Source organism: Carassius auratus, chromosome 43 (genome assembly GCF_003368295.1).
Source record: "Carassius auratus strain Wakin chromosome 43, ASM336829v1, whole genome shotgun sequence".
In the NCBI taxonomy this organism is placed as follows: domain Eukaryota; kingdom Metazoa; phylum Chordata; class Actinopteri; order Cypriniformes; family Cyprinidae; genus Carassius; species Carassius auratus.
The window spans coordinates 20,624,510-20,696,598 of NC_039285.1; the positions used below are offsets into that span (position 1 = coordinate 20,624,510).

Consider the following 72,089-nt stretch of genomic DNA (forward strand, 5'->3'; position numbering starts at 1 on the left):
ACTTTAAAATACTTTGTTCTTACTGGTGAAGATCAGATAGTCATCTCTGTTTTCTCTCAGGTACATCACAGTGTAAGCTTCACAGTTAACATCACTCTCATCAACGTAGTCCATATCAACAACAAAAATATATCTTGACTCCATATAGTGGTTATTTTGAAAAAAATCCAAGGTATTTTGAGCAGTAGGATTATAAAAAATGTGCTAAAATTAAATTAAGTAGCCTATATAAAATTGCAAACATCTATCTTGCAGTACTTTTTTACTTAAGTACATAAAAAATGGAGTACTTTTGTACTTTCACTTAAGTAAAATTGAAAAAGGAGTACTTTTACTTTTACTGGAGTAATATTTTACCATATGTATCTGTACTTTTACTCAAGTACTTGATTTGTGTACTTCGTCCACCACTGCCATTTACTAACCATGTGTGTCAGTTTTAAAACTTCCTTTTAATTTTTTTAAAAGTTTTAATTCCTCTTTTCTGAACACAAAAAGAAGAGAGCAGACTCTCATTTCAATGTATCTGAAAGATCATATTTAAGAAACATTAAGACGGAAATGAAATTCAAGACAAAGAAGCTTTAATGGTATTACCTTCCATTTATCCACTTTTAAAAGTGACTTTAGCACTGACTGGTGAAAATTCCCTGCCATTGCTGTACGAGCCAAGGTCAAGGTTTGGCTTAGTTAACTTGTTCCAGTTAGTCCCTGCTGGTAGATGTTGTAACTACATGATTAAAGTACTGATTGTGGGGAAAAATCTTATTTTGATAGAATACTTCATGAAATACAGTCATATAGGCCTGGTTAACATAGAAATTAGCTAAAAGTATCAAGCTACATGACAATTAATACAACAATTTTACTTTAAAGTCACTAGCAATTACCGTTGAGTTCTGACTGCAATCCAATGTAGATGTTGTTCAAATTATGATATTTTAGAATCAATTTATGGGGAAGATTCACAAGGCCATGAAGGAAAATTATGTAACTAATTACTGTTTCCAAAAAGTAATAAGCAATATTATTACTTTTGAAAAAAGAGTAACTAGTAACAAGTAATAATTTAAATTGTTTGGATTAACGAACACTGGGTATGGCAATATATGTTGGTAAAATATTGTTTAATGGTATAATCTAAATTGTTCTAATAAAATACTCTCTTTCACTAACTAGGAACCTAAATGTTATTTTGGTGTGGTTATTGTTTCAGTATTTTAACTTTGTTCTATTTTGTTCTCTATCATAAAAATAAAAGAGCACTTTTTGAAACACTCACATCATTAGAAATATCAGCTTAAAAGAGCGATTCATTTGTGAATCATGACTTTGATCTTCTGACCGTTTGTCAAACTTGCTTTTGAAAGACGATTTTCTCTCCTCTGTCTAATCTACAGTTACTCTGAACTTTCATAGAGCGGCTCTATATTTGACAATCTTTGAATAAAAGGAAAACTGCTCTATAATTACACCCATGACAAAAAGAGGGCCGGATAGAGAGAGTCGAACACTGGTTTTAATCTCTTTATAACACCCACCAACTAACGCTCACAGACCACCCACCTCTGCTCCATGACTCACTATGAACATGCCAGCCAGCCACAGACTCAACCGCACATAAACTTACACACACACACTTAGACAGACTCTCTTTGTTTACACAAAACATAACAGTGATTAAAATGTACAAACTGATTTTAGTATCCTAAAGGTGTTTTTGGAGAAAAGAGATTTATTTGTACATAAAAAGCTGGTATTCACATATCAAGCAGTCAAAACACAACAAAAGTATCTGAACTAAAAAAAAAAAATTGCAATTTAGTGGTGCAAAACTGTTCACCTGGAAAACAAATGTTGCTTAAAATATCCATACATCCAGCAGAAACAGATGAACAGAAACAGAAGAAATGTTCTCTCTGCAGACATTATATAATATAAGCAGACTTTAACATAACATGAACTTGTATGTTAAATAACTCATCTGAAATAAACTCTCAGTGAAACTCCCGCTACAGATGGTTAACTTGACATTTTTTTCTTTTCTTTTTTTTTCTCCATTTTTCCTGCATTTATATTTTACTAACGATTTTGCGTGAGATTAGTTCTTTCATGATCTCATTGGTTCCTCCGAAGATGGGTTGAACTCTGGAGTCTGCAAAAGCCCTGAAAAACAGCACAAAAAGACATCATTCAATCATTAAAATGTTTCTAATGCATTTTATTTATGAGTCAAGACTGAAAGTCTGGCTGGGTAAATCTTAAGAATGTTAAGGTCATATTTCACCTCAAAATGATATCACTGAAGCTTATTTTTAGGATCATTAAGATTTTTCACATAGTGACATTTTTATGGCAAGCACATTTCCCCTCAAATTCTTATAATTATTAAGAAAAATATTCATTCTCATTACTGTAAAACATAAGAGGTACTTGGATTTTGGGGAGAAGATATGCCTCATTGTCATGAACATAAAATACTTTTAATGGTCCAAAAAACAGTTTATATTAATAAATAAATAAATAAATAAAAAATATATATATATATAAATCTAATTTTGGGATGAGCTAACCTCAAAAGCTGTATTTATATTGCATTAAAACACCAGCAGATTTTTAAAGACTCTCATCATGTATGAATATTCCAGGTTCTGAAAGAGGCATTTTACACCTACACAGGGTACATCTGCTGCCAACAAAATATACAAATATATACCAACTAACAGACTGCCGTTATCAAGAGTGACTAATCAAATGGCAATTCAAATGAACCCAGTTTTAGCTCCATTTAAAGAGTGTGACAGATATTGTGGTGTTGCTGTGAAGAGCTGAGAGAAACTCGCCCTCTTCTGGACAAAAGAATAACAGTCAAGGAAATAGCACAAAGCAACATGTTCTCTCTCCCAAATCGTCACATATTGGCCCTGTCTCACTTCGTGTGCACTTTCGATCTTGAGCACTTCTGCTATGAAGCCGACTTCTACCCGACAGTCAAAACGGCATTACATCATGAAATTGTGGACTCAGAGAAAGACCACGCGGGTTTAGTATGCCATTTGGGACAGGGCCACTGACACTTGGTCAGGACCCCTTAGATACCCCTTTAGTGTCACTTACCAACATGCAGCGTACTCCACTGCTCTCAGTTGTTTACGTTGCGTCCAAAAAAAAAAAAAAAAAACACTGAAAGTTTTAGCACTACAAAAAATTTTGTGTTGCATTCCAAGGCTTCTGAAGCCATAAGATATCTTTATACGAAGAACAGAGTAAATCATAAGGTTTTAACCTGTTAACCTGACCCCCCATTATGGGACTCACAGCTGAAAGGGCTATACCTAACTTAAAATTGTAACAGTTTCCTACTTCAGTGTGTTACAAACATAATTTTGGTGTCTTTGGAAAGAAAACTCTTTGGGCTTTACTTTTTATCAACCAGATTTGATAATGCTCAAAAATATTAAAAGTTTTAGACACTGAAGTGCCTTGATTTTTTTTTTTACCACACATTTTTTTATGAGATATAAAAATACATGAAATCAGTCCTGGAGCAATCTAGAAAAGTAATGAGTTGAAAATCACATATCCCATGAGTTTCCATTTCAAATCTGAATAAGATATCATGAAAAATGAGACTCCTGCAAATATTATTATGAGACTATGTCTACACCCCCACCCCCCAAATATAAGAAAATATATTTCCCAATAGTACTGAAGGCTTCTACAAACTATTTAGTCAGTAAACATACCACTGCCTATTTTTTTTTTTCAATTATACTAGACAGAAACTTAGACATCATATAAGTGATTTATTTGAGCACTAGAAAAATACAATAGTAATTCTTCCCGGTCAGAGAGCACCTGTCCATCACCACGAGAAGTTTGTGTCAAAACACCAAACGAAAAACTGCTAAACATAAGCGAAATCTGTTAATTCAGAATCCACGATTAGCGAAAACGAATCTTTGAAAAACATTAACAAACAATGAAGCATATTTGAAAAGATTGTTACTACATCTGTTCATTTTTTTCACTTTCATGGTGTGTTTCTTCTTTTGTAATGGCATATTTTTGATAGTTTCTGAAGAAGTTACATTCAGTTTTATAAAGTTTCGTTCATTTTTATTGAACCAAATGTAATTCCATAAAACAGACTTGGTTATGCTTTAAACTTGGTGCTGCTGTCTTTTCAAATTCACATCAGCTGCTCCGAGCCACTAAAAACACTGTATAACAAGCTTGCACACATGTAAAAGAACACAGTGCCACACTTCAGTCAACCAGCTGGTGAGTAACAGTGTTTCATACAGTACACTCGCCAGTGCCAGTATTTACTAGCATTTGCTGCTTGACATACATTTGGGTGTTTGCTGTTAGATGGCCTTGCAAGCTTGTGCAGTGCTGTTGGAAGTTATGGTATCCTTAAATGAAATATATACAATTTAAATGTATTTGTGCATTTAATACATTATATTTGAGCATTCTAAATTTCTCCATTTGTTTTCATTGAAAAATATTTTTTTGGGGTTAAACAGTGTTGGGTAGTTACTGTAATTTGATTACATTTTTAGTAACTTTAGTAATTTAACGCATTATAATTTTCAAAATGGTAATTAGAGTATAGTCACAAGCCAAGGTCTCTATACGTTACTGCCGTGTTACATTGCTGACAGAATGATGTGTTTTATAATCTAGAGATTGTAAAAAGGATGTAGCACACGCAATGTCAAGTCAAGTGCCAGTGGATTAGAGATCTTCTCCCGTGAGACCCAACGCAACAGAGTGCAGCTCGTGGGACAAGACTTGATAGGCGACTGCAGAGACTCATGTGTGTGCGGGAATCAGGAGAATAAAACAATTAATGGGACTCCAGTAAAATAGAAATATCTAAACAAAAAATATCTAAAACAAATAAATTGATATTCAACTATTGCACAAAAGCAACATGAACTAATATAAAATATAAACGATTAGTAGGCGCAAGTGTATGCAGAGTTTCTATTTAGGTTCTCACATGTGTTTGCAGCATTGAGCAATGCAGTGCTGAAATTTGCATGCGCATGTTTCCTCTCATTATAACACACGAATTGTAGACATTATGAAATATTAATTATGAATACATTTATTGTGTTATAAGAGATTTGTGAGATTGCGATGAACTGAGATGTCTATGACTATATCTTCAACCACAGTATGCAATCACTGGCATAGTACAAACACTGCATTATGTTTACAAGTGCAAAGTTAATCCATCAGCTCTGTTATCCCTCTGAGGTCTAAAGGTATTTTTGGGGCATGGAGAAGTTGTTTTCAGTTACTTATAAACATCTAAATGCCTATCATGGCTAAAGTCCAGTATTATCGGAATCAGCACAAACTGGGCTATAATAATATGTGAGCAGCATGTATGTACATGATTGTTTTTTTTGAGGAAAAAAAATGTTATGTGTTGTTAGTGAAAACTAAAAATGTTAAATCACTTGAATAAGGCAATAAAACACATACAGAACCAGGGCCGTGCACAGACCTTTAGAGGGGCATGTGCTGAAACTGAAAAAGGGCACCCCCCTCCCTTTTTTTATATCAAGATTATTTAGTAAGCCTGCATAAAAGGAAGAAATAGTCACATCTTCATGACAAATTCATTAACACAAAATAATAGTATCAAAAGCTTTAGATTTATTCACGATTAATAACAACCATAATAATAATATTAGATAATTAGATAATATAGATAAACAGGGTTTTAAGGGCTTCTTTAAACCTAACTACAACAGCTCTTGTGTACTCTCTCTTTTTTTAAATTGCATTTATAGAGAAAAAAAAAATCTTGACTCATACATAAACATGTTAACCAAATAACACAAATTAGCTTTTAAAACCAGAAACCAAAGTCTTTTTTTATTGAACTTTATGCACTTTTTTATGAACTTTGCAAAGAAACAAAATTATATATATTCTCTTTTTAAGCTATTCTGTTTGGTTTTATAAGCTCATTTGAATTATTTGGTTAACATGATTATGAATGACATTGAGAAGAGGGGAAGGTGAGCAATGATTCAAGTATTTTTGACAAACTTTTTAAAAATATAATTTAAGTAATTATGTCCAACTCAATTCCAGATTATAAGAAACTATAGCCATACCGTTACTTTAACATATCCAACATGTATCTGCCTACCTGGCAAAAATTTGATACTGTGGTGGACCAGGGATGTTGGTCTCTTATTCACTACACTTTCCCTAAAATAAGCCAGCAATGAAAAAATAAATAAAAATAGTTTGAAAAGTACAGTTGCAGTAAAAAGCATTTCTGAAAGATCACGTGACACTGAAGAGTACTGAACTGGAGTAATGATGCTGAAAATTCAGCTTTGATCACAAAAATAAATTACATTTTAAAATATATTCAAATAGAAAACAGTTATTTAAAATTGTAATAATATTACACAATATAACTGTTTTTGCTGTATTTTGGATCAAATAAATTAAGTCTTGGAATGTATCATGAATTACATTCTGCATGATAAAATATAAAGATTTCACAGTAATCTTCTGTAAAAAAAAAATTTGTTACTACTACATTACTGTAGTAAAACCATGTTTTGGGGCCAAGGGTCACATTGGAAGATAACGAAGGGAGACATGAAAAACAGACATCGCGTTGTTTTCATATGGATTACTTTATAACAGAATATTTGTTTTCAGCAGCATTTGTTTAGTTAGTAGACATGTCATGCTTTCTATAAATATATCTCTCATGTCTCTTCGTTGAGTGTTCACTGAGTTACAGTTCATTTTAATGAACGTCAACTATCATGAGTGTGCTGCAGACAGCACACTTTATTTGTTTTCCTAATTTTATAAATGCACAAAGTTTTGTTGTTATTATGTCTGTATACAAAAAAAGTAGACTGTTTGCAGATTTGATTAATGTATTGCTCTTATCTGTATGATCAAAACTGAAAGTGGAATTTAAATTATTTTCGGAGTTATCAGGAGAAAATGACTCATAACGTGTATACGCATTAATCGACTCGAAAGGGTTAACTGTTACTCACTTGGCTATCGGATACTCCCACATGTAGCCCCATCCACCATGAAGCTGCAGGCACTGAGTAGCAACTCTATTCTGTAAATCTGTGGCCCTAAGGAGGGGAAAAGTCTGTCACACATAAATCTGGTTTAACATTAATTGTGCAAAAATATGCAAGAAAAATTTTACTTTCTGTGGACTTCATTAGGCATGCAAAGCTTAACACGAAACTAATCCAAACGTATCGTGTCATGTTTTCATAATTCACATTATGTCACAATCCGTCAGCATGAAATGGAAGTTGTGACTGAAATTACTTTTGTACTATAATGCATTTCTAAGTGAAACGACTTATTGAACAAGAATAAATTATCAATTATGGTATCAATTAAACCACTTGCTTAGCAAAATAATGAATTATTTCATTAATGTAGTGTATGAAGTATACATCTCATACAAAAGTCACTTTCAAACAAAGCAGCTGTCTGTATAATCTGTGCTGAGAAAACTTTTGCTCTTAAGTGAAATTCCCAAACACAACGATTCCTAATTAAATACTGGATTTTATGGGATTAGATCTTGAAAGTGTGTTTTGCATGCACACAAACTGAATTTTGTTAAGAAAATGTTTGTCTCACAAAGAAGAAAGTATTTAGAGGACACGAAAATCAGACTTCTTTTAAGCATGCAACGCCATCAGTGCCCTCTAAACAGCAATGGCTCGCTTGCTCAACACAACCCTATGTTACAATATGGCATAATTCCAGCCAATCAGAGACGAGGGATCTAAATTCTGATTGGCTGCCTTGACAACCAATCAAAAGATTCCTCGCATTACCACGACTGCAGAGGAGGAAAAATACAGTGCATGCATAATTATTACGCAAGTTAATATTCTGATCATATTTTTTTTCCAAGCACATTTTACCAATTCCAAATGACACGGATCTTAATAACTACTATTAATCTTGTATTTAATAATTTATAATTGATATATAATTATTCATGAAGGCTGGAAGTGAAAAAGTCTTCTATTCAGGTGTGCATAATTATTAAACAGATTTTCTTTAACAAATAAAATGAGCCAAAAAAAGATATTTAACTCAAGACTGAAAGTCAAAAAATATGAAATGCCCAGTACTAGAAATTGCAAAGTTAATCCATAACCATTGGACAGCAAAATGCTCAGTAGGTCAGCAGAGTCAGTCAAAACCTCGTGAAGAAGAAATGATGCATGTTAAGTGCAAAAGAATTAGGAATTAAGGTGAAGATTTAGGTTTGAAATCACCAGGAACCATTTAGTCTCCAGCTCCAAAATTTTCCAGAGCTGCAACCAACCTAAAGTCTCCAGGAGTAAATGGTGTTAGGTTCTCAGAAAATTAGGTTTAGGGACGCAACGATACCATTTTTTCATAACCGATCCGATCTGATCAGATACCGAAAATTCTGAGAATGTGCCGATACTGATCCAATCTGATACCAGCACAGTTTTTTTTTATTCAATATAGAACTTTTATACTTCTCTGTGTTGACCTGATCATCATTCTTTTGTGTTAATCACAATCTACTACATATACACAACTTCATTTTAATGAAAAATAAAAAATGAAAAAATAAACGATATTATTATTATGAACTAGTTTGGTAGGTAATTCAGCAGCAAAAGATACTCTAGATTCTAGAAAAATCACGGGAGCGTGTACATCTTTAGTTCTGTCTTCACAGCAGTTCAGTCAGTGTACTGTTTAAGTAAATTAATTACTCCGTGATATTAGTTTATTTCAACTCAGAGGGAGTGTTGGCCACGTTAAAAAAGTAAACAAATTGTGGATTAATGCTTACTGGAGACGCGAACCAGTTCAAACGATTCAGTCATAATCAAACTGGCGAACCAGACATCACTTGTACAAGGGAAGAGATATTGATACTAGGAGATGTTCCGATACCCTTTTTCTCTTCCTGATACCGATTCCGATACCTTGGCACAGGGTATCGGCCGATACGGAGTACTGATCTGATACCTGGGTGTGTATCTGTATATACAGCTGTATATACAACTAGCCCTGTGTAAATTGCTAGAATTATTTTATGGTGTGCTTCAGACTTATCCCTTAATAAAACATGAACAAATACATGGTGAACTAATTTATTTATTACACTATTTTTATTATCTGACATGAATTTGACAGTATTACTATTAAGCGAAAAAGAACTTCAAATGCAGCCAAAAATCTAACACCGCAAACTAAAAAAGGTATTTTAGTTTTACCATATAACTGTATAAAAAACTGCAACAAATAAGTCTAGGAATATAAAAAATTATATATTAATCTCTTTACAACAAAACAAGTCATCCCTAGTCACCGTTTTACTGTCTGGTTGGTCCAGTCTGAACTACTGCTAAACAGCGGACATACTGCTAACCACTGATCTATAATATAGAAGCGGCTTGTCTGTTGGCAGTTTAGAACGCGGCGAGCGATCCAGTCATATATAGATCAGTGCTGCTAACACGTTTTCATTTTTTCTTTGCTGCTCTAAACAGGGTGTTGCTTGTGGCAACACAGCACAACTTCCTGTGTTTGCAATGCATTCTGAGCAGCGAAGAAGAACCATGCAGCGGTTAGCCAAAGCTAGCGGTCATAACTAGGTCTTGAAAATGGTATCGAATCGGTATATGGGTTCATGTTCTCGCCGATGCCAGAATTTGTTGTGATATCGGTGATATTTCCGATACTAGTATCAGAATCGGAACAACTCTAATTGATATGTAGACTATTAAATCTGTGTGTAAGTTTAATGAGCCTTTTCTTTAAACAGTTATAAACCTCAGTTACTTTGTGCTCTTACTCTCTCATTGTTTTGACTGTAGTAACCGAATGCGACACACAGTTTGAAGAGAAGAGAAAAGTTCATGTGAACTTGAATTTAATGACTTCAATATTAATCTATACCTCACATTTAACTATGGAACAGCTTCAGAACATTTGAAATACTGTATGTTCTTGAAAACGTTTTGGTGCTTTATAATGTTTCTTCTGTGTGGCTCAACAATAACACTATAGTATAAGCCCAGTATCGGATCTGGATCGGTCTCGTCTGTCTGATACCCGATCCACAGAAAATGCCTGGATCTGAGCAGATACCGATCCCGAGTATCAGATCGATGCATCCCTTCTCAGGTTAAGTATAGAATCCGTAAAAATTGCCCCGACATAATAAGAATCACATACTGAAGTGTAGTAAAATAATTGAAGGATTCTTAGTAGGACTGGATGTTTAAAAAATCCCTAATGTTCAGCACAACAATTGAATGGGATGTCATCTTGTGTGGGGTGAAATTTCTCATGGTGCCATCAGTGTGACACATCTTCAGTTGTGTGCCCGACCTCATTGGGTGTTTCGGCCACTTATCACAAGACACCCTCTGCCGGGGTTTGCCCACCACGGGTTGATCAGACCCGGGTGTGTGTCGCACGGTGGTGGCACCATGCGATCATTTGGCAGCCCATGTTGAGTCCCTACGTTTCAGCCACAGCCAGTGACTGCTCCGTTCCGCTACAGTGGCAAGTTCTTTGATTGCCCTCCGTTGGGACTGCCCTCTGATCCCTACTTCCTTCAAGAGCCTTGTGGTAGAGCTGGCTACAAAACCTCTGCATCCCACCTCCACTGGCCACACCTTCACGTTCCAGCCCCGCCCCTCTGCTTCAGCTGCTAAGTTGGCATATTGCAGCCTCTTCCGCTCAAATGCCTCGTCGATGGCATCCTCCCATGGGACAGTCATTTCAACGATGAAGACACGCCGGCAGGACTTGGACCAAAGGACAAGGTCTGGGCGCAGGTTGGTTGCTGCAATTTCGGGTGGGAAGGTGAGCCTCTGGTTAAGGTCTACCCGCATTTCCCAATCCCGGGCTGCGTTCAGTGGGCCACAGTCTGGGAGTGATGGCTTAGTCCACTGTTTCTCCCCTTCCCGCATGAAGGTTGTTCTCCGCGGGATGGTAGTTTGGGCATTTAGAGGCGCGGCGTTGGTGGTTGCCCTCTTGTTCTCAAGTTCGGCAGCCAAACACCTCAGCATTTGGTTATGGCGCCAGCTGTACCTTCCTTGAGTTAGGCTTGTCTTACAACCCACCATGATGTGTTTGAGGGTTGCTGGGGCTGCACCTGCACACAAGGAACAGGCTGGGTCCTCTCCATACCAGAGATGTAGGTTGGGCAGAACGTCGTATGTGGCCCTGATTATGAAACTTAGTCTATTAGCCTCCATACCCCACATCTCGCTCCATGTGATTTTTCTCCTCTCCACACCATCCCACTTCATCCAACGGCCTTGCTGGGCTTGGGAGACAGCCTTGGCACACCTGGCTGCTTCCTCCTGGTGGCGCACCTCCTCCACCACCATGTGCCGCCGTTCGGTTGGAGTAGCCTTTTGCCATGTGGGTGTTGCTGCTTCCAATCCAAGGCCCCCTCTGCCATGTTGGACCTGCCCCACTATATCCGGGTGTTTGAGGGCAGCCTTTGCCACCGCAACCACTGCCGATGGCTTCCACTTCCTCCCCATTGCTAGGATAGGAGCAGCACCTCTGACGACTGGATCCCGGGATTCTGTGAGAGTCATTTCCAGCCTTGATTTGGCACATTTGTACTCCTCCACCAGGCTTGAGATTGGCAGGGAGAGGGCTCCATTGCCATACAGGCCAATGCTGGTAAGGCATCTCGGCAGTCCCAGCCACTTCCTCACTTGTGCATTCACTAATCTCTCCAGTCTAATGCCATGGGAGAGCGTGACCTCATATATAGAAATTGGCCACATGAGACGGGGCAGCAGCCCAAACTGAAAGCACCACAGCTTCAGCTTCCCTGGGAGAGCAGTGTTGTTGATCTTCTTGAGGCCACTGATTGTATCCTGCCTGAGTTGCTCTATCTGCTGATATGACATAGGCTGATATAGGCTTTATAGACTGATAAGTTGAGAGTGACTCTTGAAGGACCAGCAACACATCCTTTTGTATCACTGTTTGAAGAATTTATCTTCCAAAATCTGTTAGTACATTTTGGGAGTTCATTTTTAGTCCATCTCGAGATTTTACCTGTAGAAGAAAACCTGCTTAATAATTATGCACACCTGAATTAGGCATTTTACACTTCCAGCCTTCATGAACAATTATGTATCAGTTGTAAGTGATTAAATACAAGATTAATAGCAGTTAATAAGATTGTTGTTTGGAATTGGTCAAATGTGCTTGGAAAAAAAATATACCATATTTTTCGTACTATAAGTCGCACGTAAGTATAAGTGGCATCAGTCCAAAAATACGTCATGACGAGGAAAAAAACATATATAAGTCGAACTGGACTATAAGTCGCATTTGTTTAGAACCAAGAACCAAGAGAAAACATTACCGTCTACAGCCGCCAGAGGGCGATCTATTCTACTCAGTGTAGGCTACAGGAGCACTTTGGAGCAGCACAGAGCGCCCTCTCGTGGCTGTAGAAGGTAATGTTTTTTCTTGGTTCATTTCTCTAGGTTCATGTCAAAATTAATTTTGATAAATAAGTCGCACCTGACTATAAGTCGCAGGACCAGCCAAACTATGAAAAAAAAGTGCGACTTATAGTCCGGAAAAAACGTTAATCAGAATATCAACCTGCATAATAATTATGCATGCACTGTATTTTGATTGGTAATGCAAGGAATGTTGTGATTGGTTTTCAAGGCACCCAATCAGAATTTAACAGCCTTGTCTCTAAATGGCTGGAATTATGGCATACTGTAACGCTGGGTTGTGTTGAGCAAGCCAGCTGTCGGCCTTTAGAGAGCACTGAGGGCGGGCATCAAGGGAGCAAGCTAGTGAAACATTGCATGCACAAAAGATAAGGTCTGCACACATCTGAAAAAGTATTTAAAATGCAAATTAGATTTGAGTGTGCTCAAAATACTTTTTTCTTTGCGAGACGAACATTTTCTCCACATAACTCAGATTGTGTGCATGCAAAATGCACTTTTGTGTGCTCAAAAAATGATCTTTCACACGCAGAATTGTGGCAGAGATCTAACCCCATAGGATTTTGCCAACAAAACTTACCAAAGCAACTGACCTATCGGTAAGCCCCTCCCCTCGAACGCAGTTGAGCCAATGGCATTTGAGTATCAGTTGCACGGGGACCGGAGGTCTACATTTCAGTGCATCTCCATATTAAACTGGATAACTGTAAATTAACTTAATCTAAATCTGCGGTAAACTAATACTGGATGTTTTCATCATGACAACAGTAATGAGGCTTCTCTCGCTTGCAAACCCTTGCTTCCAAATTAATCTTCTTATTTTATATATCCCTCCATGGCATATTTAATTCCCACTTGAATGGTGGTCCTTCTGTGTCAAAAATTGATCAACAACATCTTGGGACAAGGTTTCACACTGACAGCTGTCATAGTAAATCACTTTGCAACTAACTTGCTTGTCCGAGTAAGCAACAGTAGCCAAGGGGGGCAGGGCTTACCGATAGGTCAATTGTAAATGTAACTGTACCTTAAGCCAATGCTTGGCAAACTACTCCAATCAGAAACAATTAAATTCCAAGCATGCGCAGTACATAAAATCATTCAAACTGACCAGAGATCATTCTTTCATGGGTTCACCAGATCAACATCTCTAATGACAAACCATCAGAATTATTTTTTTTTACATTTTGAAACCAAGGATCATAACGGTATAGAACATAATAGAGTTTTGTTTGCAATTTCACATTACAGCTAGAATGCACTACATGACATTTGACCAAGATTTTGCTGTCTGGACATGCAGTTGCCGAAAAGCAGTGATTTTTTTAGCTTTAGACTATGATTCCATCCAATCAGAGGATATCAAACATCTAATATTTAAGCCGGTTTTACAGCCCATTTTGATTAATTTGTCATACAGTACGTCTCTACTACGTTTCTATGTGACTTTGTTGTGTTATGAACGACTTGAAAGTCTGGTAGCATGTGTTCCTCAGTCAGGATGCCAAGTTTTTCTTTTGAACTATTTACGAAGTCTACAAGTGTATAATGCCTAGTGTTGTAAATTTGGTTCATATTTTGAAAAGTCTTGTAGTGGATTCCAGCCTTTACTTGGGAAGTTTGATATATGCTCCAGTCCACTGATTTGAGACTAATGTTTTAAAAAGCACCCTTCCCTAGTGTTCATTAGGTTTACTCATCAAGAGACTCACCAGTATTTGGCCATGGACGCTGTGCTTGAGTCCAGGTCTTTCTCATTGTGGAGCTGAAGGCAGCTGTCAATAAAAGCTCGACCTACACATATGTCTGTTTTCAACTCAGCCAGTTTGTGCTGCACCACCTGAAAGACAGATAGATGATCAGTTTTAGTTCTGATGTTAATGAGACTTTATTAGTGCAAACCTGATTTAGCCCTCACTAATTATACTCATCCATATGTATAAATTAACAGTGTAATGGAGCTTATTCAATTTCTCTGAGCATTTGTCTCAAACTGCAGGAAGGATGGAGGGATACAATTACAAAGTGAGTGTGTGGCCATGACCTTACGTGAGGTTAAAAGCACACTAAACAAATGAGGAAACTAATTGTGAGGATCTGGCAGAGAAACTTAATACAACTGAAAGGATTTTTTAAAGGGGTCATACCATGAAGAGTCAAATTTCCTTTTCGTCTTTTATTTTTCATAAAAAAGTAAATAACATTTCCATAGTTTAAAACCTTTTGCTCTGGCTGGTTGTGTGTAGACCTGCAACTCTGCAGATCCCTCTGAAATTTACATATAAATATAGGATCATTTTTTTAATACATTTTTTTATTTAACATGACCCCTTTATATTTACCTGCTGGTCAGCGATGGTCCTGCCGAATGCCTTCCGCTGCATCACATAGTTCCTTGTCTCTTCAAACATAAACTCGCAGCTGGCAAGAGCCATGACTGCTATATAAAGGCGCTCCTGCAGAATGACACAGAAAGAAAGAAACAAGCTGAAATCTCTCCCTATTCCTATTATAGTTGATTAGAATGTAGTTTGAGCCTATTCGTAGAGATTTTCAAATTCCCAGAATCTTAAATCCCCTCATATTTTTATATCTTATACTGACAGTGCAATCCATGTAAAAAAGATCTTCACAGACAGATGCAATATGGAGGGGGAATTGATTGGGTCCTATAGCAGGTTGTTAGAAAGACTGAGAGATATACAAATAATAATCATTTACGCTCAGTAAATTCTTCTAGAAAAGCAGCACTGTGCTTATAAACACTACTTTATCACTAATTACACTCTCATAACACGGAGGTAACTTCATGGATACATTCAAACTACCACAAACAAACAATCCATCCAAACAATTATCAAGAATAAAAATAGGAATATTCAATAGAGAACAGGAAAACTCTTATACCTGTGGCAGCTCGTTCATCATATAATAAAATCCTTTATTGACCTGACCCAACAAAGCTTCAGCAGGCAAACGCACATCCTCAAAAAACAGTTCGGCTGTATCCTGCACAGAAACAAGGAACTAAAACATTTCTAAACTAGACCTCTTTATTAATCTATACTAAACTTAAAAGTACATTTCATTCTTACATGTTTCAATAAATTTTAAGTGAACTCTTACACATATTGGCAACTGCATTTAAACCGAGGTTATGTATTTGGAAAGCTTTAAGGGGAACCTGAGCTTTGAGTCCAAGCTTCTCCAGTTTGCGGCCTTTTTGGAAGCCCTTAGTGCCGCTGTCAACCAGGAACAGACTCATTCCATGAGCTGCTGTCTTTGCTTCACGGTTAGTCACAGCAACTACAATCACCATATCACTCATCCAGCCATTACTGATGAACACCTGAAAGAAAGTGACAGAAGTACTGTAGAAGACTGTGGTTTATTCAAACCTGATGGAAAATTCTAAACAATTGAAATAAATAACTAACCAACTAATTGGTAGAAGATTCACTCAAAGCTATTAATTGATTGATTTATTTTTAAATTATGACAGTTTTTTTGTAAACACTGACTAAACATAAACATTATAACAACCTCAAGGAATATTATAAAAGAAAAATTGCAGCTTATGACCCCTTTATATTTCAGTATGTTTCTGAAACAAAATGGTAGTCTTGGAAAACAGTGTTGAATCGTGTGGACTAATTTATGATATTTATGGGATTTTTTCTTGTAAAGCAGCAGCATTTATTGCCATCTATTTGGGTTATAAAGAAAAGAAAAGCACGGAAATTCTCCTGAATATCAACTACATTACTGAACTTTAATTATGTAAAACAATTTGCTGGCTACTTTAAGGAGAAAAGAATGGATATTAGATCAAGTATCTGCAAGCAAAACAAGCACACTACATTTTTTCCATTATGTTTGGAACATTTTAACTTGGTAGATGCAGATGCAGCCTCACTTTTTTAACCTATTTTTAATTTTGTTTCCTGAAGACATCCTTGATATAGTTATCCACTCCCAACAGCTTGCTGTATTCTGTAGAACGTTTTAACACAGCAATTATAGACCAATTTCAAATCTCACTTTTTTTTTTTTTTTTTTTTTGAAAAGCCTTTAATCAGCCAAGTACCTTATTAAATTCAAATGCTAAAATAGAGATACTTCAGTCAGGTCTTAGGACACACCACAGCACAGAGGCACCCATTCTAAAATTAGTGATTGATAGCACAACAAATCATGATAGAAACAAACCTTCACTTCTGGTTCAAATTGATTTAATTGCTGCCTTTGGTTTACCACATTCTTTAAATGAACATGTTGGAATTACCGGAATTGTTTTTTTATCACTTTATCTCATATCTTTATGAAAGGGGTTTTGGTTTGTTTTTGTTTTTTTGTATTTATAAATGGCAACTCAGACACAAACTATGATGTACCATGTGTTGTACCTCAAGGATAGCTTTTAAGACCATTACTTTTTAATTTGTATATGCTACTTATTGACTCACTTGCTAACTGTATTTTAGTATTCAGACAGACCATGGAATAATTGAAGAATATTGATAAAATTAGGCCATTTCTTTCACTGAGAAAGTTTTTAAAACTAACTCTTGTGACTACTACTGTAATGCTCTCCTTTCTGGTCTACCAAAGAATACAATAAATCATCAACAATTAACTCAAAATTCTGCTGCATGAGGGCTAACTAAAACCAAAACGAGACCACACATTAGGTCTAAAAAACAAGATGGCCCCTCGGATCCTCTGGTTCCTCTCTTTTAGCTGTTCCACACAGTAGAATTTAAATCTTTTGTGATGTCTCATTCAGCCATTATGCTAAATGCAACTGTAACAACAAATGAAGACAGAGGTGCAGAAGATATTACAATTTTTAAATGTAAATTAAAAATTATTTTAATTTGCATTAAAAGATATCAATATCTTCTGAATCTAGCACTTTATTTGTTGTTACACTGGCATTAAGCAATTATATACACTTATTTAGTCTGGCTTTTATATTTATTACCATAATAAATTATTTCAGTTCTATTTAGCTTTATCAACATTTATAACATTTAACTTTTTTATTATAAACTATTTCTGTTATTTTAATTTATTTTATTTTGTGTCAGTCGATTGTTTGTGCTTGCAATGGATTTGTTTGAAAGGTGCTATATGAGTAGTTTGATTCATTGACTGACTTATTGATTGAATTCTCTGCATCACAGAAGCCACTGTTCATACCTTGCTCCCATTAAGAATCCAGTCAGTGCCGTCTTTTTTTGCAAATGTCTTCACTCCTTGAAGGTCACTTCAGAGAGAATATTAAAGATGTGAACCAAGATGGCAAAGGGAACAAATGAATATATCACAATATGACTCTGAAAGCATTAAAATGTGATGCACCCTGGGAGTCAGTGTCTTTGTATCTTTAAAAGTATCATTTATTCTTTAAATGTCATGCCCGCACTGAAGCCCACCTGCCGGCTCCAGGTTCTGTCATAGCGATGGCCCCGATGCATTTCCCAGCAGTCATCTGTGGAATATAGTGCTCGATCTGAGCCTTAGAGCCATAGTGACTGATATAAGGCATTACAACCTCAGAATGGAGCGAAAACCCAGGACCACTGCAGTTACAGTACATTCTATAACACAAACAGAGCCAGAACACCGGCTACATTATACACACACAAACACACAAAGCCAAGGAAAACACCTAAAAGCATTCAAGGTTGTGCTCTATTCAAAACTGAAATGCATTTTAAAATTCCATTTCAATTCTAAATTTGAACTGAGGCAGCAAGCGGAACACAAGATCGGAATTCTAATTTCAAATTAAGGAAGTAGAATTACAACTGATTTGATAAAAAAAAATAAAACATACGCTGTAAGTTTAAAGTATGTAACTGATTTACTACCATATTTTAATATATTTCAAAGTGAAGTGTATTTTTAAAGGCACAATATGTACGTTTTTGCCATCAGAGGTGGCATTTTCAAAACAATAAGGAAGGCAAAGCTAAATGATGTTATGAAGGAGAGTTGAATAATTTGAGATGTTGTTTTAACTATGCAGAGATGCCCGAATCATTTTCACGGATGGAATTATTTTTTTTATTACCTGTATCTTCCAGAGTTATTCAAACAGTGAATAAATTATAAAGAGAAAGTGAGCAAAGAACATTTACATTGACAAGGAACAATAGATGACTGACTTAAGCCTTGCGCAAGTTTAAGCACTTTTAAAAAAACTCATTTATATATAATCAGTATAATCAGTAAAGCTGTCAATACAACGTTTAATGGATGAATCTCCTACTAATGTACATATTACGCACATATGCACTTTGTTATTTTTGAGGGAGTTTGCGAGAGAGCTGAATTTAGTCAGTGAGCGCGCATACTGAACAAGAAACTCCAGTGTTTCAGCGATGATTCATCCGAGCACCTCTTTTTTCAACAGACTCGTGTGTGATTGGTTAAAATGTGCAACATTGTAAAAACGCGGAAAAAGAATCATGATGCAACATTGAGCAGATTTAAATTTAATGCTGCAGCTGTAATGGATTTAGTTTGACTGTACAGCACCATTTTTGTCCACGTGTGTTGCCATAGTTTCTAAAAGCGGATGTTATTGATAATATGTCAGGATCCTGCCCTGATAGTCCTGTCCATCTTGTCTCTGTTCCATGTTTCTCTTTGTTTGTTTTGTGTCTAAGCACATGGTTCTGTCTTTGTTCGTGTCTGCCACGTGCTCCTCTTGTCCCACCTCCTTGTTACCCTTGGTCACGCCCCCTTGTTTAGCCCTTGTCTGCTTGATTGTTTTCACCTGATCCTCATGTGTACTGCTCTATATATCGGGTTCTCTTTCCTTGTGTCTCTGCTGGTTTGTTTTCGGTGTTTACCTGTTTCTTGGCCCAGAATTTATCCTTTTGATCTCGCTTAAGTAATTTTTTGATCCCTTGTCTAGTTATTCTATGTTCTCAGTTCCTTTTTGGCCTTCTAGTTCTATCTAGTTATTCTATCAAATTATATTATCATTTGCCTGTGTGTCGTTTTGAGTCTCTTCTTGTTTTTGTGTATTGTCCTGTCCACACTCAGATTTCCTGGCCACTGACCCCCACTGCCTGGAAGAAGCTCACCTCTCTCACGTGTCAAGTCTCTGGTCTTGTGAGTCTCTACCTGGCGACTAGACTGGTGACATTTTGAGTTTCACTTGAAGCTACGGGTTTCCTGTCTGCCTGGCCCTTCCTCTGGAGCTGCCTCCTCTGCGCTTGAGCCCGTGGTCATCCCTCCTGCCCATATTGTTGTCTGCCCTGCCCATCTGTTTGAACTGTTTCACTGAAAATTCCCCCAGCTGTTCCAGTCTATGTTTTGTTAATAAAATACCCTTGTCTGCTCATTCTGCATTTTGGTTCCCATTACTTGCAGATCCCTATATCCAATATTAAAATTGGAATTTCTCTAGATTTAAGAATCATTGGGAACTTTTGATATAACGCAAGTACACAACTGCATGAAATCACAGTATGTAAGTGGTTTTCGTACATATTGTGCTTTTAAATAATTGTTCAAAAACACATCAAACAGATGACTAGTTATTTCCAGAAACATCTGATGATGTCAGTAATCAGTGATTAAAACATCACCTGTAGAAATCTATATTTAATTAGTATACATTATTAATATTGAAATTAAATTTATTTTTTGTATTTATTTGTTTCTATTACTCATTATTCTCTTTTGTTTCATTTAATATATTTTTATTTAAAATTTTCAGAACAGAATATGGAGGACATTTTGTGGTGTTTGCGTTGTTTTGCGGTAGCAGAATTACAATTTGTTTTGATGACTTTGGTAATTATTTTGACAGGACTGAACATGAAATATGTCTAATCAGTCCAGTCAATTTATTTTATAATGTTGTGTAACTGTGTTAAATTTCACAGAATTTTTAAATGGGATCATTTAAAATGGAAAGGAAGTTTCAAAATTCAGATTTTTGCCCAATCCACTGTAGGAGCTACTGTGATAGACAGGTGAGGGCAGGGCTACTCACTGCTCCTCCCACACTATAGCAGCAGAAAAAAGGTCCCCTCCGATTCCTCCATGCTCCTCGGGTGTATATATTCCTAGTAATCCATGTTCTCCAGCCTTTTCCCAAACCTCTCTGCTAACCTCTCCAGCCTTCTCCCACCTATAACCATACAGTATGTGCATAGACACATTTTCGTTCAGTATCTATAATGGCATTCAGAATGAGAGCGCAATGAACCACACTGGTGGCTTACTGAGCGTGATATGGAACAACTTCCTCTTGAAAAAACCGGCGCACATTTTGACGGAACAGGTCATGCTCCCCTGAGAAGATCCGTCTGGTGCCGATGTCCATCAGAGTCTTGGCCATGGGTGTTTCAGGTCGAAAAGGTGCTGCTGTTTCCCCATGCTGGACCTGCCCAAGCTGCATCCTAGGAATCAAAAATAACCCATTAAAATAGATTTGAGATTATTTTATTCTTGATAATCATAGAAAATTAACCTGAAAAAAATAATAGCATTGCTTATTTGGTCGATCTTATTAAGTTGCCTTACCATATGAAATAAAATGTTGCTTTAAAAAACAACATATAAAATATCTCTAGAGGTACTTTTTAAGCTTTATTTTTACTATAATGTATTAGTAACAACACCTAGCCTATCAGTCTTCTTATTAATTAACCGATAAAGTGCTATTCATAGGTAAAAATGCATAATTTTTCCTTTATGAATGATTAATACATCAGAGAAATAAATAACTAATTAACTAAAACGGGACCTGCTAAAATGAACCATTTCTATGATGAAACATAACGGTAAACTGCGGTCAAGCCAGCCGCACTTCAGAAAAACACCGTCAAGCCAGCCGCGAGTGAAATTTAGATGCGCGTGTATTACTATAATTACGGCAATAGCAGGAACAACAGAGAGGGAACGCGCTTTCAGAGCGCTTTTCATACGTTCAGATTTGATATATGACGACCTTTTTTGCCCATCTGCTCTAATATTCGTGTAACTTATTGTTTTCCTTGACTGCTCTGTATTACTATTATTTTCAGCCTTTCAAAGCATTACAATTATTAGTAGAAAACGAGATATGGGACATTCATTGATTTAGAAGACACTTTTTTATGATGAGAAAGAAGCAATTAAAGGTCAGTTCTTAAAGAAGACATCCCATACTATATCCATACCTCACATAAAACCATTTTACTGGAGCCTTTTCGAGATATAGGATAATATTACACTTTACAAATCTATTAAGATCCCATTTCTAATAAGTAGAAAAAAAACAATGGTCAGTTCTTATAAGGGACATCGCATACTATATGCAAACTTCATATCAAACCATTCTACAGCAGCATTTTGGAGATATTGGACATTATTACACTTTAAAGGGCCATAAAAGATCCAATGTCTAATAAGTAGAAAAAACAATAGTTGGTTCTTATAAGAGACGTCCCATACAATATGCACACCTCATATCAAACCATTGTACAACAGCATTTTTGAGATATGGGACATTATTACACTTTAAAGGGTTATAAAGATCATATTTCTAATAAATAGAAAAAAACAATAGTCAGTTCTTATCAGGGACGTCCCATTCTATATACACACGTCATATGAAATCATTTAGCTTCAGCATTTTTGAGATATGGGTCCATATGGCGATTTAGAGGGCTATAAAGAACCCTATAGCGGAGTACAAATCTTTTTATCCACAGGAAGAAGGAGGCGGAAACCGGCCATCAATCAAATGAAGCTTTTAATAACAAAATAAACACAAAACACTGCGACAGCCCTTCATGGACGACTGTCGCTTACAAACAAAAACCAAACACAAACTAAAATCCTGGCCTGGCCTGGCCTGGCCCTCTCTCGTTGTTCACTGTCATCGCCCCTCTTTTGTATCCTTCCATCTCCACCGCGAGACGTGAGACCTGTGAGTGGAGCAGGCGTCGCTCATTTCCAATCACTCCACTGGCCTCGTTCCGTTCTCACGCCTCGCGGCCTCGCCCCACTCATCACAACCCTATTTCTAATAAGTAGAAAAAAAACTAAAGGTCAGTTCATATAAGGGACATCCCAAACTATATGCAAACCTCATATCAAACCATTTTACTGCAGCATTTTTGAGATATGGGTCCAAATGGTGATTTGGAGGGCTATAAAGACATCATTTCTAATAAGTAGAAAAAAACAATAGTCAGTTCTTATCAGGGATGTCCCATACTGTATGCACACTTCATATGAAACCATTTTACTGCAGCATTTTTAAGATATGGGACAATACACTGATTTAGAGGGCTATAAAGACAACATTTCTAATAAGTAGAAAAAAACAATGGTCTGTTCCTATAAGGGATGTCCCATACTATATGCACACCTCATATAAAAACCTTTTACTGCAGCATTTTTGAGATATGGGTCCATATGGCAATTTAGAGGGCTATAAAGACCCCATTTCTAATAAGTAGAAAAAAATAATGGTCATTTCTCATCAGTGACGTCCCATACTATGAGCACATCTCATATCAAACCATTTTACTGCAGCATTTTCGAGAAATGGGAAATTATTACACTTTAAAGGGACACTAAGTAGGAATTACTCCCATCTAGTGGTGAAATTGTATTTTGCATTCAAACTAATTTTGCTCTCCAGCGCCTCGCTTTTTCAAATGCGCGTTGCATCTACGGTAGGCGATATGTACCAAAAAGCTTTGACGGGATGTCTTCTAATAGCACTTCGTCGAGTTTTCCTTCAGGTGAACAGGTGTGTTATTTCAAACAAACTGCAACATGACCATAAACAAACGAATGTTACAGTATGAATTACTGACTGTGGAAAACATGAAATATTGTAATTAGTAGTTATGTCTTCTTTATTCGTTATATTTTCTGAATAATGTGCATTGTTAGATATAAAAAAAAATATTGTAATATAGATTGTAACACTGACTTACCTGTCGAGAAGAAAACTGGCCACTTCAGCGTCTCTTTTGAAATCTTTATCAAGCATTAGCTCTTTCCACCTAGAAAAAGCTTCCCCGACATTAACTCTTGTTTTCTGTAATCTACGGTCACGTTTCCTTTTACGTTCTATTTTTGACTGTTTTGGCGACGATGTTTTCTTCTCCTGTGGCGCGGCATATGTATGGTCCATAATAAGAATGCAATCCAGACTTTTAAACTTTCCGGTGCAGTTTCAAGCGCCTCTCACTGCTCTGCACCTGCGTTTCTGGCTCTGACCGAAAACGCGCTGTGGAAACGCGTTGGCTTAGTACTTTTTGTCCCTCTCTGCTATTATAGTTTTGCAAGATGGCGGAACTACATGGAAGCCTCCGTCGACCTACACGTCCCATGTATATAAAGATAATAAATTCTTCATTTACGAGGATTAGTTTAAACATTGGCATAGGTATTTGTACACCATTGAGGGCATATTTATGAATAAAAATATTGATTTTAGATAATAAAATACCTAAAAAGTTACTTATTGTCCCTTTAACGGGCTGTAAAGATCCCATTTCTAATAAGTACAAAAAAACAATGGTCAGATCTTATAAAGGACATACCATACTATATGCACAAATCATATCAAACTATTTTACTGCAGCATTTTTGAGATATGGGTCCATATGGCAATTTAGAGGGCTATAAAGACCCCATTTCTAATAAGTAGAAAAAACAATGGTCAGTTCTCATAAGGGACATCCCATACTATATGCACACATAATGGTTTGATATAAAACCCAGTTTACTGCAGCATTAATGAGATATGGACCTATATTGTGCTTTAGGGAGCTATAAAGATAAAGGGTATATTCACTTCAGAGACTCATAGAGAAATGTAATGTTTTCTAAAATCTATGAGTAAATCAATGGAAAACATTTTACTGTATGTTTTTTTTTAAGAGCTAGCAAGTATTTCACATATAGAGTTATAAAACATTACATCTATCTATTCTAATAATAATAATAATAATTATAATAAACAATTGTCATAAGGGACATCACCAAATATGTGCAGCCATTATAAAAAAAACATTTCAGTTTACCAATCTGGAATTGCATGCATTCAGAGTCAGTTCTGAGACTTTGCATAACTTTGAGACATGTAGAAATGTCAGCTTATAAAAGTAGAGGAAAACGATGCCCATTTCATGCAAGGCACCTCCTACTTTATTAGAATAATATTAAAATAAAATCTGGGTACTTTGGCAGTTTGGACTTACATGTATTCTAATTCAACAAAATGCTATTTAACTACATAAGTAGGAACACTTACTATTTTTAAAAGGCACATAATAATACTACCTTCGTGCAGAGTTCAGTGTCAATCCTGCTCCAGCAAACCTTTCTGTAACTATGAATTGTTCCTGACTCTTAATTAGATTAGGGTTGGAACTGAACTTTAAGTGAGATTTCCAGAAACAAGACTGGGGATACGCTATGATCCATTCATCCATTGAATGCAAGCTACTCTAAACTTTCACAGAGCAAAGACTCCATATTTGGTGTTTAAAAAGTGTGTGAAGTATATTGTGACAGACAAGTGTGTGTGACTTGATATTTGCTGATAGAATAGGGAGTGCCTTGCATGCAAAGGCCATTATTTGTATCTACTGTATGTATTTAACCTGATGTTTATATAAACCTCAAAACTGGGGAAAAATATCCAGTCTATAATATATATATAAAATAGCTCATATTCTATCAGCACAGATAATCTGAAGTCTGATATATATATATATATATATATATATATATATATATATATATATATATATATATATATATATATATATATATATATACATATACACATATATATACAATTTATTTATTTAATTTGGATGTATGCAACAGACTGCCAAAGTACACAGACTTCAGATTATCTGTGCTGATAGAATATGAGCTACTTTGTAAGAAAAGGCCATTATTTCGTTAATTTGAAAAAAACATTTCTATAGGTTGCAAAAAATTAGGAAATATTAAAACGTATTTGAGTGTTTTGTTCTATATGAATGCATGCTTCTACAAACTGCCACAGTACACAGACTTCACATTAGGTGTGCTGAAAATGTAGGAGGAACTTTAGAAGGAATGGCCTTTTTTTAAACTTATTTGAAATAGTTCTCAAAACTGGAGTTTCTGAGGATTTTCTTGATTTTAAACCCCAAATTGCTATGGTAAAATATCTTTATACACCAAATACTTCAGTAAAATAGTTTTATATAAGGTGTGCTTGTGGGATGTCCCATGTACTAACTGATCATTGTATTCTTCTACTTATTAGAAATTGGGTCTTTCTAGGCCTCTGAAACAGAATACATTTCAGAAAAACAGAAAAACATCTCTGCAAAATGCTTTTATATAAGGTGTGAATATAGTATGGCACCTCCAATATACAAACTGAATATTGTTTTTTTTTTCTCAACTTATTAGAAATGGGGGTTCCACTTTATATTGTGTCCCTAATACCTGTGTACTTAGTAATTCGATGTGTATGTAGTATGTAACCACAGTGTAAGTACACATTGGTACGTAGTATCTATAGCTCTAATGTTTGTGTAACTACATATTTGTAATAACCCACTGAATGGTATGTGTAAGTACAAATGTGCAACAGGACATTGGTGATAAAATTTATTTGTAAGAAAGTACAAATGTGTAACATGACTAATAGCAATATTAAATTTATTGTGTAATTACCCCTATTTTCTACTGCAGTGGCAAGTAAATTAGGCTTCACATACAAAATGTGGTTGGTGTCCACAATGTTGCACTTTAAATTAAGTCGACAGTTCCTGAGGAGTTACCATGTAAGTACACTGGTATTACAGTGGTGCACCAACTCCTCCCACTTTACCGAACCCTAAACCCACCCATCTCCACCCCCTGGATCAAATGGTTCAAATTACTCTTATACATATTGTTGTTACAAAATGTAGATTTACATGTCCTGTTATACATTTTTACTTGCACAAACCATTCTGAGGGTTGTTACAAAAATATTACAGCCATGGATCCTACATACCAATGTGTACTTACACTGTGTTATATACTACGTACACATGTAGTTACATTGTATATACACAGGTATTAAGAACACTTAAGATAATGTGGGAGCGACATGGGATATTTATAGCCCAATAAATCACCATATAGTCCCATATCTGAAAATGCTGCCGTAAAATGGTTTGATATGAGGTGTGCATATAGTATGGGACCTCACTTAAAGGAGCTGACATTTGTTTTTCTACTTATTAGAAATGTGGTCTTTATAGTCCTCTAAATTACCATATGAACCCATATCTCAAAAATGCTGCAGTAAAATGCTTTGATATGAGGTGTGCATATAGTATGGGACGTCCCTGATAAGAAGTGATTATTCTTTTTTTCTACTTATTACAAATGTGATCTTTATATCCCTTTAAAGTGTAATAATGTCCCATATCTTGAAAATGCTGCAGTAAAATGGTTTGATATGAGGTGTGCATATTGTATGGGCCGTCCCTTAAAGGAACTGACCATTGTTTTTTTCTACTTATTAAAAATGGGGTCTTTATAGCCTTCTAAATCGCCATATGGACCCATATCTCAAAAATACTGCAGTAAAATGGTTTGATATGAGGTGTGCATATATTATGGCATGTCATTTATAAGAACTGACCATAGTTCTTTTCTACTTATTAGAAATGGGGTCTTTATAGCCCTCCAAATCACCATTTGGACCCATATCTCAAAAATGCTGCTGTAAAATGGTTTGATATGAGGTGTGCATATAGTATAGGATGTCCCTGATAAGAACTGACTATTGTTTTTTTCTACTTATTAGAAATGGTGCCTTTTAGCCCTCTAAATCATTGTATTGTCCCATATGTAAAAAATGCTGCAGTAAAATAGTTTGATATGGGGTGTGCATTTAGTATGGCATGTCCTTTATAAGAAATGACCATTGTTTTTTTCATACTTATTAGAAATGATGTCTTTATAGCCCTCCAAATCACCATTTGGACCCATATCTCAAAAATGCTGCAGTAAAATGGTTTCATATGAAGGGTAAATATAGTATGGGACGTCCCTGATAAGAACTGACTATTGTTTTTTCTACTTATTAGAAATGGGATCTTTATAGCCCTTTAAAGTGTAATAATGTCCCATATCTCGAAAATGCTGCAGTAAAATGGTTTGATATGAGGTGTGCATATAGTATGGCATGTCCTTTATAAGAACTGACCATTGTTTTTTTCTACTTATTAGAAATGGTGTCTTTATAGCCTTCTAAACCACCATTTGGACCCATATCTCAAAAATGCTGCAGTAAAAGGGTTTGATATGAGGTGTGCATATAGTTTTGGACATCCCTTATAGGAACAGACCATTGTTTTTATCTACTTATTAGAAATGGGATCTTTATAGCCCTTTAAAGTGTAATAATGTCCCATATCTTGAAAATGCTGCAGTAAAATGGTTTGATATGAGGTGTGCATATTGCATGGGCCGTCCCTTAAAGGAACTGACCATTGTTTTTTTCTACTTATTAGAAATGGGGTCTTTATAGCCTTCTAAATCAACCATATGGACCCATATCTCAAAAATACTGCAGTAAAATGGTTTGATATGAGGTGTGCATATATTATGGCATGTCATTTATAAGAACTGACCATAGTTTTTCATACTTATTAGAAATGGGATCTTTATAGCCCTCTAAATTGCCATATGGACCCATATCTAAAAAATGCTGCAGTAAAATGGTTTGATTTGAGGTGTGCATATAGTATGGCATGTCCTTTATAAGAACTGACTTTTGTTTTTTTCTACTTATTAGAAATGATGTCTTTATAGCCCCCAAATCACAATTTGGACCCATATCTCAAAAATGCTGCAGTAAAATGGTTTGATATAATGTGTGCATATAGTATGGGACGTCCCTGATAAGAACTGACTATTCTTTTTTTCTACTTATTACAAATGGGATCTTTATATCCCTTTAAAGTGTAATAATGTCCCATATCTTGAAAATGCTGCAGTAAAATGGTTTGATATGAGGTGTGCATATAGTATGGGATGTCCCTGATAAGAACTGACTTTTGTTTTTTTCTACTTATTAGAAATGGGGTCTATATAGCCCTCTAAATCACCATTTGGACCCATATCTCAAAAATGCTGCAGTAAAATGGTTTGATATGATTTGTGCATATAGTATGGTATGTCCTTTATAAGATCTGACCATTGTTTTTTTGTACTTATTAGAAATGGGATCTTTACAGCCCGTTAAAGTGTAATAATTTCCCATTTCTTGAAAATGCTGCAGTAAAATGGTTTGATATGAGATGTGCTCATAGTATGGGACGTCACTGATGAGAAATGACCATTATTTTTTTCTACTTATTAGAAATGGGGTCTTTATAGCCCTCTAAATTGCCATATGGACCCATATCTCAAAAATGCTACAGTAAAAGGTTTTTATATGAGGTGTGCATATAGTATGGGACATCCCTTATGGGAACAGACCATTGTTTTTTTCTACTTATTATAAATGGTGTCTTTATAGCCCTCTAAATCATTGTATTGTCCCATATCTTAAAAATGCTGCAGTAAAATGGTTTCATATGAAGTGTGCATATAGTATGGGACATCCCTGATAAGAACTGACTATTGTTTTTTTCTACTTATTAGAAATGATGTCTTTATAGCCCTCCAAATCACCATTTGGACCCATATCTCAAAAATGCTGCAGTAAAATGGTTTGATATGAGGTTTGCATATAGTTTGGGATGTCCCTTATATGAACTGACTATTGTTTTTTTTTCTACTTATTAGAAATAGGGTTGTGATGAGTGGGGCGAGGCCGCGAGGCGTGAGAACGGAACGAGGCCAGTGGAGTGATTGGAAATGAGCGATGCCTGCTCCACTCACAGGTCTCACGTCCCGCGGTGGAGATGGAAGGATACAAAAGAGGGGCGATGACAGTGAACAACGAGAGAGGGCCAGGCCAGGCCAGGCCAGGCCAGGCCAGGATTTTAGTTTATGTTTGGTTTTTGTTTGTAAGCGACAGTCGTCCGTGAAGGGCTGTCGCAGTGTTTTGTGTTTATTTTGTTATTAAAAGCTTCATTTGATTGATGGCCGGTTTCCGCCTCCTTCTTCCTGTGGATAAAAAGATTTGTACTCCGTTATAGGGTTCTTTATAGCCCTCTAAATCGCCATATGGACCCATATCTCAAAAATGCTGAAGCAAAATGATTTCATATGACGTGTGTATATAGTATGGGACGTCCCTGATAAGAACTGACCATTGTTTTTTTCTATTTATTAGAAATATGATCTTTATAACCCTTTAAAGTGTAATAATGTCCCATATCTCAAAAATGCTGTTGTACAATGGTTTTATATGAGGTGTGCATATTGTATGGGACGTCTCTTATAAGAACCAACTATTGTTTTTTCTACTTATTAGACATTGGATCTTTTATGGCCCTTTAAAGTGTAATAATGTCCAATATCTCCAAAATGCTGCTGTAGAATGGTTTGATATGAAGTTTGCATATAGTATGCGATGTCCCTTATAAGAACTGACCATTGTTTTTTTTCCTACTTGTTAGAAATGGGATCTTAATAGACTTAATAGTAAAGTGTAATATTATCCTATATCTCGAAAAGGCTCCAGTAAAATGGTTTTATGTGAGGTATGGATATAGTATGGGATGTCTTCTTTAAGAACTGACCTTTAATTGCTTCTTTCTCATCATAAAAAAGTGTCTTCTAAATCAATGAATGTCCCATATCTCGTTTTCTACTAATAATTGTAATGCTTTGAAAGGCTGAAAATTATAGTAATACAGAGCAGTCAAGGAAAACAATAAGTTACACGAATATTAGAGCAGATGGGCAAAAAAGGTCGTCATATATCAAATCTGAACGTATAGATGAAAAGCGCTCTGAAAGCGCGTTCCCTCTCTGTTGCTCCTGCTATTGCCGTAATTATAGTAATACACGCGCATCTAAATTTCACTCGCGGCTGGCTTGACGGTGTTTTTCTGAAGTGCGGCTGGCTTGACCGCAGTAAAGGACATGAAAACAATAAAGTCATCACAAATGAGACTCACCTCGAGATAGTGCCGCTGAACGCCTGTTTACTCTGCAAATAAACATTTTTCGTCGCAGGAGAAAAACTCCTTAGAGCCTTTAGTGCAAACATGCCGATGTGGACGTGATCAACTCAAACGCTGACAGGCAAGTCAAATTTCGCACGTGAACTTTACTCTAATAAAAGAAAACACTCTTATGTCTAAAGACTTAAAGTCAACACATCAAAATAAGAGTTCGTTTTCTCTAACGTCGTCGATGTCAAGTTGAAGTAAACGGAACCGACTGACTGTGATGACGCTTATCGACGGTCAGCATCGTAAATAAAAAAAAAGTTTTTTTAATTTTGTATTATTAGTTTATGTATGTACATTAATAAGACTATACTTTTTATTATATTACCTTGGAATCAAAAATAAATAAATAATATTTATTTATTTATTTATTTTACGTTTTTATTAATGCTTTATATATATATATATATATATATATATATATATATATATATATATATATATCATGCCAGACCTCATTCAATATGTTTATCGCTGATTTATTAATTTGTTTAATTATTACGCTGCACAAGATCTCCTATCTCACGGAACCGAGGTTACGTTATTAACCAAAGCATGGGCGTAGGTTTAGGGGGGACGCTAGGTACTAGTCCCTATCAACATTTTGAGATTACTAATTTGTCCCCACCAATATTTAGCAAGCTCCTTAGAACTGCTATTTGGATCTTTGCACTTTTATTTGGATCGATTCTAACGGCAAGGACGACGATAGTACAAGAAACGCTGTAATTTGATTGGCGGCGGGGTATCTGACAGGCTACACGCGCGGGCCGGTGTCCTGACATTTTATCCTACCCTGTCAGATTTTCCTACGCGGGTTTACTGCGCACGCGCACATCAATATCGCGTCCTTTGTCTCATGCTAAACAACGATATTTAATGTATCTGCATTACTGTAAAGGTAGGTTTAGGGCTGGGGTAGTTGTAGACGTTAATAAAAACGCAATCTAATTGGTAGAAAATAATATTTATTGTTGGTTTCCTGTATCTGTATCCCTTTTAGCTACAACCGCGAATATAACACATAATTACTGTATTTGCAGTACTGTAAGAATATGATTAGGGTTGTGGTAGGTGTAGACGTTAATAAACCATAACTTTACAGTAGAATTTTCGTTGTGGAATTGTACTACCCACTGTTTTGGTAGGAGGTAGGAAAATCTGACAGCGTAGGACAAATCGACAGAACACCTGTCCTACTTTTGTGCTTGCACTAGCAGCGAGCGGGTGCGCACGTTGACAACGCCGACGGTAAGTTACCAGGGCTGTCTCTCTGCCACATACAAAGGCCAGGGTAAAAACATTTTAATATTCCGTTTTTTTTTTTTTTTTTGCCCCTTATTGTACTTTGTAGATGCCACCCAAGAAGAAGAAAGGGGATATAAGAAGCTTTTTCATAAAGCAGAGTCAGAGTGTAAGTAGGCAAAATAACTAGCTAGCCATACAAATAAAATAGCAGTAGTGACTGACCAGGCTTTCAAATGCAGATTCTACTGTGGAAATAGTATTAACTGGTGATAGTATGTGTTACCCAGGATGATAGAATGCTACGTTAGCAAGTAACTGAATGTCAATTAGCCTGTAAGTTACCTTAACTTAGAATCTTGCAGTCAACATAAACGTGAGTGTACTGGAGGGTAAATAGGGTTTATAATAGATAATTTCCTTGTAACAGAGTATCTTTTGTTAGTGTAAATACTAATGTACATAATAATTTCTGTTAATAAAACGTTTGGTTGTTCAGCATTACACAGTCTCAGGTTTTTATTTTTTATTTTTTGAGAGTGCATTTTTGAGATTATACAGTTATACTAGCTCTTTAGGCACAGTATACAGGATGGTATATCAGGGTCAGGATACAATATAATGAGATGAAGTAGATTCACTTCTGTATTGTGGTAATTCTGTATTGCCAACAGTCTGAAATAAAAAAAGGAAATCACCATTAAATCACTGGGGGGGGGGGTGTCCCCGTGTCCCCGTGTCCCCACCAAAGCTGAGACCAAACCTACGCCCATGAACCAAAGCATTCCCTTTCAAATGGTCTCTACCATTGTGTCACTGCTGCTTTGCAGGGAATGGGCTTTGGTTAGAGAAATCCTATAGTGCCGTGCTATAAGCTATGCAGAACGAAGCCACTCTGCGAGCCCAGCCCTGGAGCATCCATACTGAGGGCTTCTATAAGCAAGAGGCAATAATGAGACCCAAGCCATTCAGGCTGGGCACTACATAATAAGGATGTCCCAGGATTTTTTTTTTTTTGCCTCCGATCTTATCCAAGTCATTGAATATTGAGTATCTGCCAAAAAAAATCCCGATCCGATACATGTATATTCTAATAGGAATGTATGTTTGGTGCACACTTCAAGTACATACATTTTATTAAAATTCAATTCAAAATTATTTCTATAGCGCTTTTTACGATACAAATCGTTGCAAAGTAACTTTAAAGAAAATTAAGTATCTACAATATATTTAGTAGTAGCTTATCAGTGGTGACTATCAATTCATATGGCTCAAAGGTATGGAAAAATCAAAGACATAATCAAACACACAATAAACACTGTTAACAGCAATTATTATGTTACAATTAAGTTTATAGCAAAAGAAAAAAGAAGCACAATTAATTTGTTTAACTCAAGCTAAAGATTAATAATATTTATTTGATCAGATATAACTTTTGGTGTCTGTCATAGTTTACCCGGAGCAGTATTTTTTAGGACTTCTGCTAATAAGACCGTTTACTTAACAGCAAAAACCAAAGATTTTAGATCTCTCACTCTATAATCCTTTGATTAGACTGACAAGACAGCTTATTTGGTGGTTGCCTAGCAACATAAAAAACGTAGTGCACTGCTCTTTTTTAAAAGTCACCAAAAATAGGCAGTATGGTGTGTGTCGCATTTTCAGACCTTCAGTCTGCGTTCGGTGTGAAAGTCAGCCGACTGGAGTGGCTCGTAATGAATAATGGATAGAAATGGATAGAAAGTCAGACTTTTAGCCCGAAGGTCGCAGCTTCGAGTCTTAGGTCCGGCAGGAATTGTAAGTGAGGGGAGTGAAAAACCAGTGCTCTCTCATCCTTCAAAACCACGAGTGAGGGGAGACCCTTGAGCAAGGCACTGAACCCCCAACTGCTCACCGGGCACCACAGCAACTGCTCTGGGTGTGTGTTCACTGGTGTGTGTGTGCACTTGGATGGGTTAAATATAGAGCACAAATTCCGAGTATTTGACACCATACTTGGCCACACATCACTTCACTTCAAAGGGAGAACCCCATAGGTCGGCACTATATGATGTGGATTCAATCTCTGAGCCCCCATCAGAAATTTGATGCCCAAGAAATCGAGTGAGAGAAGTTTGCCTTGTGCCCATAGAAGAAAGCGTAGAGCCAATTTGTAAAGGGAGCATGAACTGAGACTGCCTAGTTGATTGATGAAGGCTACTATCGTCACGTTGTCTGAACAGACCAGGACGTTGTACCCCTTTAAGGCCAGTAGGAAGGTTTTTAGGGCTAAAAAAAACCCATCATCTCAAGGAAGTTAATATGTGAATGCTACTCCAGGACTGACCAGGAGACAAACACTGTTCTGCCCTTGTACAGAGCTCCCCAACCAGAGTTGGAGGCACCTGTCATGGCCACCTACCTTCTGGAGACCAGGGACAGTCAGAGTGGTGGTACAATATTGTGTACTGATAGGCCACGCCCTCTAATGTATATCTCAAGAATCGTCTGTGTAGGGTTATCTGGATATGAAAGTAAGCATCTTTCAGATCCACTGACAGAAACAAGTACACAGGCATATTTGTGTGAGGATCTACCTCAAAGTTAACATCTTGAATGGCCATATCATAAGCAAGCGGTTCAAATGTCTGAGATCGAGAATAGGTCTGAGCCCACCATCATTCTTGGTAATGAGGAAGTAGCTGTAAAGCCTGACTAATTGTTTGCTAGAGTAATCATTTTCATGGCTCCTTTTGCAAGCAATGTTTGCACTTCGGTCCAGATAACATGAGTATTGTTGTCTCATACCGAAGTTTGAAAAACACCTCTGAAACAAGGTGGACTGCAATTGAACTGAAGAGAGTAGCCTCATTCTATGGTTTTTAGGATGGAGAGCAAGCACAAGCTTTATTTGATGGAGTTCTGGCCTCTGTGTGAACTGACACTCTCCTCTTCCTCTCTGCATATAGATCAAGACGGCTTCTGAGGCTCAGGATCCAACGTCACTCTGGGGCAGGGACCTTGACGCTTCAGAAATGTGTAGAGTTTCATAGTTTCGACAGCCTTAGAAAAACACACTGCCCAGGCAGGCTGCCTCACTGCTGGGGCTCTTCTTTTTGCAGCGAGCAACAGGCTACTTCCTTCTTTCTTCAGCTTCTTGGAGAGTCAGTGAGGAAATGATCTCCATCGCTTTAGGAGAAAAATTCTGATGAAATGGTGCTCAGACTTATATAGAGGCCGACTCCTTCCCTTTTGGCAGGTTGAAGCGGCATTGGTTATCCGAAAGTTAACAAATCAGGCCTCAGTAATAGAGTAAACAGGAGTTTCCCCAAAGTGTCAGTGATGAAACGGGAGAGACACTATTTTAAAGAGCCAGTAAGATGAAAATTCTAAGCTTCCTATCACTGTTTATAAGTCCTGTACATTAGGTTTAAATCCATCCAAGGTTAAAAAAACATTGTCCTTTTGTCAAAACATCATTTTAAAATGACCTCAATTCTCAGAGATCCCCAAACGGTTCGCGCGAAGCTGTTCAAAAGATTCAGTTTCCTTAAACCCCACCTTTCGGTAGCATACTGTGTTCTGATTGGTCAACTAACATAGTCAGGTTTGATTGGTTGTTCCACACACAACTTCAGGGTGAACAATGCGTTAGCATCTGTTTGGGGTAAATTATGTCTTATAGAGGGTTTTCACCGATGTCACGTTCTGGGCGGTAACCCGGATGCGCGGCCATTGTGGAGGTACTCGGTGTAAAAAACTGAACGGAGTACAATGGAGTATAGTGCGCTTTGGATACTTTAAGTGAATGTAGCCATGTCTAAACAACCGAAAAGTTCAACAAAACGTGCCCAAGATGCAAAGGCATGTAGGGAAGGACTTGGACCACAAGAAAAGGCGCGATATTTCGAGAAATGACGATTTATTGGCGGTGCAGATCCCTACGAGTTAGCTCACACAGACTGATAAGACGCTCTGGAGAAAACAAACACATATCTTCATAATCATACTTGGCGTTGTGATTCGGAGATGCTCGTTGTTCTAAATAAAGTTGGTAATGAACCCTCTTTTATGGCCAAACGCTTTGAAAATCCCGCCTTGTACTCACGGAGATTAGAAAAGCTGTCATCAGTGAAATGTTGTGAACACAACAAAAGGGATTTGTTGTACTGCTCTGGTATTGTGGTAAAAATTAATTTTAGCCATTGGTTCTTCTGATCTTCATTCTTTGGCAGTGAAAATAAAACAAACTTGCCTTTACAATTAAAAACACACTGTCTCCTCGACATGATGCTATCACACCAACCAGAGCGTCTGTGTGGGGGGGTGGGGCAGGTCAGAGTTCCGTTTCTCTCAAGACGGTAGGCGGAGATTATTATGCAAAGTGCTCCTAGTGATGTACATAGAGATGGGCAAAAGATTCAAAATCTATAACGACTAGTTTCAGCGATTCAGAGTCGACTCCTTACTTTAGAAGCCAATAACTTTATAAATCGTGTACTTTTTGGTTTAATTACTTTGCACATTGTTTACACTGATGGACAGCTACATCATACACTGTAATACAGGTAATTTTTGATTTCCCATCTGTGTGGCTCTTTATTAATGTAAAAAAAAAAAAAAAAAAAAAAAAAAACATTATATTATATGTTATATGTATATGTATTTTTATATGCCTTTTGCAGAATAGTGAATGATGAATTGTGTAGTTAAAGGGATACACCACCCCAAAATGAAAATGTTGTCATGAATCACTTACCCCCATGTTGTTCCAAACCCATAAAAACTTTGTTTGTCTTCGAGAACACAATTTAAGATATTTCGGATTAAAACCAGGAGGCTTGTGACTGTCCTATTGACTGCCAAGTAAATTGCACTATCAAGGTCCAGAAAAGTATTAAAGATATCATCAGAATAGTTCATCTGCCATGAGTGATTCAATCTGAATTTTATGAAGTGACAAGAATACATTTTGTACATGAAGAAAACAAAAATAACGACTTTATTCAACGATTTGTCTCCTCTGTGTCTCTCCGCATCACCGTAGCACCATTTTAGCACCAGTTTTCTTTCAAATCAAACCTTAAATACACATAGTAAACGTATAATTGTGTTGCGGCAGACACAGAATAACGTACACCGTTTCAGTTTTGTGGTCCTGTCTTCTAATCCTAGGACATATCTAATTTGTACAAGCTATGTTTTCCAGAATTTCCTAACACCAAGATAATTGCCAAGACAAATTTCACATTAAGGTCACTTTCTCTTTTCCCATCAGTTTGAAGCTTCCTCAAAAGCACTTCAGGTAATGCAACAAGGAAATCATAGATGCAAAAATGTATGATGTGTCATAATCCCTGGGTTAGAACATCCACCTCTTTTTAATCTCCCTTCATTCAAATAGAGAAATAAAACATTAGTGACCTCTATTGGACACTAATAATAAACACATTAAAAATCCCTTATTTTTCTTTGTAACTATTTTTGAAATTGACTAGCAGTTTTATACACAAGATTATATATATAATTTTTGTATATTAGATTATATAAAAAATATTGTGTTGGCATATTTGTGAATACCCTTGTGTTTTGTTTTATCAGTGATGCCTCTTTGCATTCTAAACTCACAGTTTTTAATGATCAGAAGCTGCATTACTTTAACAAGAAAAGCCTGGTCTTCCTAATGATGCAGAAACTGATGCATGCATGTCACAGTCTGAGAGACTGATGCAGTGCAGAACATGTGGAGCAGCGCTAATTAAGAATCTGAACAAAGAGCCTGTTGTGTTCAGACTCATATAAGAAGAACCGACTGACCTCTGTCCCACTTTCACACAGACACAGAGCTGTCTGCTCCAAACATACATGGAAAGAAGCATATCAGCATATACACAGAAAAAGCCATAATATTATGAATGTATATGGAACATTGTATACTTAATAAAACCTTACTGCTCCAAAATCAGTGAAAATCTGCTTTGACATGATTGTGGTGGTGGGTGAAATTAATTAGAAACACAAAACCCTGTCATTCCCTCAATGTACCAAGCAAACAGTTTTACTGGTCAAAGACAAATTTACCCTAAATGGTCAGATGACATAAAGAAAAGAATTATTGGTTGAAAATAAAGGTTTTTGAGGTCACATGTCACCTGACAGCCTGTATGCACTCACAGAGGCAGCTGATGCATGTGACCTGCAGAGGCAATCATGAGCTGTTTAACACACTCCTCCTGCACAGAACACATTCACCACGAGCAACTCACAACCTCTTAAGATAATCTACATAAATCATGTCAAATAATAACAAAGACTGTAATATTAAATAATGATATTAAATAACAGATAATTGGTCTATATTATGTATAACATAATAAATGTATCTTTATATTTTCACAATAAAGTCACATAAGCATGTACATCAACTTATGTAATGAATTAGATTTATGTAAAACATAATAGAGATACAGACTCCATAATAAGTATAGTAAGAAAAATATGATGAGGCATCCAAAAGTTAAGAAGCAAAGAGAAATGAAAAATGAAATTAATCATTAGATTTTTTTTTTCTCTTTGTATTATTTCATCTAATTCATATTGCAATGGTATTTCTATTGTATTAACACGGGACCTTGTCACAAGGTTTACAGCTCTAGGTTTTTTATCAAAAGTCATCATCTAATCAAAAGTTTCCATCTAATCAAACTATTTTCTTTTTAATCTGTCTACTAGTGTTTTTATAACATGCTCTCTAGTTTAAGACGTTCTTAAATTAGAATCATTTCAGTCAATTCTGTCCTTGGAACAAAAATTCTAATCACATTTTTCTAACTGCTCATGGGTTAACATCTGAGTATACTGATCTGTAAACAGTTTTGTAGGACAAGGTTGGGGGTTTTTCGTCCAGAAACTTCAAGTGAGGTTAGCATGTCACATTCTTATGGAGGTAAAGTTTTGCATGTATTTTACAAATAATTTATTGAATCTAAAATCTCGAATCTAACTCTATCTATCTATCTATCTATCTATCTATCTATCTATCTATCTATCTATCTATCTATCCCAACCGACGCATGTGTAGCTACCTGACAAAACTCGGTTCTCTCCAGAGTGTTGTCTTGTCTCTCTTATCTGCTCTTTATTGTGCTCATCGGTCGTTTACTGCCCCGCATCATGAATGAATGCGAGATGCGTGTGTGACGCAGGTGCTTCAGACTGACGCACATTGGCGGATGTGACCGTGCCGTCCTCCTCCTCCATCCATCCATGAGCTGCAGGAGTCAGGGCCCGTTATACACAAGGAGCTCCCATCAGCTTATACCCTGTTAAATATAGCCAGCGACCTGGTTTCAGCACTGCAGGGACTCAACAGCTCCCGCAGAACTAAAGCCTTAGCGATTACAGAGGAGAGGCGCTGAGAGCGCGCGGCATCCAGCCAACACCAGCGCGCTCCACGAAACCAACCCAACGGCGCCTTTATCTTCACAGAGGACAACAGAGAGAGAAAAAGATAAAAAAATATAAAAAAATCTCGAAAGTCACCGGCAGTTTGGACACCAGCTGAAGAATGGCGTCACAACGCGTAGGGTTTGTGGTTATCCTTGCTGTAATATCGCAGATCAACGCGTTTCCCACACCTGCCGGACCCGACGGTGAGTTACTGAATAGCCAAAAGCCTGTAGTCCAATACATCGGTCCAATATATTCTAAAATATGGATTATTTGATTTAGAAGATTAATCTAATTGAATGGAACAACGACAACAACAAAAACGCACAACGTGAAAATTTGTTTTTAAATTATGCTTCATATAGGCCTCGTAGATTATTATGCTGTTGTTGTGGATGTTTTCATCATTTATTGTATTGGAAGCTCTAGCCCCAGTCAAAGGCCTGTAATCTTTTGTCCTGTAATCAGATTATTTGGAGGCAGCTTCTCTTGGACAGTTTGGACTGCAACTAAATGCATCAAAGATCTGAACAACCATAGACAGAGTGAATAAAATGCATATTAACATTTTTATTTTAGGGTGAAAATAGTCTTGTGTAACGTACAGTGTATTGGTTCCTTTAAAATTCTATTAAAATTATTAATTATAATCATATACCGTAGGTGATGTGCATTATCCAAAATTGCATTTATGTTGTTACAATGTCTTTACATTATAGTTACAATGTAACAACCCACCAATAGTAATCTGAGCCTGATACTTTACTGATAGGCCTACTTTTTTTTTTTTTTTTTTTTTGTCAGTGTTTTTGTCATCCTGTGTGAGTATATTTGGGATAGTTCACCCAAAAATAAATATTCTGTAATCATTTATTCAGTCTCATATTGTTCTAAATGGTATGACTTTCTTTCTTCTGTGGAACACAAAAAGAAATTCTGTTTTTGCGTGGTGTCTCTTGAAGGACAGCAATTACTGATCTGCCATCAGTGATCTTTGCCTTTATTGAATGTGTGTATGTGTATGCGTGTTTCTTTCCCGGTCCAGATAAAAGCATGTATAACCGTGAGCTGACTGAGGAGAAGCCATTAGAACAGCAGGTGTGATTTCAGAAATATGAACTTATTGTTAATTAAAGGCATATTAATATACTTCATACCTTCATTTGTTTACTAGAAAACAAGACTACACGCTCAGAAAATAAAAGGTACAAGAGCTGTCACTGAGGCAGTACCTTTTTAAAAGGTACGAATATGTACCATTAAGGTACTAATTTAAGTAAGTTTTGAAAGGATACCTCCCCAGTGACCACTTTTGTACCCTTGTTTCTGACCATGTAGAGACAATGTTTTATGTATTAAGTTCAAATAAATTCAAATTAGAAATCAAGCAAAAGTCAAGACTGTGTTTTTATTTAATTTTATTTTTTCCCCAACAGATTGCAGAAGCTGATAGCATCAGGAGGACAGGTGAGACATGGTCTTATGCAGACATAGCGCTTCGCAGTGATCGATAGCTCACAAGTGTTTGCTGTTCATCCGTGCAGAACCCAAGCCAACGCCACCAGCTGAGGCAGAGTCAGGCTCTGAGGATGATGATATCACTTTCCTTAAGTCTCTGGCTGAGAAGTCCAAAGAGTCAAACAATGAGACTCCCATCTCAGATTCTGTGGATGAGCGATACGGTACTGATGAGGCCGACAGTACCAAAAACAGAAGACTGGTTGATGACTATGACTCTACTAAGAATGGGATGGACTACAAATACCAAGGTAAAACCTACAGTTAATATGCTAACAAAGACTTATTCAGAATAGCATACTGTAGTAGTATGTACAATGTGCACCAGTGGCAAAGCTACTTGCCCACCTGAGCCCACCTACCTTTGATACCTTCAAATGAAATCAGACCACCTGCCTTTGATGGATTTATAGATTGGAAACTTGTGAGCCAAGCATGTTTAAAGCATCATTAGCACAGGTACAGTGTTTGATAGATGTGTCCTTTGTGGATAGATACTGTTCTCCACAAAAACTGCCGTGCACCTTTCTGTGGTCCTTAATGTTATAATCAAGAAATACTTGATTATAAGATTATCTACGAAGCCTAGTTGTCTCAGACTGAGGTGATGCTTTATAATAAACTTCTTTTAGTTAACGTTAGTTAATGCATTATTAACTAATATTAACAACTTGTTATAATATTTATTAATTTCCTTTAACATTTGTTAATTTCTGAATGTTGACAAATACAACTTTTAATTGTAATAATGTATTAGTAAATGTTGAAATTAATGTCAATCAGTGCTTTAGAAGCATTGTGTGTTGAACCTTTGTGCTGAATTTCTGTAGCCAATTTAATATGTAGTTTTCATATACGCTACACTTTTCCCACCCTGGTTTATTTAGGCGCACCCACCTAAACACCCTCCTCACCCCTGATGTGCGCTGTGTACACTATTGTTTGCACACAGATTTTCTTTGATTGTCAAAGAGCACACTCAGTGGAAAACAGTATCTCACAATGAAATGGTTCTTACACCTGGTTCATGCAGACTAACCAATTAACCAGTTAATACTCTATTTTGAGCATAGCTTGTGTCTTCTTGTCAAGAAAAAGTAAAACATCCAATTTTTTTAGTTGTGACCTGTCAAAAGCCAAACGACCTTCCACTTTGAACGTACTAATCCATCCATATATGACTCTATGTGATCATAAATACAGGAACAGATGGCAGACACCATAGGTCAATCAGAAGGATTTCGTAGAGCTAGAGAGAGAGAGAGAGAGAGAGAGAATCAGAGGATTATCCCTCGACAGGCTGCTGTACTGGATGTTTTTTAGCATTAAACCCCAAAGTCAGACTAAACACACACAATAAAAAAAAAACCTATAACCTTATAATAGCACAACAGCAAAATTATTGATTGATTAACTTTATGACCCTTACAATTAACCCTAACATTTGTTGTGGACTCTAAGCAAATGTCCTATTTTATGATTGGATAACCAACAGTATTTGCATGTGAAATTGCTATATTAACTAATAATGCATGCTGCATGGGTTAAATGTAGTTTTTTACATATATGTTGTTTTCCTTCAAACAACCTCCTTGCATTGCCACAATTGTGCTGTGACTTATTGTGATTTGTGATTCATAAATGACAAAATCATGAAAATCCTAAATTGTGCTGTGCAAATTAAGATCACACTGCTCGTTTCTATCATTGGGATCCTTCCAAAGGATCTGCAGAGTCATAGGTGCTACACAGTTTCTGAACACAGAGGTGTTGCTGATATGTACATGTGGGCAGTCATGTGTTTATTCATCTGTCCAAGGACAAGCAGTTTCTGCAGCTCAATTAAACTGTTGATTAAATAGTTACTTAATTGTGAACTTACAACATGACTGCTTAAGGTCTTTTTTTAGGACAATATCATGTCATAAAGGCCCTCAGACTATCAAAGACCTCTCACTCTGTTTCTGTCAGAATAAGCGTCAGACATTTGATCAGTGTCACATTTCAGGCAGATGGTGAGTTTACTGGAAGCGATCAAGGCAGTGTAAGTCGATCTCTGTGGTAGATAATGGCAGATAACAGAGAGGGAGGTTTTTTTGTGTGCTTTCACTGGGTTACAGGAATTATAACAGACAGACAATAATTGCTGGCAGATTTCAGCGCCAACATTCAGATCTCTGTTTCACACATTCTCCTGCTACTCCTCTCGCTTTTTGAGAGCTTTGAGCTTGTAAATTTCTGATAAAGTAATTTCAAGTACAACTCACTAGAAAATAAAATTATGGCAAAGAAAAAGAGTGCTGGATGAGGTGGATATTTAGGTTACCTACAGTCCATACAGTTTATCAACTATTCATTTATGGGCTTCTTTAGTTTGGTCAGAAAAATTATCTTTTGAATTTTGCAAATTGTTGGCTCCATTGGAAAGGGATGGGATGGCACTTGATGAGTTTTGTCACATTAGCTATGTGAACACACACACACACAAGTTAAAAAAAATCATGAACATGATTTGCATATGTTAAAGTGTCAAAAAAGAAAAAAGTAACACTTGGTACCTTTGTGGTCAAAAGTGTCTGTGGAAAAAAAAAGCTCATAAAAAATTGTTTAATTGTTGCATAGTATCATAGAATCCCCTGAAAATTATAAATATTAATAAAAAATAAATAAAAAATAAACAAATATATATATATATATATATATATATATTTTTTTTTTTTTTTTTTTTTTTTTTTTTTTACTGAGCAATATATATCACTGAGCAAAAATATATTACACTTATATTCCTGGCAAAAAAATAAAAAATAATAATAATAATAACAAAAAGTTTGCAAAAACAGTCAGCTATTTGACATTTCATCTGAGCTATCCCAGTCTCACGTGAAAACTCCGGTCTTGCACATGTGATATTGCGCTGTTTCCTTGTCACATCTCGCGAGTGTTTGGTTGTGAAACGTAGTATGCGTGCCAGACAGAGTTGTCGGCGATTCTTCCTATTGTAAAGTCATGCAGTGTGAAACCTTCTGTCGCCGATCCATCGTGCAGTGTAAACACAGCAGTGACTGAATGCTGGCTAAGATAGCCATGCAGTGTGGAAAGAACAGTGACCCGACTACTTTGAAAATCGTGCAGTCTGAACTCGGCTTAAGTGTACTTAAAGAGAGTAAACTTACATGACTGGTACTTCACATTCCATTCCGTCTCGCGCACAGCTTTTTTTTTTTTACTGAGCAATATATATCACTGAGCAAAAATATATTACACTTATATTCCTGGCAAAAAAAAAAATAATAATAATAATAATAATAACAAAAAGTTACATTTCAAGACCACAAAGGTTCCAAAATATTATTGAAATATTATAAACAATATAGAAATATTATTGAACAAAAATATATTACACTGATTTGACAAGAGGCCCAGAGGTTCAAGTTATATCCATAACAGTGTATATTAAAGCATCAAAAAACCTGTTCCCCAGTACAGATAAAAGGCTAGAAATGCCCCTGGTTATTATCCAAAATAAGTAAGGGATAGTCAGCTGGTATTAATTGTGAAATAAACCTGACATGGTGATCAGGACCTAGAGGCAAAAGGCTTGTTAAATAAATGGACATGAAATATTAATTTCTTTTGGACTATTTAATTTAAGGGAAAAAAGAGGATACAGTTCAGTTATGTAAGAAACCGGATCATTCTGGTTTATTATATAATTGTACTCAATCCTTTTTTTTTTTTTAAAGCTTAGACTTTAAATGCTCGAGCTCTTTAAAGTCATGTGGATTCTGATGCTGTCTATGTTTTTATCACTCATCATCTGGATAAAATCGTTATGATATTATTTATATGATATTATTATTATTATAGTTGTGGTGTGGACATCCCTATTTTGATACAATTACAACAATTATTAAAACTTTATACTTAATGTTATCGTCCTTGGTGTGAACTGCCCTTGATAATCCGTTTTGATACATTTGTTTAATTGGAGTGATGTGAGGTATTTGAATGTGTTCCTTTTCAGATGATCCTGAAAGTTTTCGGCAGCTGGATGGGACCCCGCTAACAGCTCATGACATCGTCCAGAAAATCGCCAACAAAATCTACGAAGAGGATGACCGGGGAGTGTTTGACAGAATTGTGTCTAAACTGCTCAAGTTGGGTCTAGTAAGAAATTCAAATTGTGATTCTGATATTGATGAGCCATGCAATACACATCATTCATAATGTATTAACTCCTCAAGGGAAATATATTCCAGTTTAACCATCATAAATAGCACGGAGAATAGATTGTCATACAATAATCCCGTTGTGAAATTGATTGTTCTAGCAGGTGTTCTATTGTTTGTCCGTCAGATCACAGACAGTCAGGCAGAGACGCTGGAGTATGAGGTTGCTGAAGCCCTGCAGGATCTGATCACCAAAAATGCCAAAGATAACATAATTGGAGACCTCAGTATGGATTACCCTGTTAATGCAGAAAAGGATACACAGAACAGTATGGTAAGAGTGTGTGACTGTGTGTTTGTTTGCTTCTACCTATTGCATATTTATCCACAGTTTCCAAAAAAGAATGGATTCTTCTCTTCAGGATGAGGAAGACAGGCCCGGTAGACGATATGATGACGAGGATAAAGGTGATGATGATGAGGATGGTGGTAATGATAATAATGGTGACGAAGAGCAGGAGGAGGAGAGCAGAGATGATATAGTGAGGGCTGAAGACTCATGGGACGCTGTGAACGATGGGAACGACAGAAACGAACTGAATCCAGAAGACGGACTGCAGGACCTTCAATTCTTCCCCAACTTTTACAGACTCCTTAAGAGTCTCGACTCAGGTAGACAACGCACACAATATAACAAACAATACAACACAAAACATAATGCACTTATACAACATAATATAATCGAACATGATATAAAAGCATGATATAAATGCACAACATGCAGAGGATACTGTTCACCACAAACCTCCCTTGTGAAAAATAAGTGAAATTAACTGGGTTAAATGTGCTCTTGTAGTGTACTTAAAATCTAAAAAGTAAAATAACTTACATAATAAACTCTTAACTACATAAAAGGCCATTTAAAGCCGAGTTCAGACTGCACGGTTTTAGCCCAGTTTTTGGCTCGCCGACAGGTTTTGAGAAATGGCCGAAATCACAGGCAAATCAGTGCTCGTTCACTTGAATGACAATCACACAGTGTGAATGAGCAAAGACGCGATCTGAGAGAATCGCCGACGAGTCTGGCCTCATTGTTTAATCTATCACATCCTTCTTGTCTGGCTTTACAGAGCAAGATAAAGAGGAGAGAGAAACACTGATCACCATCATGAAGACCTTGATCGACTTTGTGAAGATGATGGTCAAATATGAAAGCATCACACCTGAAGAAGGAGTGTCTTATCTGGGTAAGACCATTTTTCATTTGAATGTTCAAGGCTTCTGGTGTCAAAAACACACTAGTTTGTAATGCGAATAGTTGCAATGTTTACTGTACTTATTATTCGAGTTATGCCTATGTGTGTTTACTGCTCTTCTATTCTTCTATTTATTTATCTGTGACATAACGTGACATTCAGCCAAGTATGGTGACCCATACTCAGAATTCGTGCTCTGTATTTAATCCATCCAAAGTGCAGACACACAGAGCAGCGAACACACACACACACACACACACACACACACACACACACACACCGTGAACACACATTTAAAAGTATTACCAATTTCATTAATATTTGTAATTACACATTTGCACAAGGATTGCAGTATAGTACTTCAAATATAGTACATGAATTTTATATTGAGTAACACTACAGTTAAAATTATAATTAAGTACTTTACATATGCTTTAATATCTTAGACAACACATCAACATAAGTCTACATTAAAGCATAACAAAAGATTACGAAAAACATGATGACTTAAATTGTATTTTAAAGTAAAAAAATTTAATTAGATGTTAACACAAATTAGATTTTTTTAAAAGAGTTATGGAAAATAGAGTCATGAAACTGTACTTTCTTCAAGTACACTTAAGTGGACTTTTATTTAATTAATAATATATTATCTTAAGTTGTTGTTTTTTAAACATGCTTTTAAGATTTGAAGTATAATGTTGAATTTTAATAATTGTTTAATATTATTTTTAGCACAAATAAGATTTGTGAATAAAGCCTAAATGAACCGAAGAGAACTACAGCATAAAGTCCTACACCAGTAAATAAGAGTTCAAAGTAAAACCATTTTTGCATTCCCATGCTGCAACAGCAAAAGTGAATGCAAATGTCTGGTTAAACTTGATTGCAGGTGCTTAGTGAATAAAGAAGGATTTTGCACAAAAATATTATTCACAAAATTTTATTTTATTGGATGAATTTTTGTTTATATTTCTTTAACTTTGCAATTATCAAAACCCTTTTAACTTTGTGTCACTAATCATCACTGATCAGTGGTATTTTACAGGGACATGAGCCATGTCCGTCTAATGCCCATATATGTTCAAGACATCTGCTCAAGCAAACAGCTTCCTGCTTCATTCATCCAGCGTTCTGTCCTTTGTTGCCTCTCTCTTTCATTCCGTGTAATTAATTCTGTCTGTTTCTCTAACGAGATGGTCACGGGCTTTATGATAGAACACAGATAACAATTTGGAAATCTCTACTGTGTAATAATGGGGTTACTCTGGCAACCTGTGCCACATGATGACAGAGCTGTAGAGATTAAATGGAATGGCAGGGTGTGTTGCCAGGAAACGGCTGGTTATTGATCTGCTGTGGTTTAAACATGAGATGAAGCGCTTATCATTCTGCCCTAATATGTGCTTTCATCATTGGCAAACAGCTCCAAGACACAAAAGTGTGTACACAACGCATAATGAGTACAGGGTACATCCACATTTATATATGGAAATCTATCTAATACATCACTGAACTAACAATGAACAGCTGTGTCTTTAACTAACAATTAATAAACACTGTAGCAAATTTATACTAATGTGACCTTATTGTATAGTGTTAACTTCAAAAGGCTTCTAATGCTCACATCATCGTCAGTGTGTTTATAAATATTCTGTTTTTCACACAGAAAATCTGGATGCAATGATTGCCCAGCAGACCAAGAACAAGCTGGGCAAGTCTCTGGTTCCTCTCAGCATTACACCCCCTACAGGTAACCCAGACCCACCACAGATTAACACTGCAGATTCTGCTCAGGAAGACTTTGGCATCACTATACTGTTTTTTCCTCATCATTGCTCCCTCGTTCCAGGAAAGGTGTTGGAGGATGATGACAACACCAAAACAGAAGCTGCCAAAATGCAGAAGGAGCATGAGTCTCTGAAAGACTCGACCAAAGACATCCAGAGTGCTGCTGAAATCAGTGAGTAATACAGGGATCCTGAATCTTCTTCATGTTTATGGGTTCTGCTGGTGTAATTGAGCTGTTTAACTGAGTGTAGGTAGATATACTGGTAAGCCTGTATCAAATACAGAAATCATCACTAATGTGTGGTTCCAGTCAGACTGCAGTGTAGTGTAAGAGAGAGTCAGTCCCATAGAGAGCCTGTGCAGCAGCCGTAACACATCACACTCAACAAACAATGGAATAAATCAAATCACCAGGCCCTGCTCAGGGAGACTTTTATTGCTTCTTTGAAAAGCACTGAACATTATTGTTAAAAGCTGTTCTAATCACTGTTGATTATTACCCGAGAAGTATTTAGAACAAACCCATTATACATTAATGCTGCTTTCATGTTTGAATTGCCACAGTTATGAGATGACAATTCAGAACTTATGCACTTACGGAAATTATTTGTTACTATAGCAACACTCATAACAACAGTAATGTACAGCTTGGTATTTAATGGCTGAAAAAACAGAACACTTCCTAATCTAAAAAAATTTGTATATGAGATATATATATATATATATATATATATATATATATATATATATATGTGTGTGTGTGTGTGTGTGTGTGTGTGTGTGTGTGTGCGTGTGTACTGTATATATGAACTTTTATTAGTATTTTTTATTCATTAAGAAGAAGAAGAGAAAGAAAAGAAAATCCAACCATGCATCCATCCATCCATTCTCCAAACTGCTTGTCCTACGGTATATGAGGTTGTGGGGATGATGGAGCATAATAATAATAATAATAATAATAATAATAATAATAATATTAATAATAAATAATAATAAAAAGAAGAAATACAAAGAGATAGATTTAAACAAACAATCTATTTTAAAAATCTATTAAAGTAGAAGACAAAGTAGAAAACAATGAAGAAGATGCTGAAATATATATAGAAATGTGTTTAGAAAAAAATATAGTATAATAATACTACTGTCCATTCTCCAAACTAATTGTGCAATAGGGTCATAGAGACGCTGGAGCCAAATAATAATAACAATAATAATATTGTCTGACAGGTCATCCTGGGAAGTCTGAGAGTTATCTGGAGGCAATCAGAAAGAACATTGAATGGCTGAAAAAACACAACAAGGAAAGCAACAAAGAAGGTAAATGTTCATCAAAAGTAAAGCAGCAAACCCGTTTCCTTTCAGTCATGACTCTGTTATTTCTGCTGGTGAACTGGAATAGATTATGAGCTCTAATCAGGATGAAGCCAGCAGGATGTGTGCTCTGCCTTTTATTATAGGTGGTTTCAATGAAACTGCATTAGCGCATCAGTTTCTACATGGTGATTAGTGGTCACATTAGTGTTTATATAGGTCAGCATCATATGCATGACCCAATTTAAAGATGCTAAATTATATGTAGATCTATGCATGTTGCCAAAATAAATGAACACCCATTTTACAGAATATTTGCTCCAAATGAATTGACAAAGTTGTTGCTAGATTTTGGAAATGACAAATGGCACAAGTATACCATCCTATACTTCTAGTAGACTCCAGCTGTCAAAGGGTTTCTCCCTAACCCAAGGTTACACACAGTTTCACGAAAACATGGAGAAGAACAGACAAATTTAAGACTCTTAGTTTGCTATTAAAGTGAGCGTGGGTGAGAGCGCTCATGAATAAGCTTGGGTTTGATGAGTTTGGCTGATACAGCAGTATACAGTAAGATCTGTGTATTCCTCTCTGTATACCTGCCAGCATGAGACTGAAAACTGTGTGTGTTCTTCAGGCATCATCTGCTCAGCTCCGAAAATGAGAGTGTGTTTTCTGATGAGAACTCTTGTTTTATTATTCATATTCAAAACAGACTCATTAGAGGCAGCCTGTTATCATCTAGATGATGTGTCCAGGTCATATTCATCACAAAAGATAGAAGAAAATATTCTGCATAAGCTTATTATTAGGACAATGTTCAGTACTGTAATTTTTTTACTTTCTATCGAATTCAATGATGTGTTAATTTTTTTTTATTATTTACATTTTTTAAACGTTATTTTAAGATAAATGTGGGGGGGGGGGGTGAGGAAGAATGTTTTGCTCACAAAAAAATCTGTGTCAGAGCCTTTTGTTCAGTTCATTGAACTGATAAACTCAAACTATAGAGTGATAAGGAATTATAATGATTCATTTATAGTAGAGGTCAGCTAGGCAAAACATAACTTTAAAGCTCAAAGTTTTGTTTAAGCTCTTATTATAATTCATAAATATTTGCACTGGAAATGTGTCTATATCATCCATTTTTAACCTTGAACCCAAATATATCTTACATTAAAAAGAACAATTAAATTAAAAATATAGAAACACTAAGATTTGGTGCTGAAATTACTTCAGCCATTACTCCAGTCTTCAGTGATCCTTCACAAATGATTTTAATATGCTGGTTAGCAGCTCAAAAAATATGATTATTATTATTGACAATGTAGAAAATAGTTGTGCCACTTAATATTTTGGACTTACTGTCCAGTCGTATTCTGTTGTAATGGTCAATGGTCAGGAAGAATCCACTGGTCTATACATTTTGCCACAGCCCAAGCAAAAAAAAAACACCAACACACGCTTTGCTGATAGCCAGCATTTTTTATTTCAACCCACAAAATGTACCCAAAACACTTTCACACACACACACACACACACACTTTGTGAGAAGCAGTCAATATGTATAATCTCTTTGTGAGAAGCAGGAAGATCATACACTACGGGCATTTATGGGTGATCTTTGACATCCACTTATAATGAGAACATAATTCGTCACCTTGGAATGATAAGGTTCTATCTGCATTCTGAGTAGTTTTGAGATATTGAGCTTCAAAGTTTTCGAGTTCCATTCGACTGTGTAGATAGAACCTTATTGTTTTTTTGTTTTTTTTATAAAATGTCCCATTATGTACACTACATTAAAAAATCTATCACATAATGTAAGTACGTTGACACAGAATAAGAATATGTGAATAACTCAATTTTGACAAAAATGTCAGATAGAACCTTATAATTCCAAGGGGACGAATTTCTAGAAGGAAAAAAGAATCAGGTCATAATGTGGCTTGCCTCCTGCATTTCAGGCATTTGTTTAAATGACTCTAGGTTATAGCCTTCCATTTAGCATGAAACACATTGTTTTAACCTGCATACTGATTTATGTAACTCTTAACATTTAGGTGTTTAGACCTGAAGTGTTACCAGATTGAGCTAAAACATGTTATTACACCACACCACATTATTCTGTTAATATTTTTGTAGTTTAAACAAAGAACAATATTTTTTATTTCCAAGACAAGAGTCCTGCAGAGTTGAACTTTTAAACTTGATAAGGCAAATATACATTTAAATATAAAAAAAGGAAAAAAAGTCTATTTTTTTGTGATGTCTCTCTGTTAAAAATGACATTTGAAAGATCAAACCATTCATTTTTAAGGGGGAAATACTGTAGCACTATTATTTATGTATTTATTTGTTCTAGATATTGTAGTTTTATATAAACTAGTTTATATTATATAGAAACTCCTTTATAGATTTATCAAAAAAAAAAAATTTTTTTAATTTTTATTGAATATTTTTAGTTATCTAAAACAACAAATATATTTTTTTTATATAATTTCTCTCTGTTAAATTATTTTAAATTGTTTTTTAAGCGTGATATAACTGTATATAACTGTAATATTACTTAAATACTTTCATTATTATAATCCTTATTGCTAATCCTCTTGGTTTGTTAAGACTATGACCTCTCTAAGCTGAGGGACTTCATGGACCAGCAGGTGGACGCATACATCGACAAAGGCATCCTTGAGAAGGAGGACGGTGACGTCATCAAGAGAATCTACGGAAGCCTGTAGGAACCACACGTCCAGCTTCACATGTGACAGTTAGACTATCTACTAAATACTTGGACCGGGCATACTAACACAGATCCTAATGCTTTAGCTCTTCATAAATAAGATTTAGTCTGCAAATCAGACAGTATTCCTTGTGGAATAATTCCCTCCAGAAGGCAATATCTTCTCTGAGTGCAGTCAGCAATAGAACACAATCTAGTTCTAGATAAGCCACAAATCACAAGAGAAGTAAGTGTTCTTACACATTAGGACAGAATAACATCACTGGCTACCTAGAAGAATGAAATTCAGTGGATTTTCTGGTATGACTAGAAAATTTGCACCTGTCTTTTGCAATAGACTTTTACAGCATCATATGCATATATCTGTATGTAACATTCATTCACATATGGTGTATATCATTTTGTCCTCTTTTGTGATGAAGCAGATAAACCTGTATTATTCTTTCTCAACCAACTAACCAAAAAAAAAAAAAAAAAAAAAACAATTGCTTTCCTCCTCTGTTGTTATTTTGTCTCCCAGTCTATAGGGGGCAGTAAATAATCTTTATATCTCTTTTCTGTATCTTAATTTTGGGTTTCTTGGTTTTGTTTCTCCATTATTTCACTCTGTATATTCCACATGCTATAGATTCGCAAAAAAAATCAAATATTTTTAAATGTAAATATCGTGATTTTTCCAAAAATCTATTAAACATTGCCTTTCTTTAATTACTTAACTTCTGTGGTTGTCATTTTTTAAGGTTTTGATCCTTCTATAAATGAATTTAATGCTGAAAGAAAAAAAGAAAGAAAGAAAGAGTGATTTTGTATCTTTCAAAATTGATATCATTATGTGAATACACAAATATATTACAGGTATTTTCAGATTAGTATTTTCATTTATGGCTAATGATCAATCTTCACATTTATGATTTCTCAGGCCACTGCATTAGAAGCTAAGGCAATCAGGGTCTGAGAAATCAATGTCAGTCACGATCATTTGCTTCATTTTATATTCAACATGCAGTTTGACATATTGTGCCTTATCCCTGCAATCTGATATATACTGTATAAAATAATGCAATTTTGTGAAAATCACGTCAGTTCTAGAAAATATTAAGTCTTGTCAAAATATGCAGCTCCACTCACTATCAGAATTATTGTCAGGTGAATGTTAACAGATATAGACATCTATATATCCTCAAGTTTCATTAACTTCCTTTTTTTTTTTTGCCATGAGTTTATTTCTCAAAGGGCTGTTATAACAGATCTCTACCGCCTCGTGTGTTAGTTAAAGCTTCTGTGGTGAGATACATCATAAAATAACCCAAAAACTTTGTTGCAGATCTTTAATCCACAAGACAAGAAGCTCTCAGTTAACAGAAGCATTTATTCTGCAAAATCCAAATCAAACTGCACAGTAAAATATTTTTATTAAACCCAAACACACAAAAACAACATTCACTCTAAAACAGTATAATTTATCCCTTTCAACCCCACACATAAAGCTTTAATAAACAAACAAAACAAAAAATTAAAATCAGAAGGCAGCCACACAGAATCTGTGATGTTTTATCTAATAAGTCGTGTCACTGGACAGACTGCAGAAACAGGGTTTCATCTGAGCAGAGGTTACAATTTTCTGATCTACATGTGGACGGCTATTGCTCTTCCTAAAGAAGACAAACTCAGCTGTAGCTTCTTTACGGTTATGTGAAATGACCGTATGTGAAGGATCAATGATGCTAAAAATCAGAAATAAAACCTCTATAATACTGCTGAAGGCGGCAATGATGGAGCTTCAGCACAAGAGTATGGCATGTGGTCCGGTGTTACAGTTTTGGTAACAGTAGTGTAAAAAGAAAAGGATGAAGATGATGATGGGTCGTTGTCAGCGCTGCAGGTGAACAGATGAAGAGTCAGTCAGATCTCCTGATATGATGAGGCTGAGTTTGCTGGGTCATCTTCCTCTCTGAAATTAAACACATACGAACAATGTTTTAAAAAAACTGCTGAATATATAGCAAATGTGTCACTTTCATATGAGGCTTCAAAGAACTGAAAATTTATTTTAAATATTACTGTAAATGTTTTTTGTCAATCACGTTAGATATAAACTTAAACTGTTCCTATATAGTCAATAGCAAACATTCAACTTTAAAATTAAATAAATAAATAAAAAATTGATGGGTTTTCTTCTTTTAGACTCCTTTTTTTATCTAATGAAAGATAAGATTTAAAAACGCTGAACGTTAGAAATAAGCTTAATTATGTTCATATCTGCACTGCAATAAACATTGTGATTTGGGAAATAAAATGCAGAAATTGTCTTGCAGATTACTTGAAAAGCTCTTTCTGGAATCAAACACTGTAGAAATACTGAGGCCATTTTGTTGGCAAGTGAATCTGTACAGAATATCAAAATAGTAAATAAATTAAAAAGGTTTCTTCTAAGCATTTGTGTGTGTGAACAGTTAATCTAGGACTGAAATACTAACGTGGGTTTTCAACTCAAACCTCAAAAGGTCATAGGTCACATTCACACTATTTTTGAGCAATTTGATATAATGATGATTTTCATTAATACATTTTAGAACAAGAAATATTACTATTGTAATACAAAGAAGTAATAAGCATTTCACTCTGCGTGCACACATTTTTGACATTCAATAGCAGCCTCTCCGATTTCATAATCACACCATTACTCTTTCATTTTAACATTAATCATGCAGCTCTAGTTGTATTTTACATCAATTTCATTCGGTCCACTTTGCAGTCATGGGTTGTGACCCAGAGCTCACTTAAGTGTGCAGTATGTATACTCTGCACCATGTGTAAAAGTTACATTTTTGTATGCATGGAGCACTTGTATGATTTATGACGATTTGCCAAATGCTGCAGAATACAGAAGAGTACAATTCTTAGGAAAACTTCTCAAGGATGCTAGAAGTATATGGTACTGAGATGCAGCTTCTCGTTCCTTTCGGGGAGCCATGGTTACATGCGTAACCTGAGATGTTCCCCTTAAGGAACTTGAGCTGTGTCGAAGTGCTTTGGAAGCAAAAATGCCCACGCAACCAGACTTGTGTGAAGGTCAGGGAAAATGGCAGGCTCCGGGATGGAGGTGGTGGCCTCGACTGCAGAAAGAGTTCATCTAGTTAACTTATCTTTGACTTTTTTTTTTCTATGCAATGGAAGTGAATGGGAACTGAAATTGTTTGGTTACCAACATTCAAAACATCATCTTTTATGTTACACTGAAGAAAGTCAGTCAAATAGGTTTGAAATGACATGAGGGTGAATCAATGGCTGAATTTAAATTTTGGGGTGGACTATCTGTTCAAAGAACCCTTGCAGGGTCAGTTGTCTCCTCCAAACAGGGAAACGTTTACTCTAGCCTTGTTTGACTTCCTGTAATCCCCAAACAGGAAATTTGTTTAAACTGAAACCGGCATGTTCGCCGGTCAATAAATGTTTCCAAAATGAAGATTTTGGATTGACATTTCCTGGGAGTGTATGTGGAGAAACAACAACTGCTGATCACCGCTGGCCATTGATCATTTCCATGACTCAGTCGCATGTTTTAGCAATTGATATAACTAAAACATCACTTCTGTTTGCTCTGTGCGTGTAAAGGACGCTGGCGTTTCAGTGCGAGCGTGTAGGTGAAGCATGATTAAGCGCATATGTACTGAGGGTTTGTTAGTTCCTTTCCAGAGCTTCATGATTATTTACGCAGCTCGTATATCATCCACAGACTGAGGGAACATTTCCATCAATCACTTTTCAATTATCAAACGAACGAGGAGAGAACACATTACAGGAAATGAATTCCAGTAATGGTTCACCCAATTATCAAAATAATTCTGTCATGATTTGAATCATAACAGCAAAGGCAGCAAACACAATTGGTGCCTGTGTGTCTCACGACAGAACGAGAAGCACTCAACACTAACTCAACTGCCAGAAATGCATGAGGAACCTCCAGAAGAATTAAACGCTGAAATTAAACTATGATTTGGATACTGCAATTTTATTCTGTCCTTTTCAAAAGCTATTGTTCAAAAGATTTGGAATATAGTTCAAGACTCACATGGACTACTTATTTGGTGCTTTTATGTCCTTTTTGACAATGATTTTGGGAAATTCAACCCTGACTGGTTTCACTCTGAGAAAAATGTTAAGTGTATGTTTGTCTAAGAATATATGACAAACAACATTTGTTGTCCTAAAACTAGAGGGAGGACATAAGGGCCTCTCTCTAAACACTGCTGCTTTAGCCACTAGATGTGCGCGCAAACAAATCTGGCTGACTGATTCAGTTGAATCTAAAATTGCAGTATTTCAGATTGATGGATCTGATGGACAGATTTCTTTCTTACCCCAGCAGTGGCTCCAAGATTCTTGCTAAAAAGTGAATCCCGATTTTTCCCATGGGAATTGAGATCACGATTCTCTCACACGCTTCTAATTTTTTCAACCAAAATATTTATTGCACTCAAGTAAAACAATAAAATAATGGACTTTCTGTTGTCGTAAAGTTATAAGTAATTTTAATAAATTTTACACCGCTTAAAGTGAACAAATTAAAAGATGTAAGCTTTTGAACATAAAAAAAATCGAATGCTTACAATAAATAAAAATAACAATTACAAAAATCTGCATTATGATCGGCAGATACAGATCCTGATAATTCAAGTTTTATAAGTGATATTCAAGCTCTCGGTTGACTGTCACTGTTAACTTTTACAGATAAAATAATACCACAGATGTTGCTTTTGTTATATTATTTATCGACCAGCAACCTTAGTCATCACCTTAGTAACACTGAAGCTGATATTTCACTTCATAAAGATCTGCAGCACTGATTTAATGCATTGAACTGAATGCAGGCAAATACATGCATGTGAATCACCTTCATTTAGAAATGAGATTGCATTTATGTATAGTTATGTATGTAAGTTGCTTTGCTTAACGTTTTTCTGGAAACCAATGAATGATGATTATAACGGTCTTAACCTGCATTTTTTGCAGTTTTCTAAGGTTTGGTACAAAGCTTCTGTTCATCGTTATTAAGGAGGTCAGTAGGATTATTAAAATAAAAGAGAAGATCATGCAGGTCAAAGGTTCATTTACCTCCCACAATCCTCTTTCAGTTTGCGGGCGGCTTGTTTGGACTGTTTGATTTGTAAGTCCAGCCGGTGTAAGTAGTCTTTAGCTGACAGCTCTTCTGCCTGCACGGGTCGGGTATTGGGCTCCGGGGCGGCTGGTTCTGGCGGGGGTGATGGAGCGTCCATGTCCTGACTCAAGCACGGCGACTCCTGCGGCATGCTTCCCTCGCTGTCAGGCGACTCCAGAGACAGTCCGTTAAAGAGGGAGCGTTTTTCTGACTTAACAGGAATATTGAGTGTGTTTCGCAGGAATATGCAGTCATTGCTGAACAGTTTATTGACTCTTTTAATTTGCTCCATCTGTGTAAATAAAGGTCAAATATGAACATACGAAAACTTAAAAAATTTACTTATTTTCAAGAAGCATGAATATAACTATAACTATAATGAAATATGCGATTTCCTTAGATGACTCCAGACTATTCCATTTACAAATCCATTAGATCTCCAAATCTTTCTCAACACACTCAGTCATGGCTGGAAGTTCTGTATTATGGATCAGTGAATTAACATTTATCTCGAGTTTCATCATGTGGGCATCATAAGCAATCATATCTTATATTTGTACTAAGTCCCAACATGACCATCATTGGTGTATCATAGTTAGTTGGCTAGACTGCTCAAAATGTGGATTATCAGTCACAGCATTTTTGGGACACAGCCTATGCAACAGATAATGATAATAATAATAATAATAATAATAATAATAATAATAATAATAATGTTTCTTGACCAACAAATACCATGTTGTCAGTTATAATTATCAAAATTAAAATAAATAAATAATTGAAATATATCAGTCTGTGTGTAATGAATGAAAATAATATACAAGTGTAACTTTTTGAATGGAATTTTAAAAATAAATCAACTTTTTGATGATATTCTAATTATATGACCAGCACCTGTACATAGTTTGAAAGCATGTTTTAACCCATATATAACAGCTCAGGGTAGCCCTTATCATTTAAAAATGTCATTGAATGCCTCATGACATTCATATGACATTTGATTGTGAAAGCCACGTTCATATAAATCAGGCTATATTTGAGTGTTGAATAAACTTGAATAAACAGAAATTAGCCATTAAAACCAACCGCAGCCAATCAGCAAACGAAAGGCATTCATTTTCATTTTTCTAGAAAAAGAAAAGGCATATCATGCTTCATCGTGTCTAAATGCTTGCTATTGTTTTCCTCGGCAGCTGTGCTACAGAAAGCTGATCGGACACTTATATAAAGAGGCGTTGCTATGGAAAACGATGCCGCGTTGTATTTCTGACGCGCTCGCGCTACCGACAAGTTGACAAATGCACTTTGACGCATCCAGTGTAGACGGCGTGGGGATCTCATAGGATTTTTTTTAAAGAGTTAACTAGGTTTTGAAACATGTCAAACAACGACAAAGGCCCCAAAAATGGCTGTTTATAATGTTGGGAGAAAAAATTTGGCCAAATATGATGCCCAAAAGGCACGTGCAACAATGTTGAGCATGTGGAGAAATGACTAGGCCGTGGATCCTTGTATGTGTGTGTGATTATATTAATGTGTGGCTCATATTCTTACCGTAACACCATATTTGAGCGCTATACCCTGCAGTGTGTCCCCATCCGTTACACGGTGTTCTGTGTATTTCTCTCCTAACGGCGCAGTGACGCTCGCGGTGCTGCCGTACGAGCGCGTCTTTGTGCGGGCCAAACTCTGAAACAGTTCACTGTCCGACTCCGAAGCGCACCGGGATTTGGGGAATAGCGGCTGTCCGTACCGTCCGCCTCCTCCTCCATCGTCCCGCAGCGGAGGCAGCACCGGAGAAAACTCCGCCATCTTCAATCCTTTATTATTAAAGATGCCGTGACGCGCGCGCGTCACCACCAACACACTGATATTACTCACAGGGCATGTTTCCAGGGCGTTTTCCGCGGTAATATTTAAAGGAAGCGGGAAAGGTGAGTGATTTTTCCAGTCGCCATTGTCGTTACCGTGGGCCTGCCTGCACGAGGAGCCGCGGTTCATTTAGTGAAACCTGACCTGCGCGCGAGTGATGATGACGCTCCCATCTACAGTTGCTGCAAACTAGCGCGTCGCGTTTTTCAATGTTCCAAATGGAATGTGACGTCGCCAGGCAGTCGACCAATCAAAGACTTTAAGCGAGCGTCGCGTCTCTCGCGGTGTAAATTTACAAACGCAAGTCCATCATTGTCTTCAATCTTAGAAAATATGTATTTATTTCTTTTTTAATTTAAAAAGTGTATATTTATAAACATCTATTAAAAAATGGATACATTTAATAGGGATAGTACTTGAAAACATGTTATAATTAATTAATTTACCAGTTTTAAAGCGGTTACGTTCAGAATGTTGCGAGTTATTTGTTTAGAATCGCAGCTGTTCGTTTGTGCAGACCGAAGAAATGTAACACTCTAATGTGACCAAACAAATTTCACAACACTCTGAAATGCTTCCGGATATTGGATGAACTAAACGTATAAAAATATATATATATTTTAGTGATTTAATTGAATGACAGTAGCCTATTGTACATACAGACAGTAGTATTCCCTGAAATGTGATTCAATTAAGTTGGCTTCTTTGTATCTAATCTTAAACATGGACAGTGAGGACACATCATATAATCCATTATTTGTATTTTATTTCTATTTTTTAAAACACTTGACCTGAATTTGAGAGAAAGTGGAAACAGGTTTCTACAAGTTTACTGGATTGTGGTTGCGCAGGTTCAGCTGTAGGCAAGAAAACAATCAGAAGAGAAACAGATTGAACCGACAGGGAGAAAACAAACCACTACATCATTTCACTTTTGACAGTGCTGTCATACATCTTTTCTGATTCCCATCAGTTTTCTATTGTTTTTGTCTGTAATATAGTTTGTGTGTATTAGGCACTTCTCACAATTGTGGCAATAGGCTTAATCCACTGTCACGTTTTGTGAAATCTTTATGACTCCAGTTCAGGTACATTTAAAAATGTTAAACCTTCTGGTCAAAGTTTTAAGTCCACCTGTTTAACAAGAAGTGAAATGCCACAAGTGACGTCAAGATTTGTATTTGGTAATACGTAAGGACAGTTCCTGTACCTCAACCGTCAGAGCATGCATTAAACAAGCAATTAAAAGTTATACTGATTCCTCAAGAAAACATTTGGGATCAGTATTTTTTTATATATACTTTAATTCATCAAGGGTGCATTAGATTACAATAAGAGCATTAAAATCCTGAAGTAAATGATTTATGGATTCCATAAATATAAGCAGCACAACTATTTTCAACATCGCTGATAAGAAGAACTGTTTCTTGAGCACTGAATCATACCAGCATATAGACATTAGTCAGAGTAGCACCTATTTAAAATTTTTAACAGGAATTAAGAAGAGGCTGTAACATTGAATGATTTTTGAAGGATCAAGGAAGCAGCCTTTGTGAGCATAAGTGACTTCTAACCAAATCGAATCAACTACAATCTTTTGAACAGTATAGGTGAAGAGATTCACTTCCATTCAGACACAATATCAGTGAGGCCAGGTCTAGTCTTCTGTAGGCCAGTCGAGTTCTTCGTTTTGGGCACAAAGGTATTGTTCAGAAAAGCACCCTCATCAAACTGCTGCAAGAAACTTGTATATGTCATTGTATGCCACATTAAGTTTTCTCTGGAATTACTGGAATATCTAAACCTGTTAAATTGAAGGGGGTGTTCAAATATATTTGTCCTGTTCACCTGTCCCCTAAAGGAAGGCACAGGTACTACATACAAGTACAAATAAACATGCATGGAAAAAGTGTTCAGCAAGGACAAAACATATCCATTCACCCCCCTAATAATACAATTCTGCATGTTTTACACATTGCCTTTATATCTAGTAATTTTCCCCGTTTGAATAAATGACATAATGTACTCTATATGGCTTTAATGTCAATCCAGATTGCAGTCATTAGGAGCAGCAGGTGCTGTATGTTACCCAACACCCTCAGCAGACAGAAGACCTGCCGTTCTGCCTTACAGGCCTCCTGTAAATCTCATTACTGGATGACTGAATTCATCTGCGTCATGTTTTGTTTATTTAAAGCCTAATGTTTCCATAATGTCATTAGTGGATACCACTTCATACACACATGCACTTATATCCTCTAATAGAATCGAGCTGAAGTGTGGCAGAAGGGTCACAGGGTCATGTATATTTTAACAGGGAAACCCAGGACATCATATGATATTCATTGAAACGGCTTGCAGTTGAGAAGAATAGATGCTCTACTAGATCAGGAACATGCCTTATAATAATGGTGGAGGACTTCTTAGGGACAAAAAGAATGCATTGCATGGATCTTTAGAGTGGCAAATTAACATTATTCAAGCTTTCACAATTCCAGATTATATAGCACAGTATTTGTTATTAAAATTTAGGTTTATTTATTTATTTAGGTATATTAGGTACTCTAGATGTTCCAAATAACTACGCATTGGGGTTCCTCAAGGCTCAGTACTTGGACCACTTCTCTTCTCCATCTATATGACATCATTAGGATCTGTCATTCAGAAGCATGGCTTTTCTTATCACTGCCACGCTGATGACACCCAACTCTACTTCTAATTCCAACCAGATGACCCGACGGTAGCTGCTCGCATTTCAGCCTGTCTGAGTGACATTTCTATCTGGATGAATGACCATCACCTTCAGCTTAACCTTACGAAGACAGAACTCCTGGTGATTCCAGCTAACCCATTGCTTCATCATAACTTCTCTATACAGCTGGGCTCATCAACCATTACTCCTTCGAGGACAGCCAGAAACCTAGGAGTTGTGATGGATCATCAGTTAAGCTTCACAGACCACATTGCTACAACTACCCACTAACTGGATAGCAGCCTCAATCCATTTGCTCTTGATTATAATTTTATAGACAGAAAATAAAGTGGGAGACGCACAAAATTAATTTGACTTAAATCTGAAAGCGGTATTCAACAACAACAATAAAAAATAAAATAAAAAAAAAACGTGCTTAAGTTTCTACTGCACCGGTCTCTAAAATAATCAGCAGTGATTTATTTGATGTTTTTGATATTATCACACCTCATAGCACACTGTACTCTCATTATAAAAAGAAAATGTCTTTGCCCCCTTCGCTGACTTTGTCTCTAGATATGGCTTGGTTCCCTCCTTTCTATCATTCGAAAGGCAAAAACCATGCGTTCAACCAAAATAATAGCACACCTCTTCTCAACAAGCTGCACTGTTTGACAATTTTAATTCAGGTTCACTTGACGAGGACAAACTGTGTGAGAAACAGGTGATGAATACAAATGTCAAGGTCTGAGGGAACATAAGCAGTCGGCGATGGAGGGGTTTGTTTTGGGTTCTGGATGTTCTTACGGCAGGCGTTCAAGGGCCCTGGAGGATTATTCACGGCATCTGTCCTTTCTCATGTGTTATAGCTAACGCAGATGCAACTTACACAAGCTCTATTTCATTTAGCATATAGTTAATGAAGTGTGAAAACATCATCTGTCTGCAATTAAACAAAGGAAAAAGGAGTGTGCTGTGTAGGCAGGGATTCATGTACAGGTCATCTCAAAATACACTGATGTAGCCCATGGCCTTTAATCATTGGAGAGTATAATGGAAATACTGAAATTAGGGATGAGTCATGTCATTTTGTCTACTTTCATCCTCTCCTTTATTCCATTGATCATCTCTCCTATTTTTCTTGTCCCTCACGTCAATTTTTATACAGTCATCTTTCACTTCAAACATCGAAGCTCCTGATCAAACACAGGAACATTTCAGGTAAAAAAAAAAAAAAAGCTCTTTGTTTTCAATTATTTGTTCAAATCAGTGATCAAGAGACCCTGTATCAGTCAATACAATGTTTCAGTAAAGCTAAAACACATAATATAGTTCCAGATATAACATAAAGCACGTTCATCCAAAGGATTAAACTGTAGTTTTTAGTAATGTCATATGCAGTGATTCATTGTAGTTCATTGCTAGTCCACTAACTCAGAATGTAAGTATGCACTAAGGTGATTTATCTTGGAGCTGGTTTGGTTTGGTTAATGGCACAGAACTAATGGTACTGAAAAAGGCACTTGAATTTTTTCCCATTTTACAAAACAAACCCCATAATACTATCAGGTCTACGCTGACCTCTACTGGTCGCTGTCGTTACTAAATGTAATTCATCGTTCTGTGTGTAGATGGTGCACATGAACAGATAATGACCTTTTGTCTCGCTTCTGAGTGTGGGTTTTGACAACTGCTGCAAACAGTATGTCAGCACAAAAACTGTTATTTCCCTTTGTGAAAAAAAGAAAAATACACAACCCCACATTGCAGGTTCGTTGTTTGTGCGCAACTGTTAGTGTGGTTTTCATTTTTCCTGGGTTCAAAAGAAATTATATCTGTCTATCTATCTATGTATCTATCTATATATCTGTCTCTGTCCGTCCGTCCGTCCATCCATCTGTCTGTCTGAAAACTTCCCTTGCTGTCTCTTCACATGCATGGATTCAGATGTTGCTAACCACAAACACAGTTTACAGGTCATTGTTTAACTTCTGTCACACCTAGTGTTTGTCATCTGCCTTACAAGGACATTTAATACAAAGGACTCGGTGTTTACACATACTACAGATATGAGATCACACACACACGTAACACTCACAGCTAAATGTATGCGTTAATCTGTGTAACTGGTTTCAACTGAAAAAATATATATTTGTAAAAATAAATTTTAGTGGGACCTTGTATTCTCTACATTATGTGGGAAACAAAATGTCCTCACAAGGATAGTACCAGTAAATGTTTAACTTGTGGGGACATTTTTGGAACCCATGAGGAAACAAGCTAAAAAATCATACAGAATACCGAATACAGAAAACACCGGTGTCACATAGGGATCACCTTCTCCCATGGTTGCCGTTTACTAAGAGGCATCATTTGTGGTCACCAGTTTACCTCAGGGAGAGATTCACCACAGGGAACAGATGTTTTCATGGCCTCCTATACCCATGTGGGGTTGCCTGGAATAACCCATGGCTGTCAGTTTCACACAGTTAGTGCCTCTGGCCAAAAGGAAGCACCTATGACTGCCCTTTCTCTGCAAGGAGCACCCGTGCCCAATCATTCCCCACAAAGGAGACCATGGGACCTGTGGCTGACCCCTGCCAAGAAAACTCTTCCCCAATCGTTCCCTAGATCATGACCCATGTCCACTGATTTTCAAGGGGGATCAACTATATGACCAACCCTTCTCTTTAAGGGGCATGTGTGTCTGACTCTTTTCATAGGGAGCACATCTTCCCAACAGAGAGAGCCCATGGGTGCTCTAAAATATGACCTGTCAGATTGTCTCACATAGAGCTCCTGTGCTTGCTCGTCTCCCAAAAAAGGGCAAATATGCCATTCATTGACAGATAAAATAAGTTACCATTTGTATTAAAATGAGCAAATACAAGAGTCAGGGATTGGATTGTTATTGCATTGATTAATACTGTATGTTTCTGGTGTGTTATATGTTTTGCAACAATTATTTCAACCCTAAAATGCAGTGCAAATATTTTTATTTCGTAAACATGTACATGTCTTAGGATGACAATTGTCCAAATTGTGCAGTAGTGGTTCAGTGAACATGAGGAATCATTTAGATGTATGAATTGGCCACCACAGAGTCCTGACCTTAACCTCTTGAAAGACTTAGGGATGCAGTCAACTTGACAGAGTGGTTTTCGGCTCTTCCATTGTCAATACAAGATCTTGGCCAAAAATTAATGCAACTCTTTATAGAAATAAATGTTGTGACTTTGCATAACATTGTCAAAAAAAAAAAAAAAAAAAAAAGCCACAATAAAGTATTTTCACCTTAGTATTTTCATTCTTGAATATATACATGGGTATGTTATCTGACATGATTATTATTATTTTTTTTAGAAATAAAAAGTTGTGCACTGCATCACTTAGGGTTAAAAGGATTGTTGTCAAACTTACAACATGCCAGAATCATATCAATCACTGCAATAATGATTTAATGCTTAAATCTATAAAGTATTTGCTATTTTACATCCAGATGACAACAATGATGCAGATATAAACTGCACATAGAAATGTAGGGTGAGAACATAAAATATCAAAGAGTGCAAAATGCACTTGCACATGCACGCACGCACACACACACACACACACACACACGCACACACTTTATCTCTGTTCAACTGGGTGACCTTTACCTCAGATCAGATTCTGATCTGCCACAGATCCATGATTTTCTTTCAGGATCCAGTAATGTTTTAGAAGTTCTGATTTAGTTGATAGATACTCACTGGTGCTGTCTGCTGTAGACTGTGGTTTCTCCTTGATTCCAAACATATATAGCCAAAATGAGCTCACAGGAAACCCCTCTGGTCATTTGGGACAAGTCTAATCAGAAGATGATGAATACATCTGGTGAAAATATATAAGCTCCCTGACGTCAGCCCCTTTTCCATCCGTTTCTGACACACACACAATGAACTTCATGACTCACTTCCCATGTACTGTGGCAGCAGTGAGGTCTTTTGGACTGGTGTTGGTTAAGGGTGAGATAAGCTCTGCTGGAGTTCAAGACAGCTGGAATGATGTAGTCTCAATTACATCATGCACCAGTCATTTCCAAAATAACCCCAGAAACTGGATCGGATTCAAATAAAACCTCACCTGCATATTTTTCTGCTTTTGTGTTTGAAAGAGGCTCTTCGATGTGGTTTCCCAGTCTAGAAGTGCCTGAATTGACCTTCATCTTCATTTTACAACTTTTATGAATCTATATTCTTCTCTTTAGGCTGTACCAAAGTGTTGAAATACATTCCTTGAAACGTTTGTTAGGCTTTAGTAAATATTACAGTACTGACTAGCATCTATGTTCACTAGTAAAATCAATTTTAGCATTCTTTTTTATTCTTTATTTTTGACATTACAAATTATTAAATTGACAATAGTCATTGTTGAAATTATTACAATCATGGAATATTCAGTTTCTAATCAATAGGCTAGTGAACAAGTACTAGTCTATGGCTGCGGTTTTTATTTTTCTTCTTTATTAAGTGCTTTATTTTGATTGTAGTTATTTTAGTTTATTTAGTTTTACATTTATGATTTGAGTTTTAGTTTTGATCAACCCCAGTTTGGGAAATCCTGAAATAGTGAATATTTTCACTTCACTCCATTAGTCCCCATTATATCAGCCATTTTGTTCTTACAAATATTGAATAAGAACTAACAAAATTAGTACTATAACATTTTTCGGCGACTTCCAGTGCTATAGTTAAGAGCATCTTATAATAAATACTATAACTAATTACGGTAGTGGCCATCTACTCCAGGTTCACAAGTCCTTATTGAATGGACAGTATCTCTCAGGTTGTTAGTGACTACATCAGAGATAAATTCAATAAAGTATTGAAATTCACTCACACATACACATACACAGTTGTATATAAATAGCTTGTATTAAACTGGTGAGCTGTGTAATACGTATTTCTTGTTCAGTTGTCAACTCTTTAGCTCTCCCAGCAGGGTTAGAGAAAGAAGACGAACAGCCCAATCTGTAAAAACATACGTGTTATTGAGGACATCTGATACTTTACAGAGTTGTTTGTTATTAACAGTACATAACAAGCTTTCCTCTTCTGGGATCCAGACATGTCGTATCAACATACAAAACTGTGGCAACATAGGAGACATTTACAATACATGATATTTATATGTATATCTATATACGAGTGGAATCTTCTGAAGAGGATTTGAGATGGATATTTCAAACAACTCATGGTAATATTGCAGAGCATAACTTTCTTACAAGCACAAGCTTTTAGCAAAGCATGAACCTTTAACCCATAATCAAACAAAGATGGAATGAAACATGAACCATAACCTGAAAAAAGCAAGGGGAAAAAATGGCTTTCATACACAATTCAGCATTTTTCACAAAGAAAAAAGAAAGAAAACAATCAACTTAAATTCACTTGATACACAAGGCTCTTACAAAACGGAACAAAACAATGAATCGCAATGTCAAGGCGAGAAAAGTTACACTTCAAAATTGGTCCAAGCTTTTGCATTTAAAGCAGGTATACAACATGTTCCCCTTTAAAATCCAGCTGTATAATCCATACCGGGCATGCTCAAAACTGCTTAGTCCGAGATGCCATACTTTTGTGCAGAAGGTCCATTGGATAGCTTCACCACCTTCCTCAAAAACGTGCCAAAGCATATGTGCTCTACATTACATACCGCAATCAATGAACCTCGTAGGACATACAAGCTCACAGAAAACGGCCAACGGTATAAAGGTTAACTGGTATAACGAAAGCATGTTATATCGCAAAAAGATACAGCTTTGCTTTACAATGCAAACATGCATGTGATCGCAAACATGCGTGTATGTTCGAGGCTCTGGCTGCCCCAGGACTGTTAAATGCTTACAGAATTGGTTGCTGTTTAGGACAACATTTTTCTCATCCCTCTCGCACTCGTTAAACTAGTTCCCTAATTTCCTCTTTAGCACAGACCATGTGCTTCAAAAATGTTCTTCTAGATGCAGAGATCCTACATAAACTAAAGGAATAATCCACCACAACTTGAATGTTTTGTCATTTATTAACCCTCATGTTGTTCCAAACCCATATCTGATTAGTTTTTGTTTTTTTTTAATGGGATAACTTTTGAAGAAACTTCATGCAGCTATTTTCCATATAAAACCTGTAGTGACTACATCTTGTCTAGGAATGACTAATATTATTGGACTGATAACGGAATCGGCGACAGTGGCTTTAACTGTAAATATCAGCATTGGTCCGATATAAAAAATAATGCAGATATGTCTCGTCTCAGGGTGTGCTAGTGATTAGAAGTCAGCAGTGTGACTCATTCTTGAAGCAAATTTTTGCAGGGGGCAGCAGTGACCGCATCCCCCAGGCCCTAACGCCCTTTCGGTAAGGAGTTTTAATCTGTAAGGGGGCACTATAGACATACTTCTAATTGAATTAAAAGTAAAATAGCCTAACCAAAATAACATTTAGATTGTTTCGGATTAAATAAAGCAGTAATTAAGGTCATAAAATGAGTATGTTTTGATTTAAAGGTCAGAAGCTATAGCTTACATGAAAAAAAAATTTAAAAAATCAAACATGACACTTGTAAATTCATTATATATATACTGATTTATTCATTAACGTGAAATAGGTTTTATTTTTTAAACAAATAATAAGCTCTAAAATATTTTTTAAAGACCATCTATAAATGTTAAATCGTAAAATATTAGGGTTTAACATGGCATCTTTCCGGAAAAAAAATGCAGCGATTGATATATAGTTTATTTAGGCTATAGTTATTTCCAAAGCTTCAAATGTACTGTCAAAAAAACCTTCATTGTTGTTTAATTCTAACAAATAAGTTATTTTGAAAAATGAAAAATATTTTGCTTATAATTTGACTTTGTGTTCATTCCAAGCAAAAGGAAATATATTGGTATCGGTCAAAATTAGTTGAAAAATATCGGCATATCAGATATTGGCAAAATTCCAATATAGTGCATCCCTAAACTTATCCAACCCATTTTGCGATTGGTTGATGGTGAATTTTTTTTCACGCCTTCAATGAGCGACTTAAATTTCGTTGTAACCCACATACAAAACGAGCATAACTTGATAACACATAAAGCTAAGTGTTTGACAGCTGTGGTTACAATAAATTGTGTGAAAATACTTTTAAAAATTCACATTTTGTGTTATACACACACACACACAAATAAATAAAAAATACCAGCATACAGGTTTGGAAAATTTCAGGGCAAGTAATTAAGCAATTTGTTTTTAGGGTAAATTATTCCTTTAATAAACTCAAAAAATTAAATCCTAACCTATCTTGTCTGACCTAATATTTAAGAGCATTAAATGTTAGTCTTTGGCATGGTATTAGAAATGTCATTTAAAATTTATCTACAGGAAATAAACAAAATCTATAATTGAGAACTACATTACATAAATGCTCACTTCCTGTGTTGAAAAAAAAGAAGAAAATATCCCTTAGTGCATTGCTCAGTGGAAATAAACCTCTACAGTTTTTAAGTCCTAAGTGAAACTGGTCAACCTTTCACCATCATCTACACACCCAAGGTTGGAATTAGTGCTGATCTAGTACGTTTTTCCATTTCCAATGACAACTGATGAAAATGGGGCACTGATCTTAAATTAGCACTGTAATTCCTCAGACACACAGTGTCAGGTGGTGTGTTTCGGAAATAGAGGTGAATTTTACAATACGAATTGTCACAATCAGCAGCAAAACCGACGAGAGAACATGTGATGAGGTGCAGTGTGGAAGCTGAGTTTTAGAGACGACCCAGCTGCCCAAAGACATCCACACACAACCCATGCCGATAGAACTACAGCCGCAGTGAACTAAAGCTAGTGAACTTTTTACAGTGAAGTAAAACCCATGCCAAAAGAACTAAAGCTAACCGTGAGAGTATAGATGACTTTTATTAAGGAGTGTCTGTTACGATCAGCGCAACTTATTAGCTAACCTGTTCAAATCTGTGCTCCAAACCCAGACTCGACAAATCTAGATTTAGCTCACATTAAGCGGGGAACACAGCAGATCCAGTCAAGTTGAGTCTAGATTTGTTCAGAGTGAATGTGGGCAACAGGTTCTGATCCAGCCCATCCATGAAGAGGTCACTATAGCTCTTGAGTGCATGTGTGTAACCGTTGCAACCTGTTTAGTTTCATTTCAAAGAACTTGTTCAAAGAAAACAGCAGAAAAGATTTTACACATGCAAAAAATGAACAAAAAAATGGATGCAAAAGAATTGCAGCTATAAAAACAACAATAACCAATAATAATAATACAGAAAAAGATTATTGAGTATTAACATTAGGGAGGCAAAGTATCCAGTTGTGTCCCTTCTTCAGGTGAAGTGGCTCCCTCAGAGGGTTTGGCACAAGAGCCCGATGAGCTTGAGAGAGAGAGAGAGAAGAGAGAGAGAGGAGAATATGCTCTACACATCCTTCTCTACTCGCCTCCGCCGCACTGAAAGAGAAAACACAGATGTGTTAGTAATCAGATACACTGACAGCATTCGTGTCTTAAGATACGAGAACCTTAAATGAGATCTGCTCATTTAAGATACTTAATACATTAGTGTGTTAGTCAATCCTTCATCCTGATGAAAGCTAAACACAATTATTAAATTCAGCCAAAACTTGTTCTAGCCCCTTTCACACTGCGATTCCGGCAAATAGACGTGTAAAGTGTTCCGGCAATTGTTCCCGGGTCGCTAGATTTTGCACTTTCACACTGCCAGTGATTACCCGGGATATGTGCGTGCTTTCACACACAGCCCTTGAAGATCCCATAACGACACGTGATATCAGGGCGTGACGTGTAATGTATGAGTCGAAAACGCTAGGCACTTTATACTTTTACTGAAGTGAGCGAACGATCTCGGCGTCAGCGCGGAAAGTGAGGAACTAACTGATCTCTGCTTCATTACAGTTTGCACATATTTTTTAATCGCGAACGTTGATCTTCCTTCAAAAAAAGCCGGTAAGAGAGTTGCGCGATAACACGTGTCATCACTTCGACACCACATTAGATCTGGCTTTTGTTCACACAGCGCTTGTCCCGGGTTGAACCCGGCAATGTTACTAGGTCCCCGACCCGGGTTCAATGCCGGAATCAATCCTGGGACGTGTTTGCTTTCACACAGAAGGTGACCTGGCAATGTTCCGGCAATTTGCCGGGTCCGACGTGCAGCTTGAAAGGGGCTTCTGTGTCACGAACAATCAGGTTACCCTGAACAAAAGGGTCTTCACCCATTGTAGCTGGTTTGCTGTCGGTTTCCTGATTCTTTGACAGAATAAGCAGCAAAGTGGACCAGACTTTATGCCTTAAGTCAAAAGATAGCCTACATAAGACTCTGTGCTGAAGCATGCTAGTGTTTTTTTTTTTTCTTGTGTGTGATTTCCAGCAGTGGAATGTGCTTGGTTAATCAGTGTTGACTAGTTCACTTCTATATAAGGCCTTTAATTCACAACAGTGAGGATCTGATAACTTATCACACCCTGTATAACCTGTCCAATGTACAGGTGAGTCAAAAAACAGTTCTAACAAAACTCACACGTCATCTTTCAAAATGTGCTGTTAGCAGTCATGCCAAGGGTTAAATGTCAAACCCATGCTCTCACACATAATACCTAAAGACACTGGAATAGAGCTTGACCTCATCTCACACACGTGTAAAGCAGACAGTGTGTGTGCTGTAACATAAGACTGGCGAACTGGAGACAGATCCAAACTTCATTGAAGAAACACAGAAAGGAAAAGAAAGTACCATGAATAAAATAACAGTATAAAAGACCTTATTCAACAGTTTTGTAGCAATTTTTTTTTCTTGTTTCTGAAGTCCACTTATAATTTTTCCACTTTCATCTGAACCTAATAATAATATTGTGTTTTGCTACCATACCTTTACCAGAGTTCCTACACATACAGATCATATTTAACATAAATGTTTTATAGAGCATTATTTTCAGCTTTTTATTTGGTATATAGTAGTCTTCTGTTAATATTTTAATTTGTTCTTTTTTTCATAGATTTTCTCGAAGTGAGTCCCTAATATAAAAATAAATAAATAAATAAATAAAAAATACAGACTTTAACATGCATAAAGGAAACTATTTTCGTGCTTTCGAGAAACCATTTAAATGTGTATGGGAAGGTTTTGCATGTTTACGC

The 72,089-nt window shown here is 36.4% G+C and overlaps 4 protein-coding genes across 6 annotated transcripts in view; 1 reads left to right on the forward strand and 3 right to left on the reverse strand.

Annotated features, from left to right (window-relative positions):
* Positions 1 to 2,033: 2,033 nt before the first annotated feature.
* On the reverse strand, positions 2,034 to 30,930 carry LOC113061868 (long-chain specific acyl-CoA dehydrogenase, mitochondrial-like). Of its 2 annotated transcripts, XM_026231348.1 has the most exons (11): positions 30,647 to 30,930; positions 20,786 to 20,962; positions 20,554 to 20,691; positions 17,975 to 18,139; positions 17,739 to 17,805; positions 15,721 to 15,885; positions 15,444 to 15,545; positions 14,879 to 14,992; positions 14,249 to 14,376; positions 7,059 to 7,145; positions 2,034 to 2,166 (listed from the first exon to the last, which is right to left on the reverse strand). In XM_026231348.1, exons 1-11 carry the CDS (start codon positions 30,736 to 30,738, stop codon positions 2,073 to 2,075), a joined length of 1,329 nt encoding a protein of 442 aa, XP_026087133.1. In that variant the 5' UTR covers positions 30,739 to 30,930; the 3' UTR covers positions 2,034 to 2,072. The 2 variants fall into 2 exon arrangements, with proteins under 2 accessions (XP_026087133.1, XP_026087134.1); XM_026231349.1 differs by lacking the exon at positions 2,034 to 2,166 and having other exon boundaries at positions 7,100 to 7,162.
* Positions 30,931 to 39,125: 8,195 nt separating this feature from the next.
* Positions 39,126 to 52,641, forward strand: LOC113061870 (secretogranin-3-like). Its single transcript, XM_026231351.1, has 12 exons — positions 39,126 to 39,576; positions 40,419 to 40,471; positions 40,810 to 40,840; positions 40,918 to 41,142; positions 44,916 to 45,058; positions 45,248 to 45,394; positions 45,483 to 45,732; positions 46,191 to 46,307; positions 47,986 to 48,069; positions 48,169 to 48,279; positions 49,335 to 49,424; positions 52,041 to 52,641. The coding sequence occupies exons 1-12, from the start codon at positions 39,492 to 39,494 to the stop codon at positions 52,157 to 52,159; spliced, it is 1,455 nt and encodes a 484-aa protein (XP_026087136.1). The 5' UTR covers positions 39,126 to 39,491; the 3' UTR covers positions 52,160 to 52,641.
* An 869-nt stretch (positions 52,642 to 53,510) lies between these two features.
* LOC113061872 (lysM and putative peptidoglycan-binding domain-containing protein 2-like) lies at positions 53,511 to 59,402 on the reverse strand. The gene is made up of 3 exons (XM_026231352.1): positions 58,874 to 59,402; positions 57,277 to 57,611; positions 53,511 to 54,112 (listed from the first exon to the last, which is right to left on the reverse strand). Exons 1-3 carry the CDS (start codon positions 59,318 to 59,320, stop codon positions 54,064 to 54,066), a joined length of 831 nt encoding a protein of 276 aa, XP_026087137.1. The 5' UTR covers positions 59,321 to 59,402; the 3' UTR covers positions 53,511 to 54,063.
* A 7,492-nt stretch (positions 59,403 to 66,894) lies between these two features.
* LOC113061873 (tropomodulin-2-like) overlaps positions 66,895 to 72,089 on the reverse strand; it is a 34,212-nt gene continuing 29,017 nt past the window's right edge. The window contains exon 10 of one of the 2 annotated variants that reach the window (XM_026231354.1): positions 66,895 to 70,382. In XM_026231354.1, coding sequence (XP_026087139.1) covers positions 70,351 to 70,382 — 32 coding nt within the window. In that variant the 3' untranslated portion in view covers positions 66,895 to 70,350. Of the gene's footprint in view, positions 70,383 to 71,043; positions 71,650 to 72,089 lie in introns of those variants that run through there. The other variant, XM_026231353.1, reaches the window with a different exon arrangement.

Excerpts from the sequence above, each read along its gene's own strand:
- LOC113061870 (XM_026231351.1), top strand. The coding sequence starts at position 39,492 with ATGGCGTCACAACGCGTAGGGTTTGTGGTTATCCTTGCTGTAATATCG. Across the intron at positions 41,143-44,915 it reads GATGGACTACAAATACCAAG|ATGATCCTGAAAGTTTTCGG; the intron begins GTAAAACCTACA and ends GTTCCTTTTCAG. Across the intron at positions 49,425-52,040 it reads CAAGGAAAGCAACAAAGAAG|ACTATGACCTCTCTAAGCTG; the intron begins GTAAATGTTCAT and ends TGGTTTGTTAAG.
- LOC113061868 (XM_026231348.1), bottom strand. The coding sequence starts at position 30,738 with ATGTTTGCACTAAAGGCTCTAAGGAGTTTTTCTCCTGCGACGAAAAAT. Across the intron at positions 20,963-30,646 it reads TTCAGCGGCACTATCTCGAG|GATGCAGCTTGGGCAGGTCC; the intron begins GTGAGTCTCATT and ends TTTGATTCCTAG. Across the intron at positions 15,546-15,720 it reads AGCTTGGACTCAAAGCTCAG|GATACAGCCGAACTGTTTTT; the intron begins GTTCCCCTTAAA and ends GTTTCTGTGCAG.
- LOC113061872 (XM_026231352.1), bottom strand. The coding sequence starts at position 59,320 with ATGAACCGCGGCTCCTCGTGCAGGCAGGCCCACGGTAACGACAATGGC. Across the intron at positions 57,612-58,873 it reads CGCTCAAATATGGTGTTACG|ATGGAGCAAATTAAAAGAGT; the intron begins GTAAGAATATGA and ends TTATTTACACAG. Across the intron at positions 54,113-57,276 it reads CTGAAAGAGGATTGTGGGAG|AGAGGAAGATGACCCAGCAA; the intron begins GTAAATGAACCT and ends GTTTAATTTCAG.